This window comes from Porites lutea, chromosome 5, assembly GCF_958299795.1.
Source record: "Porites lutea chromosome 5, jaPorLute2.1, whole genome shotgun sequence".
NCBI lineage: Eukaryota > Metazoa > Cnidaria > Anthozoa > Scleractinia > Poritidae > Porites > Porites lutea.
Window position 1 is genome coordinate 22,217,957 of NC_133205.1, and position 51,865 is coordinate 22,269,821.

The following is a 51,865-nucleotide window of genomic DNA, read 5'->3' on the forward strand; positions in this document are numbered from 1 at the left end:
CAGGGGGTTACAAGGGGTTACATGAAATAACAAGGGATTACAAGAGGTTACAGGGGGTTACAAGACGTTACAGGGGGTTACAAGAGGTTACAAGGGGTTACAGAGAAAACAAGGGGTTACAACAGGTTACAGGGGTTACAAGGGGTTACATAAAGTAACAAAAGATAACAAGGGGTTACAGGGGGTTACAAGGAGTTACAGGGCGTTACAAGGAGTAAAAGGAGGTTACAAGGGGTTAAGAGAGGTTACAGGGGGTTACAAGAGGTTATACGAAGTAACGAGGGATTACAAGGGGTTACAGGAGGTTACAGAAGGTTACAAGGGGTTACAGGAGGTTACAGGGGGTTACAAGAGGTTACATCAAGTAACAAGGGATTACAAGGGGTTACAGGGGGTTACAAGGTCTTACAGGAGGTTACAAAAGATTACAGGGAGTTACAAGGGGTTACAGGAGGTTACAAGGGGTTACAAGAGGTTACGGAGGTTACAAGGGGTTACCAACGGTTACAGTGGGCTACAAGGGGTTACAAGGGGTTACTGGGGGTTACAAGGGTTAACATTAAGTAACAAGGGATTACAAAGGGTTACAGGGAGTTACAATGGGTTGCAAGAGGTTACAAGGGGTTACAAGGGGTTACAGGGGGTTACAAGGGGTTACAAGAGGTTACAGGGGTTACAAAGGGTTACATGAAGTAACAAGGGATTACAAAGGGTTACAGGGGCTTACAAGGGCTTACGGGAGGTTACAAGAGGTTACAAGGGGTTACTGGAGGTTTAGATCGGGTTACAAGGGGTTACAGTTGGTTACAAGAGGTTACAAGAGATTACAAGGGGTTACAAGGGCTTACAAAGGTTACCGGGGGTTACAAGAGGTTACAGGGGGTTACACTGGGTTACAAGAGGTTTTAGCGGGTTACAAGGGGTTAGATGAAGTAACAAGGGATTACAAGGGGTTACAGGGGGTTACAAGGGGTTACAGGACGTTACAACGGGTTACAAGGGGTTATAGTGGATCTAAAGGGTTACAGGGGGTTACAAGAAATTACAAGGGGTGACAGGGGATTAATGGGGATTAGATAGGGTTACAAGGGGTTACAGCAGGTTACAAGAGGTTACAAAAGGTTACAGGGGGTTACAAGGGGTTACAAGAGGTTACAGGGGGTTACAAGAGGTTACAAGGGGTTACAAAGGCTTACATGAAGTAACAAGGGTTTACAAGGGGTTAAAGTGGGTTACAAAGGGTTACGGGGAGTTACAAGTGGTTACAGGGGGTTATCGTGCATCTAAGGGGTTACAGAGGGATACAAGAGGTTACAAGGGGTGACAGGGGATTACGGGCGATCAGAGGGGGTTACAAGGGGTTACAGCAGGTTACAAGGGGTTACGAGAGGTTACAGGGGGTTACAAGGGGTTACAAGAGGTTACAGGGGGTTACAAGAGGTTACAAAAGGTTACAAGGGGTTACAGGGGGTTACAAAGGGTTACAGGAAGTTGCAGGGGTTGCAAGGGGTTACATGAAGTAACAAGGGATTAAAAGGGGTTACATGGGGTTACAAGGGGTAACAGTAGGTTACAAGAGGTTACAAGAGGTTACAGGGGGTTACAAAGGGTTACAGAAGGTCAAAAGGGGTTAAAGGAGGTTACAGGGAATTACAAGAGGTTACAGGGCGTTGTAACGGGTTCCAGGAGGTTACACGGGGTTATAACGGGTTACAGGAGGTTACAACGAGTTGCAAAAGGTTACAGAGGGTTACAATGGGTTACATGAAATAACAAGGGATTACAAGAGTTTACAGGGGGTTACAAGGGGTTACAAGAGGTTACAGGGGGTTACAAGAGGTTACAAGGGGTTACAGAGAAAACAAGGGGTTACAACAGGTTACAGGGGTTACAAGGGGTCACATGAAGTAACAAAAGATAACAAGGGGTTACGAAGAGAAACAAGGGGTTACAAGGAGTTACAGGGCGTTACAAGGAGTAAAAGGAGGTTACAAGAGGTTACAAGAGGTTATATTGTTTACTTTCTTTTTGGTGTCACCATCGTTGCGTAATGTTACGTAATCTGTCAAGTTTTTTGGCATAAACTTAGTCTTGTCGGTCAGTGTTTTTTACAATTTTTATCGGTCAAGAACAGCTCATCCCTTTTAACGTTAAGTCAAGAAACCGTTAAGGTAAATTTTAGTCATACGCCATTTGTACGCTTTTCCGTTTTCTTTGATGTATTTGTTATTTTGTACTGATTTCTACATTTTTCGTAATTTCGTATTCTTTGTATTTTTGGTTGTACAGTACCGTAGGAGGGTGATTTATAAAATAAAGCGGTTGGACACTAATACGCGTGACTTCGGTTACAAGGGGGTTACAAGAGGTTACAAGGCGTTACAAGGGGTTACAGGAGGTTACAAGGGGTCACAACAGGTTACAGGGGGTTACAAGGGGTTACAAGAGGTTAAAAAGGGTTACAGGGGGTTACAAGGTTACAACGGGTTACAAGAGGTTACAGGGGGTTACAAGGGGTTACATGAAATAACAAGGGATTACAAGAGGTTACAGGGGGTTTCTAGGGGTCACAAGAGTTTACAGGGGGTTACAAGAGGTTACAAGGGGTTAAAGAGAAAACAAGGGGTTACATAAAGTAAAAAAGAATAACAAGGGATTACGAGGAAAAACAAGGGGTTACAGGGGATACAAGAAGTTACAGGACGTTACAAGGAGTAAAAAGAGGTTACAAGGGGTTAACAGAGGTTAGAGCCGGTTACAAGCGGTTATACGAAATAACGAGGGATTACAAGGGGTTACAAGGGGTTATAGGAGGTTACAACGGGTTAAAGGAGGTTATAGTGGATCTAAGAGGTTACAAGGGGTGACAGGGGATTACTGGGGGTTAGAGGGGGTTACAAGGCCTAACAGCGGGTGACAAGAGGTTACGAGAGGTTTCAAGGGGTTACAAGAGGTTACAGGGAGTTACAAGGGGTTACAGAAGGTTACAAGGGGTTACAGGGGGTTACAAGGGGTTACAAGAGGTTAGAGAAGGTTACAAGGGGTAACAGAAGGTTACAAGGAGTTACAGGAGGTTACAGGGGGTTACAGGAGGTTACAGGGGATTGCAAGGGGTTAAAGAGGGTTACAAGGAGTTACAAGAGGTTACAGGGGGTTACAAGGGGTTACAGGGGGTTACAAGGGATTACAAGGGGTTACATTAGGTAAAAAAGGATTACAAGGGGTTATGGTGGGTTACAAAAAGTTACGGGGAGTTACAAGGGGTTACAGAAGGTTACAAGAGGTTACAGTGGGTTATAGTGCATCTAAGGGGTTACAGAGGGTTACAAGAGGTTACACGGGGTGACAGGGGATTACTGGCAATCAGAGGTGGGGTTACAAGGGGTTATATATACAAAAGGTTACGAGAGGATACAGGGAGTTACAAGGGGTTACAAGAGGTTACTAGGGGTTACAAAAGGTTACAAGAGGTTAGAAGGGGTTACAGGGGGTTACAAGGGGTTACAAGAGGTTAGAAGGGGTTACAGGGGGTTACAAGGGGTTACAAGAAGTTGGAGGGGTTACAAAGGGTTACATGAAGTAACATGGGATTAAAAGGGGTGACAGGGGGTTACAAGGGGTAAGAGGAGGTTACAAAGGGTTACAAAAGGTTACAGAAGGTTACAAGGGGTTACAGAAGGTCGAAAAGGGTTAAAGGTGGCAACAAGGGGTCACAAGAGGGTACAGGGCGTTACAAGGGGTTAAAATAGGTTAGAGGGAGTTACAAGGGGTTACAGAAGGTCGAAAAGGGTTAAAGGTGGCAACAAGGGGTCACAAGAGGGTACAGGGCGTTACAAGGGGTTAAAATAGGTTAGAGGGAGTTACAAGGGGTTACAAGAGGTTACAGGGGGTTACAAGGGGTTACAGAAGGTTACAAGGGGTTACAGGAGGTTATAGAGGGTTCAAGAGGTTACAGGGGATTACAAAGGGGTTACACGAAGTAACGAGATATTACAAGGGGTTACAGGGGGTTACGAGGGGTTACAGGAGGTTACAACGAGTAACAAGGGGTTATAGTGAATCTAAAGGGTTACAGAGGGTTACAAGAAATTACAATGGGTGACAGGGGATTACTGGCGATTAGATAGGGTTACAAGAGGTTACAGCAGGTTACAAGGGGTTACGAGAGGTTACAGGGGGTTACAGGGGGTTACAAGAGGTTACCGGGGGTTACAGGGGGTTACAAGAGGTTCCAGGGGATTACAAGAGGTTACAAGGGGTTACCGGGGGTTACAAGGGGTTACAAAGGGTTACCTGCAGTAAGTTGTTACTGGGGGTTACAAGGGGTTACGAGAGGTTACAGGGGGTTACAAGAAGCTACAAGAGGTTACAGGGGGTTACAAGAGGTTACAAGGGGTTTAAAGGGTATTACCAGGGGTGAAAGAGGTTAAACGGGGTTCCAAGAGGTTACAGAAGGTTACAAGGGGTTACAGGAGGTTACAGGGGGTTAAAAATGGTTATATCAAGTAACAAGGGATTACAAGGGGTTACAGGGAGTTACAAGGGGTTACAGTAGGTTACAAGGGGTTACAGGGGGTTACAAGGGGTTACAAGAGGTTACAGAAGATTACAAGGGGTAACAGAAGGTTACAAGGAGTTACATGAGGTTACAGGGGATTACAGGAGGTTACAGGGGATTACAAGGGGTTAAAGAGGGTTACAAGGGGTTACAAGAGGTTACAGGGGGCTACAAGAGGTGACAAGGGGTTACAGGGGGTTACAAAGGATTACAAGGGGTTACATTAGGTAAAAAAGGATTACAAGGGGTTCAGTGGTGGGTTACAAAAAGTTACGGGGAGTTACAAGGGGTTACAGAAGGTTACAAGAGGTTACAGGGGGTTATAGTGCATCTAAGGGGTTACAGAGGGTTACAAGAGGTTACAAGAGGTGACACGGGATTACTGGCAATCAGAGGGGGGGGGGGTTAAAAAGGGGTTATAGCAGGTTAAAAAAGGTTACGAGAGGTTACAGGGCGTTACAAGGGGTTACAAGAGGTTACTGGGGGTTACAAAAGGTTACAAGAGGTTAGAAGGGGTTACAGGGGGTTACAAAGGGTTACAAGAAGTTGCAGGGGTTACAAAGGGTTACATGAAGTAACAAGGGATTTAAAGGGTTACAAGGGGTTAAAACGGGTAACACGAGGCTACAAGAGGTTACAACAGGTTACACGGGGTTACAAGAGGTTACCGAAGGTCAAAAGGGGTTAAAGGAGGTTACAGGAGGTTACAAGAGGTTACAGGGCGTTACAAGGGGTTACAGGAGGTTACAAGAGGTTACAACAGGTTCCAGGGGATTACAAGGGGTTACAGGGGGTTACAATGGGTTACACGAATTAACGAGGGATTACAAGGGGTTACAGAGGGTGACAAGGGGTTACAGGAGGTTACAACGGGTTACAGGGGGTTATAGTGGATATAAAGGGTTACAGAGGGTTAAAAGAAATTAAAAGGGGTGATAGGGGATTACTAAGGATTAGATGGGGTTACAAGGGGTTACAGAAGGTTACAAGGGCTTACGAGAGGTTACAGAGGGTTACAACGGGTTACAAGAGGTTACAGAAGGTTACAAGGGGTAACAGAAGGTCGAAGGAGTTACAGGAGGTTACAGGGGGTTACAGGAGGTTACGGGGGATTACAAGGGGTTAAAGAGGGTTACAAGGGGTTACAAGAGGTTACAGGGAGTTACAAGAGGTTACAAGAGGTTACAGGTTGTTACAAGGGATTACAAGGGCTTACATTAGGTAAAAAAGGATTACAATGGGTTATGGTGGGTTACAAAAAGTTACGGGGAGTTACAAGGGGTTACAGAAGGTTACAATGGGTTACAGTGGGTTATAGTGCATCTAAGGGGTTACAGAGGGTTACAAGAGGTTACAAGGGGTGACAGGGGATTACTGGCAATCAGAGGAGGTTACAAGGGGTTACAAGAGGTTACAGGGGGCTACAAGAGGTTACAGGGGGTTACAAGGGGTTACAGAACCTTACAAGGGGCTTACAGGAGGTTACAGAGGGTTGCAAGAGGTTACAGGGGATTACAAAGGGGTTACAGGGGGTTACAAGGTGTTACAAGAGGTTACAGGGGGTTACAAAAGGTTACACGAAGTAACGAGATATTACAAGGGGTTACAGGGGGTTACGAGGGGTTACAGGAGGTTACAACGAGTAACAAGGGGTTATAGTGAATCTAAAGGGTTACAGAGGGTTACAAGAAATTACAAGGGGTGACAGGGGATTACTGCCGATTAGATGGGGTTACAAGCGGTTACAGCAGGTTACAAGGGGTTAGGAGAGGTTACAGGGGGTTACAGGGGGTTACAAGAGGGTACCGGGGGCTACAAGGGGTTACAAGAGGTTACAGGGGATTACAAGAGGTTACAAGGGGTTACAAGGGGTTACGAGAGGTTACAGGGGATTACAAGAGGTTACAGGGGGTTACAAGAGGTTACAAGGGGTTACAGGGGATTACAAGGGGTTAAAGAGGTTACACGGGGTTACAAGGGGTTGCAAGAGGTTACAGGGGGTTGCAAGAGGTTACAGGGGGTGACAACGGGTTACAGGAGGTTACAACGGGTTACAAGAGGTTACAGGGGGTTACAAGGGGTTACATGAAATAAGAAGGGATTACAAGAGGTTACAGGGGGTTTCAAGGGGTCACAAGAGGTTACAGGGGGCTACAAGAGGTTACAAGGGGTTACAGAGAAAACAAGGGTTACATGAAGTAACAAAGGATAACAAGGGATTACGAGAAAAAACAAGGGGTTACAGGGGATACAAGGAATTACAGGGCGTTACAAGGAGTAAAAGGAGGTTACAAGGGGTTAAGAGAGGTTAGAGGCGGTTACAAGCGGTTATACGAAGTAACGAGGGATTACAAGGGGTTACAGGAGGTTATAGTGGATCTAAGAGGTTACAAGGGGTGACAGGGGATTACTGGGGATTAGAGGGGGTTACAAGGCCTTACAGCAAGTGACAAGAGGTTAGGAGAGGTTACAAGGGGTTATAAGAGGTTACAGGGGTTTACAACGGGTTACAGAAGGTTATAAGGGGTTACAGGGGGTTATAGTGCATCTAAGGGGTTACACAGGGTTACAAGAGGTTACAAGGGGTGACAGGGGATTAGTGGCAATCAGAGGGGGTTACAAGGGGTTACAGCAGGTTACAAGGGGTTACGAGAGGTTACAGGGGGTTACAAGGGGTTACAAGAGGTTACAGGGGGTTACAAGAGGTTACAAGAGGTTACAAGGGGTTACAGGGGGTTACAAGGGGTTAGAAGAAGTTGCAGGGGTTACAAAGGGTTACATGAAGTAACAAGGAATTAAAAGGGTTACAGGGGGTTACAACGGGTAACAGGAGGTTACAGGAGGTTACAAGAGGTTACAGGGGGTTACAAGGGGTTACAGAAGGTCAAAAGGGCTTTAAGGAGGTTACAGGGGGCTACAAGAGGTTACAGGGCGTTACAAGGGGTTACAGGAGGTGTTAAGGGGTTACAACAGGTTACATGGGGTTACAAGGGGTTAGATGAAGTAACAAGGGATTACAAGGGGTTACAGGGGGTTACAAGGGGTTACAAGAGGTTACAAGGGGTTACACGAAGTAACGAGGGATTACAAGGGGTTACAGAGGGTGACAAGGGGTTACAGGAGGTTACAACGGGTTACTGGGGATTATAGCGGATCTAAAGGGTTACAGAGGGTTGCAAGAAATTACAAGGGGTGACAGGGGATTACTGGGGATTAGATGGGGTTAAAAGGGGTTACAAGGGGTTACGAGAGGTTACAGGCGGTTACAAGGGGTTACAGGAGGTTACAAGGGGTTACATCAAGTAACAAGGGATTACAAGGGGTTACAGGGGGTTACAAGGTCTTACAGGAGGTTACAAAAGATTACAGGGAGTTACAAGGGGTTACAGGAGGTTACAAGGGGTTACATGGGGTACAAGGGGTTACAATAGGTTACGGGGGCTTCAAGGGGTTACAAGGGGTTACATGAAGTAACAAGGGATTACAAGGGGTTACAGGTGGTTACAAGGGCTTACAGGAGGTTACAAGGGGTTACAGGGGGTTACAAGGGGTTACAACAGGTTACACGGGTTAAAAGTGGTTACAAGGGGTTACATGAAGTAACAAGGGATTACAAGGGGTTAAAGTGGGTTACAAGGGGTTACCGGGAGTTACAAGGGGTTACAGGGGGTTACAAGGGGTTACAAGAAGTAACGAGGGATTACAAGGGATTAGAGGGGGTTACAAGGGTTACAGCGGGTTACAAGGCGTTACCGGGATTTATAATGGTTACAGGAGGTTACAAATGGTTACAAGGGCTCCAGGGGGTTACAAGAGATTACAAGGAATTACCAGGGGTGACAGGGGGTTACTGGAGGTTTAGATGGGGTTACAAGGGGTTACAGTTGGTTACAAGAGGTTACAGGAGATTAGAAGGGGTTTCAAGGGCTTACAAAAGATTACAGGGGGTTACAAGGGGTTACAGGGGGTTACACTGGGTTACAAGGGTTTTCAGGGGGTTACAAGGGGTTACAAGAAGTAACGAGGGATTACAAGGGATTACAGAGGGTTACCAGGGGTTGCAGAGGGTTAGAGGAGGTTACAAGGGGCGACAGGGGGTTACTAGAGGTTGGAAGGGATTACAAGGAATAACAGTTGGTTAGAAGGGGTTACACGAGGTTAAGGCGGATACAAGAGGTTAAAAAAAGTGACAGGGGGGTTTTGGAGGTTACAGGGGGCTACAAGGAGTTACAAGGGCTTACAAGGGGTTACAGGGGGTTACGAGGGGTTACAGGGTGTTATGAGGTGTTACCGTTACGGTGCTTTACAAGGGGTTACAGGGGGATACTAGAGGTTACAAGGGGTGACAGGGGTTTACTGGAGGTTACAAGTGGTTACAGGGGGTTTCAAGGGGTTTTAGAAGGTTACAAGGGGTTACAGGGGGCTAAAAGAGATTACTAGGGGTGACAGGAAGTTAGAAGAGGTTACAAGGGATTAGAAGGGTTCACAGTTGGTTACAAGGGGTTATAGTGTTTTACAAGGGCTGCACGGCGTTACAGGAGGTTACAAGGGGGTATAGGGAGTTAGAACGGGTTACACCGGGTTATAAGGAGTTACAAGAGATTACAAGGGGTTACAGGGGGTTACAGAAGGTTACAAGGGGTTGCAAGAGGTTACAAGGGGGTATTGGGGGTTTTAAGGGGTTAGAAGAGGTTACAAGGGATTCCAAGGGGTTACAAAGGGTTACTGGAAGTTACAGGTGGTTAGAAGTAACGAGGGATAACATGGGGTTACGGGGGGTTACAAGTCGTTATCGGGGTTTACAAGCGTTACAGGAGGTTAAAAGGGGTTACAGTGATTACAAGGGGTTACAGGGGTTTATAAGGGGTTACAAGAGGTTGCAAGGGATTACAAGGGGTTATAGGGGCTTACAGGGCGTTACAAGAGGTTACAAGGGGTTAGAAAGGGTTACAGGAGGTTACAAGGAGATACAGTTGGTTACAAGAGGTTACAGTGGTTTTCAAGGGGTTAAACCGGGTTACAAGGGATTACAGGGGGTTACAAGGGGTTATAGTGGTTACAAGGGGTTACAGGGGGGTATAAGGGGCTACAAGAGGGTACAGGGGGTTATAGGGGGCTACAGGAGCTTACAAGGGTTATAGGGGGTTACAAGAAGTTACAAGGGATGACAAGGGGTTACAGGGGGTTAGAAGAGGTTACAAGGGGTGATAGGGGGTTACAAGAGGTTACAAGGTGTTACAAGGGGTTACAGGGGGTACAAGGGGTTACATTTGGTTACAAGGGGTTACAGTGGTTTACAAGGGGTTATAGGAGGGTACAAGAGGTTATAAGGGGTTACAGGGGTTTACAGGGGGATACAATGGGTTACAGGAGGTTACAAGGGGTTACAAGGGGTTACAGGGAGTTACAAGGGGTTACAAGGGGTTACAGGGAGTTACAAGGGGTTACAGGAGGTTAAAAGGGGGTATAGGGGATTACAAGGGGTTACAGGAGGTCACAAGGGGCTAGAGGGGGTTAGAGGGGGTTAGAGGGGGTTGCAAGGGGTTACAGGGTTAGGGTTAGGTTAGGGTTACAAGGGTAGGTTAGGGTTATAAGGGGTTACAGGTGGTTAGAAGGGGTTACTGTGGGTTACTGTGGGTTACGGGGGGTTACAAGTGATTACAAGGTTTGACAGGGGGTTACTGGAGGTTTACAGGGGGTTACAAGGGGTTAGAGGAGGTTTCAAGGGGTTACAGGGGGTTACAAGGGGTTACAGGGAGTAAAAGGAGGTTACAAGTGGTTACAACGGATGACAAGGGGTGACAGGGGGTTACAAGAGGTTACAGGGGGTTACCTGTAAGTGGTTACAGGAGAATACAGGGGTTAGAGAAGGTGACAAGAGGCTAGAAGATCCCTATTAACTGATTTTTTGCTGTAAGTATAAATTATATTAAGTCTTATAACCATCAATATGACACCAGCCCCGGGATACAGACACACCAGTCATGATCTCGTAGTGATCTTCCCGACCTGGTCATGCATGTCCTGCCATAAACTACTTCGAAGTCACCTTGTTCGTCACTTTCAGTACCTGAAGCGGTCTCGCACTTTTCTTGTTGTATGTCCTGTATCTTGTTGTTGGCCTGTTTCAATCCCTTTTCAATCTTTGCAATCCATTGCAACAGACGACGGGAAACGATATCAACGCCAAAATATAGTCTTGTTGAATAACAAAGGCAAGGAACTGGCAAAAATTGTTCACTATAACGAGGTTTCGTTATATCGAGGTACGTTTCAATACTTTTTGCTATTACTGGGGTAAAGAAAATCGTTCGTTATACCGGGGTTCCACTGTATTTAGTATAATTAATAGAATGTCATTTAACTGTTAACTTGTCATTTCTCAATTAACTACTAATTTTTTGGCCAATCATAAGTTAACTACTGTTTTTTGGCCAAATATCAGTTAACTGCTAACCCCATTGGCTCCCTCAACTAAAAGACGAAGAACTTTGCAGCAGATATAGTTTCGACCGAGAGTCAATCAAATATCTAGTAGAAATCCTACAAGACGATCTCCAAAGGCAGACGAGAAGAAACCATGTTATTTCGCCAATTTTTCGCGCCTTTTTTTTGAGATGCAGGTCGTCGAAAAAACTCATTAAGCCGGTTTTTTAGCACTTACCTGGGATTAGTTAATCGCGGGATAATTTCACTCTCAGGAACAACTTTTTAACCCACGATTAGTTATCGGGGAACAAGAAATTTTGTCGTGGATTAACTGCTAATCCGAGGATAGATTAATCGGCTTTTCAAAAACCGCGGCCAGGAAATCACTGAGGCGGCTGATCTAAGCACTTTTGCTGAAATTTTATCTACTGCCGTGACTTTAGAAAACGATAAAGAACTGAGATGATTATCATTCGGATAGTTAATTCTTTCAGCACGTGTCGGGCCAATGTAAGTAAACTATTCGTTAAACTTTTTTGCAATATAATGCGAGGATGAAACTATGTGGTTTTCTAACTTAAATTTACTAATAGTATCAAGCTGTTGATCATTTCGCCCGAGAATGTTATTGATGATTCTCCATGCTTGCTGTGGATCGCCACATTCATTGTCAAGTTGATTAGCTATACGCTTTAGACGGCCTCGCTCCTTCATTTGTTTAATAGTTAACACTTTCTTCCCGGAAGAGCACTTACTTGCCCGTGCTGATTCCTGTCCCTTTTACCGCTTGTGACGTCATCAGTTTTTACGGTCAATGACAGCTTTGTGCTAACTGGTGGAGGCTGAAGAGATCTTTCAAACCATACCAGAATGACCACCATTTCAAGGGCGCCGGAGAAAAAGGCAATAAAACGAATATGGCCTTAGATCCTAATAATCTGCTACACAGCCGATTTTAGTGTCGTCACGCAACGCTTCTCCCCACAAACGGCTGCTGATAATAGATCCACATTCCTTTTGTGGGGAGGAGCGTCGTGTGACGACACTCAAAACGGCTGTGTAGCAGACTAAGATCCTAAAAGCTTTCCCAGAAACGTTTTCCTCCAAAATGAAGCCTACTAAATGCCCAGCAAAAAAAAAAAAAAGACAATGACAGACTGAAATGAGGCAAGAAAAGAGAAAGAGGAGGGGAAGAGAGAAAGCGAAAAGTAAAAGTCAAGAGTGCTTTGTCACTTTTAAACCCAAAAACTTGAAATTTTGTTTTTTGCGCTTGCCCGAACTTCGCAAGCTGGCATTTTGCATCTGGATCAGAAGGCCGCAAAGTGTACGACCTGTAAACGGTTTCGTGGAAAGGTTTAGTTCTTTTTAACGAGACAGTGACGAGAAAACCGCTAAACTAGCATCAAACGCTTTTTTCGGCAAAATTTCCGGAGGCGAATGGGTTAATCTATGAGTTTAGCAGTACAATAAACCTTAGGTTTTTAACCAATCAGAACTCGCGTACTATCTTAGTTATTTTATAAAGTGCAAAATACAAGTATACAGTACTATGTTTTCTCAGTCAAATTATCATGTGTAGTTGTTGAGTCTGTTCATAGGCAGATAACCATCGGTATTAGTGACTGTAACTCCCTCTGGCTGCACAATTTGTTAACTAGTAGCCTGCCTTGCAGACAGTCAAAATTCTGATGATTTCTCCTCCTTGTATTCTAGGTCTCAAGTGATGACAAGTTCGGCTACAATGCAGGCTAACTAAATTTAGTTTTGAGAAACAGTCTCTGCTTATGTCAAACATGTGGTTCAAATTTGTTAAAAATAGATTAAACATAATACGAGAGTTAAGTTGACTTTAGGATATATACTTTGAGGAGTAAAAAATAAATAATATGGAAAATACATGTCTTGACTTTTTTGTATGTTCAATCTGTAAATAAAATCTAACCTGCAGATTATTGCAGACTTACCATAATGGGTCTTTTATATTTGATGCACAGAATGCTAACATTGACACCTAACTAAACCTGTTTCGATTTTGTATCTGATGGGTACCTCGCACTATGCACTACAGGTATATGTGACAATATGATAAATATGGGAGCCTCGTTGCTTGCTAAAATGGTGTCATCAACCAAGAAAGAGCTTTTCAAGGCTGTTCAGATGCTATCTCTTTTTGCTGCTAATCATCTGAATGATAAGATGATTCACTTTCAGTTGTAGTAGTATTATCTTCTGAATCACTGAATTGTTGAGAACGTAATGCAACAATCCTTTTCCTTGATTCTGCTTGGGCTTTTTTCCTTGGACTTTTCCTGACAAAGAAGGAAAAACGCCGTTAGACCCCCATCATAATGAAAATAGAAAAAAGCTTGCGTCTTAAAATTCAGTTTTGAAAGATGATGTTCCCCTGGAAATACATCTCCTGGGACTTTTCCTGACAAAGAAGCAAAACAGTCCTTTAATAGACCCCCATCATAATGAAAATAGAAAAAAACCGGCTTCTTAAAATCTAGTTTTAAAAGATGATGTTCCCCTGGACATACACCTCTTGCCTGGTTGTCCTGTATAAGGTCTAGTGTTGTGATTGTAGTGCCATGTGCTCCTAGTGATTTTTAGCTTTGTGTATAACTGTGCAAAAGAAAAGGGAGTGGGTTTTGTGCTAATTATTTCTACAAGCAGTGACAAGAGACTAGAAAGATTTGACTAGGATACGGTGGGGGCCTCCATTTTCTACATACATGCATGCACTTGTAGAGGTTGGGTAAGCATCATTGATGATTAACCAAGTACTACCCCACTACATTGTACAAAGGAGATGAGATAGTGGGTAACATATATTTTTACCTACATGACAAACAGGGTTTTGGGACACAGTGAAACATGTCTTAGTTTGTCTCCTGAATAGTGATAACGGCTGTCACTAACATTTTGAGATGAAATCCATCAGGAAATTGAGTATTTTTAATTTTCAATGGACAAAAACCTTGTACTACAACATTTTAAGCCATAATATTATTGCATTCTTTTTTACACTTTTCAAGGGCTATAGATGTTTTTAGTTATCTAAAATAACACCAAAGACAATTTCTTATGGGAGCCCGAGAAAATAAATTTCACATTTCACAGGAATCGCGAAAACACAGGTACACGTTATGCGTAAGATTTCAAATTTGAAGCTTTTGAAGTTTCTTTTCTCGGGCTCCCATAAGAACCTTTTCTTTGGAGTTGTTTCACATTAAAGTAATTACATTTATAGCCCTCGAAAAGTGTCAATAGTCCAGTTTTGAGTTTGCTATGACCGCTAAATTAAAGAAGTGAAAAATTCCAAAGAGCAAAAGACCTGTTTATTGCTCTGTCTATTGTATATATTCAAATTTCAAACACTTACTTGCCGGAATTTCTGAATATGTTACTTTAAGTCGAGCCTAACCCTGTATGAAAGTGTCATTAATGTTTGTATTCAGCAGTAATTTTTAATTCGAAAGTGGTCTATTAAAAAACAATGCAATATACTTCAAATTATTCTGGTACAAGGTTTGTTGTCCTCTGAAAATTAAAACTACTCAATTTCCTAATGGATTCCACCTTAATGTTTTAGGTTAACACAACTAGTAACAGGGGAGCTAAACAGCTAGAAATTTCTCTTTACAGTTCTAATTTTTAGCCAGGGGTGATCACGCATGTTCATAGTAGCCAGGGGAAATTCCTTAGCCCTAGCTAGTTATTTCCGTTAAATAGAGCTTGTAGAAACATGGATCATATATCAACAAAACACTTTTTGGGGACCAAAGTTTGCATCTCCTAAATTAAAGAGGCCCCTTTATAAAGAATAAGGAGGTTCCTAATTGTTATCCCCTTTAATTGTGCTCTTCCATTGACTCAAAATAGCTCTTTTTCTTCCTTTTTTTTCAGCCAACAGATCTATACCTTATGCGCCATGTTACATCTTCATTTCCAGATGATTCATATGAGCTAAATGATGATTCATAATCAAAGGAGCTGTCTGACAGTTCACTAGTTGGCACTGGTGAGTCACTGTCTCTTTCTGATGATGATGATGATGATGATGATGATGATGAAGTGACATAACTAGAGGCCATGCCAGATTCTTTTTCTGAGGAGCTTTCCTCATCATAAGTTTCTTTCACTGATATATCATCATAGACTTGTTTGTTGATTAAGACTCTAAGGAAAGAAACAACCATGTACTGATGTGAGTTCATATTAATTTAAAAATGCATGATCATTGTCTTTCTGTTCTTGCTTATCTGCTGCACAAGATTTCTGCTTTAATCTTAGTGGTACAAAATTTGAAATTTAGTCATCACTCCTTATGAGTTTTATAGGGGACAGAAAGTATTTGGGAAGTAGAGATTGACGTTGTACGTTGTACATACATTGTCTATTTACATTTCATCTATAATGCAAGCTAGTTACACTTGGCTAAGAGTCCCCCTGTACTCAAGTTTGCTTAATGAACTAACTAAGAAATGTATGAATAATTCAAAAGCTGTGTTTGCATTTCCTGACATATCTACAATATTCAGTACAGCCTTGAAATTTGATAGGCAAAGTCACTGTTTTGCCAGTATTCTAGCCTAAATTGCAGGGACATTTCTTGGATGAGCAAAAGCTGCTTGCTTATGCTTGTAATCATGTGGCTGCCATCTTTGATTTAATCACCCAGTAAGGTTGGGGAGAGTAGGAATATCAACCCTAGGTATGCGCTGGGAGCTTGCTACTCCCCCCTCAGCTTTAAATAGCTTTAACTAGGTAGACAGTTTCCCAGAAACCTAAATTGATTGATGAAATTTCACTTGAATAAAGTACCTTAGTTCTCTTCTTTTACCGAGAGCTTGCTCCTTGTTTATCCCTTCCTTCACAGCAGCTCTTCTTCTCTAAAACAAAGCGTTCCTGATATTGGTAAAGGGGCTGTGTCACGGCAGTCCAGTTCATTTTGTTTAATTTTGCCAATTAGTCGCCCTCAATCGCGATGGAACTTAAAGTAAGTAAAGAAATTACGAGTAAACGACAACATCAGAGATTTGAGACAAACAAATATGTCTCCTGAGCATTATTTTTGAAGTTGCAAGCAGCAGGGACCAACTTTGAAAAACTGTTAGGCTGAACAGTTTTCAAAAACCCTATAAATTTCAATCCGTTTCAGTCCTTTTCAGTTTTGCCCATCTGTGGCATCTGTTGTTTCTGTTACGTTATTTTAACCTTCCTTTAAAGTTTTAAGCGGTTATTTTTATGTTTCTCTTAATTTAACGGGCATTTTGTAATTTCCTAATTTGGCTGAATTTCATGACACAGCCCCTTTAATGGCTTGCACATTTTCAAATGAGTTTGAGTTTAATCTTCCCTTTGTTCTACAGATGGTGTCGCCTGCTAAAACAGCCATTTTCTCCTTGCTCTTTGCCTTGAGGAGGAACATCTGCCACTTAGTGACAGAAATTCCTCAATGATGACATAAAATCTGTCTGGAATCCAGTCATAAGCGCTGAATGGACGACGGAGTAGTTACATTGCTTTCGCTACTGTTTACGAATGACAGACAGAAGACAAAAGGCCACAAAGGTCAAATGTAAATGCGATGACTCAATAACAAGACAGTCAATATTTGTGGAATAAATTCTTCTTTCGAAGAAGCATTTGAGTTTTGCTGGAGCTCATTCGCAGATTAACACAACACTTTACCAAAATCGACCAGGAGAAACTTAAAATTGAACAAATTTGCTTTTGGAACCCCACGACTACCAGATATATTATGTAATCATTTGGAGAAACGGCTGTTTTTTTTTTTGCAGGCTACTGATGGTGATGAGTCGAAAACCAGGAGGAAAAAAACTAAAACGGGTTTCGTCTTATCTTCTAACAATGTACTATATATGTACTTTTAAGTAAATAAATAGCACATTGATACATTGATGTTAAAAAACTAAACAGCTGACTAAAATTAAAGGAATCGAATGGTCAATCCAAACTGCTACAAAATTGGGCTTGAGCTCATATTCACTTGAAACTAATTGACGATCAGTCGCGACTACTCGCCTTTTTTAAACGCAATATAATTTTTATGAGTTAATTGCAAAACTAACCTTTGTTTTAGTTGTTTCCCCATCTTCATCCTCACTTACACTGTCTATTATTTTTCTTCGTTTTCGCGTCGTGCGCGCAACAGCTGTATCGCTCCTTTCTCCCAATTTCATTCTTGAGGTACTACCGTCCTCTTCGTTCCCTACGGTGGAGGAAGTAGCTTTGCGTGAACGATTGAGGCGTTCACCAGATAGTCTATTCGGTGAAATTTCTCCGAGGGTGCTTATTTTACTAGAACGGGTTGTAACTCGTTTATTGTTTACACCCGCCATGTTTGAAATTTACAAGAAGCGATCTCATTCCCAGTCCTAGGGCTCACATTGTCTGTCCTCTTGATATCTTTTAGCGGAGAGGGGTCTAGAGGATGGATCATTTAAACTTTGCCTCTTTTTATGAACTGTATCTTTCTTCAAGTGTTTGATGAATCTGATATATTTTTAAATCCCTTGAACTGATCAAGGTCAACTGTAACCAAAAAATATGCATATAATTGCATATACCAACCAGACGCAAATTACTCTGCCCACCCCTCCGTTTAAATGTTTTCTTCGTTATCGTAGTATTTGTGTCATATATGATGAGCAAAGTGTACCAGCTCTACTCATTGGAAGGGAATCCGCTGACCTTTTCAGCTGCAAATGTGGAGATTTTCTAGTCAGGTTGTGGCTCTTAATTTTCTGATTAAGTCCGGTTGCAGAAGATGTCAATGTGGTTCTTTTGCATTTATTTTCCAAAGCTGGACATATATTATTCCAGCATATAATCTAAGACTGCAAAAACTGGTATCTTTGAGTCCCAGCAACAGCAATGAAAGAATGTCCAAGAAGGGTAAAGTCACGCGAGCTAAAAATTGGGGCAAAGATTCATCAGTTCCAGGCGAAGAAGAAACTGCTTCGGTTATTTCATTGTCAAAGGATGGACGGATCTGTGTGAAGATATTAGCAAAACCTGGAGCAAAGCAAAGCAATATTACAGGTTGAACAGTGATGTGTTGAGCCATCTTAAAATAGAAACTCTCCTTTCATATCCCGCATGCATTTATTAAGCTGTATATAAGCTTAATGGAAGGCTGCTAAATGTTTTGATGAATTCATGTGATGCGTAAAAACATGCACTAGGATTAGCTCAATCAGATAGTAGGACATTGCATGTTCACTCACGTAACGTTGTGTGTATTGCTGTATAGTAGCAGGTCAACATCAGCTTTCAAGCAGGGCTGTCAACTCCCCACGACTTCCAATATTGAGATTTAATAGGGAAGGGATGAAAGATGACGTCATAACACAGGCACATAACATCATTTGTAAAGAAAACACAACGCGCAAAAGAAGTTGTTTGCATTCCAACATTTGACCTGCCGACTGGCTGCCTTTCCACCAGTCACATTATTGCCTGGATTATGATGGCATAACAGAGTTTATGAGGAAATGTTCGATACTAATTGTACGATAGCTCAAACAATGCAAAATATTTGAAATTTCATAATTTCTGGAAAGGTGAGTCTACGAGAAATGGCAAACTTCGGCAATAATATCATCCGGGCAATTTCAGACTCTAATCTGCAGACCGGGATATACAGTCCAAAATGTGGAGTCTCCTGGATTATCTGAGAGAGTTGACAGCACTGAAATGATAATGATGGTGATAATGATGATGATAGTAATGATGATGACGACGCTGATGAATTTTCTTCTGTTGTGATGTTTTTAGGAAGTATAATAATATCTACTTTATCTCTTTTACAGATATTGCTTCAGATGGTCTTGGTGTCCAGATTTGAGCCCCTGCTAGAGAGGGTAAGGCTAATGAAGAACTGATTCGGTTCTTAGCAGAGGTACTGAATGTTAGGAAAAGAAGCCTCTCTTTGGATAAAGGATCCAAGTCAAGGCAGAAAATTGTCTCAGTTGAATCAACAGAAATCAACATGGAGCAAGTCAGGGAGAGATTATCTCAAAATGTTTTGAAAGAATAAAGATTGATACAGTGTACCATCTTTATGACTATTCAAAGCAGTGATGGTCGAGATTGAACAATGGTACAATGACCAAGCATTCAAGTATGTGAGATCCCGGGTGTGGATAGATTTAAAGCAAAAGGGCATAAGAAAAGCAAAGGAGCACAACTTTGTTGGCCAACAACTCCCAACATTGTTGGATGTTACATGATGTGTCCGTTTGCATACCCTGTTGCATGTTGTTGTGTGTTTTTGGGAGTTGGTGCGCAAAGTTTGAAACCAGTCAAACGTTTAGCCCTGTGCAAACAGACACAACATTGTTGGCAGTTGTTGAGTCCGTTTGCACGTAGCTTAATACTAACTGGCCTGGCACTGATGAATAGCCTGTCAATCATACTAATGAATTATGAATTGGGATGTATAGCTATTCCCATGGACAATGGGGCAAAACCATTTTTGGACCGCCATACTGATCTGTCTGCTGGTTTTCGAGAAAGTTCAGTTAGTGTCTTTTCTTCGGTTTTCTGATGATGGTGTTCACGTGTTTTTATTCTACGTGTAGTATCTATCTACGCTAGGGCGTGGTAACAGGTAAAATATCTGCCCTGCACCACTAGGCCCCAAGGAAGCCCCCTTATGGACGTTTAACTGTACTAAGGTCATGTGAACACAAGTTCGTGTACGTTTGAAATGCACCAAGGCTGTCCACATGGGAAAGGTATTTATCCTTCTAGATTAGCAAACTTATCCACACATGATGTAAGACGGAATTCGTTTGTAGTCGTTCACGTGTGGATGGAAGCAGTTAACGCGTTAAGTTTGTAGGCGCTTTAGAGCGGTTATCACTTGACTGTCGTAAAACCAAAACCAAAGTAAATACACTAGCCAACCAAAGGGCGTAGTAAAACCAAAACCAAAACCAAAACCAATCCCTTTCGACAGTCAAGTGAAAACCGCTCTAAAACTTCAACAAAACCGCGTGCACAAAGCTTTAGTAGGCTGATTTAGCAGAACAGGGACGTCAGTTTACGACGGCGCGCCCAAATTAAACAACTGGTTTGATCAATGGCAGAGCGGCAAATTGGGCACCGGAAGTCGAGTTAAGTCTTTTCCGCCCGCTTTTCCGTCGTCAAATAACGTTCCCGTTCTATTGCTAATTCAGCCTAGTGTCAGGAACAGGGAGCCTTCCCAAGAGTTTAAGTTGCCATATACAAAAGTACACAAAGAAAAGTAAAATTTGGGGCCAGTTTTGTCGGTACGGATTCAAGCCTCGCCATCGGTTTGTTCCCGTACTTAGACAAGCAACTTTCCTTCACTTTGTCTCCCTGTCCACCCGGGATTATAAATGGTTACCAATGACATACTTCTACTGAGGGTAGTAAGGGTAATCCTGCGGCGATGCACTAGCATCCCATCCAGGGGGGGAGTAACAATACCTGTAGGTGCTTCATGTTGCTGAAACCTCCGGTTAATTAAGTTCGGATGCGTATGCCTTATGACACCCCTGTGAGGGTAACCCTGCGGCGATGGCCTAGCGTCCCATTCAGGTGGGAGTAACAATACCCCTAGGTGCTTCATGTTACAGAAGCCGGGGGTAAGCTTTGGATGCGCAGTCCTTACCGCCCCAAAGCGTGCCTTTACATTTAGGGCTAAAATAGAAACGTAAACTCAAAGAAAAGTACACTCCCTTTCTCCCTCTTATACACATCCTTTTTTCCCATCCGATTTTAGTGTATTTGAGTAGGTGTGGACGTGGTTTTAGAACACGTAGGGCCAGGTTGACAGTCTGAGGTTAGCCCTGTTTTCATCTCCTGTGAGCGTAATTCTGTTTGTGTTTGTGTTTTTTCTTGTATGCATGCATTTCCGATATCTGGCAAATATAAATAACTTAACCTTAAGAAGAATCCGTCATTTCACAAATTGTTTTATTCAAAATTCCTATTATTCATGTCTCGTAACACTCCACGCAACACTCTGTATGTACATTATAATTCACTCAAAAAACTCTATCTAACAAATTCTCTACCTTACAAAAATACCTAGATTTACAAAAATAGTTTTTACCATCACTGAAGCTACTTGAAGGTGATGTTAAGATTTTTGGCACTTAATAAATAACATGCAAAGGAAAGGAAAGTTTAGCGACACGAAATGCTTAAAAGAATTAACATAGTAAGATATGTTTCATAAGAAGTAGAAAAGTTGTACTTTTTTAAAAAATAAAGTATTTGAAAAGCACGGTATAAATCGCCAAAGGCCGCTTGCAAATACATTCTAATTACAGTTCATTACAATTCTATGATTCTTTTAAAAGTTCGCCTATTGCATACGAATACAAAAGCTTAAGTTACCATATTAAATTTACCTAAGACACATGCATGAAAATGCATAGTCCATATTTGAAATTACTGCATATTGAATTTATTGCATTTACTAATCTATGCCTAAAACGTCATATTGCTCTTGGAGCTCGCTACTTGAGAAAAGAAAAACATTTCTTCACCCAGCTAGCTACCCAGCTTTGTTGTGTCTAAAAGATTAGATTATTATGGTACCATCATCACTTGGTGTACCAACAAAAAACTTTCAACGCATATTGTTTGACACACAAGAAACTATTAGCAAAAGGAACATTTGGCAACGTCATTTTTTTAAATGATAGGTATGGTGCCGTAAATGGCGAAAAGGAAAAGGAGACAATGTACAACAACAAATCAAGATTATCTACAAAAAAATCAAGTTGCAAGTACTTTGAGAAAATCACAATACACGTCAGTGTGTCCATTTACAAATATGCATGGTGTTAATGAATCAAGAAATCCCTTGCCTCTGATACCTCATGGTCTGTAATTCAAGACAAAAGAATGCATAAAATTAGCAGAAAAATAAAAAGGTATAGAGGTGGTCACGTGGCCATCATCGTTAAATTCCCAGAGGATTTTCTTGGTACACCAATATAGCCGCCGTGACGTCATGTGAAAACGGTCTATAACATCAATTTCAACTACTTTACAATGGCTTCAGGGCTCAAAGTTAGCGACTAACTGGTCGCATATGCGACTGTATTTTTGGTTGTGCGCCAAAAAATTCATGTGTAATCGCACCTGTGCGCCGTAAAACCCAAAGCACAGTGCGACTGACTTACTTCCGATTATACTTACGAACTCGAACTAGAAAGACGGGTATGTTTAATTGGTCTTTTCTCCCAATGGATTCTACGAACTCGAATGTTCTTTTTTGTTTCGATGTTTTACTCCATCCCAGACTCTTCTGTTTTGTAATAAACACCACTGACACATGCAAATTTATGCTACGAACGAAACACGTACTTTTTGCGCAATGGACGATCATGTCGAACGTTCAGTTTTAACGTCAATCAAAATAAAAACAGTGCGGATTAAGAGCCTTTTTTTTCCAGGTAAGAAAGTTTTTTAAGTCGTATTAATTTTCATTCTCGTTCGACACACTCATTGTCGTCAGTTTTGAATTGTTTTTCAAGTGTAAGTTTTCTTTAGTCACAACTGTACGGTCAAAAAGAGAAATTAGTATTAAAATCACAACGGTATTACCGCGTAGCAAATCGGCTGTGTTTTATCAATCACAGGACTGAAGTAAAAGTAACAAACTGAAGATGACAGATAGACGTGGCACTGTTAAGCTTTTTACTTTTTCTTTTGAAATAGATGCTCCCAACATTATAAGCTGTGCTCCTAAAAATTTACATCTGGTAGCACAAGTGCTCCCAAACTCAAATTTAAACTTTGAACCCTGGGCTTTGATTTCCTTTGGATTTCTTATCAGTTGGTATGTAACTGCCAGAAAATATTTTAAGTACTCGTTAGTCGGGTCGCCGGGTACTTACTAATACTTGCCTGTCGTTGAATAATTATGTATTCAGTTCATTGTCAGAGAAAGCAATGGTTTTTTAATCTTTCCTTAGGTATTAATAAAATCTAATTTATCAACCATACACCTGATCGTGTCATGACAAAATAAAAATCGTTCCTTGTATTTTTTTGTCATTTACTGGGCGCTGAAGTAATGTTAGTCAATATACCTTTTGGTCCTGTAATGCTCCATTCTTTGGCCAATATGTGGTGAAGAAGACTGCATAATAGATGCTGCTGAAGAAAAAAATGGCGATAAAACAAGTTGAACGTACCAATAGGGTACTCAGAAATGTCTGCTACGAACAATTACTCTTTTTCAGGTAAAAATTTTTAAACTCGTGAAGTGTTCATGGTGACTCATTCAAGCTTCGAGAATTTTTCAGTTTGAAAACTGACATGGTTATAATGTGCACCTCGTTAGAAAACTACAGAGTACAAAACACTATACTTAAAATCACTGTTAAGATGTCTTATACAGTGCATGTACAACAGTGTCTTGAAGCACTTTCTAGTTACACGTACGTGCTTGTGTGATTGAGAGGATCGATAGATAGATTGTCTTTCTAGATGACAATAAAAACAGTTAGGGCCGAGATACCGAGAAGAAATCCTAATCAATGCGTCACCTAACCACCGGCGCTTAAAAGTTCTGGCCCCGGTTGTTCAAACGTTGGTTAGCGCTATCCACCGGGGGCCGGTTGCTCGAAGCCTGGTTAGCGCTAACCGTTGGTTAAGAGGTATCAAAATGTATAGGTTTCCATGGTATTTAACGCTGGTTAGCACTAACCATGCTTCGAGCAACCCGGGCCGGGTAAATCTCTATCCAGCGGATAGCGTAATTAATTTCCGTAATACTTATCCGCTGGATAGTTATTTATCCGGCGGATAGCGCTATCCAACGTTTGAACAACCGGGGCCTGGGTGCGAGAGCTAATGGGACGCGCGAAGGTGACACGCGAGGGGAGAGGGAGCGTGTCCCCCTCGCGCGCCCCATTCTTTCTAGCGCCTGGAAATTGCTTTCAAGCGTCTACTACGCAGGAGAGTATGCATCACTCAGTGACATACAACAACTCACCATAAGCAGGGTCAAGGGTCCTCATAAGAGCTGGAGACATGTAACAACCCATGCGCGGGTCAGCTGCCAACCTCTGCTGTCTTATGAATTCCTCTTCAGTTAGAGCATCAATGTGGCCTGGTGTCAAGCGACTAACTGCAAGGTTGTTCGAGATGATGCTCGGATGAGCACGGGCGGAGCTGTCTTCACCTTTCAACTCCGATGCCCTATTAGACTTGGGTGAAACATTCTGTTCACTGGTGACACTGCGATTCCTGACTCTCTCCTCTTGAAACATGACTGGCGAGTGCCGAGATTCCTTTTCGGCTTCTTTTAGCCTTTGAAGTCTCTCATGTGATTCTGTAGTTGATAAACGCGAGTGGGGACTTGAGCGTGATGTAGGCGTTGATGAAGAACGGTCGCGATCCATGCCACGGTAAGGACTTCTCTCTTCCCTCTCCCTGCTAGTAGGCGCTGTTGACGTCACTAAGCTTGTTTCTCCATGGCTTGCCATTGGCATGCTCATGACCAGCCCGGGTGGTAGCCCCGAGAACTGAGAACCAACTAGCATCTGATGAGCGCCATATGGTAATGAACCCGCTACAGAATCACATGAAGATAGAAATAGTTAACAATCATCGATACTTGCATGTAGAAAACTTATTGGATTAGTTCTTGAAGTCAAATAAAATTGACATGGGAAGCTGAAAGTATTGTACTGTCAAATGTTATTATACGCCATAAAACTTGCCTGCGTCGCAGACGCTCTAAACCTTTTGTACAGACTATACAAATGGTTTAGATGAGTGCGTGGGCCGGCTGCAACGCAAGCTATATACTAGAAAGGACAACTTAAGAAACCCAAAAGGAGGAGTACAACGTAACAGCTAGTTTAAACGTAATCACGGTAAACCGTAAGAACTGTGAAAGTGATCGTTTGGCCGGGTAAGCGCTGTCCTGAATGTAACTGTTAGTGAACGTGACTGACATTAAAGTCGACAGCCACTGAAGGAATCATCATCAGAATTACGGTGAATAATTGTGTATCATCAGCTCCCCCTATGTAAGGTAATCGAATCCCGCTAATGATTGACAACCTGGATCCAAGTTCAACTGACCAGGAGTCCAGAATGGGTAACAACCGGTTTCGCTACTTGTCGAATTCGGTACGTCCTAGTTCGCAACAAATTCGCTACATATTACTTGCTGTAAACCACTGAAAATATTCCCTTGATCGCTGTAGAAAAAAGTCTTTTATTATATTTGTCGTTGTTTTAAGCTCGCCCCTCCAAGGGTGCAAGTTTTGGACTTTGCAATAGGCAGCGAGACGAATATGTAGGTAGCGAACTCGAACGTAGCGAATTTGACAAGTAGGGAAACTGTTGTAAAGCCCAGAATGCAGTACTTGGAATTCGAAATCTGCCTTGGATAACCTTACGTGGGGCGAATCAGTTTATGATGTAAAACTCTGGCTGTTGACTTGTCAAAGCCCAACAAACCTGCAGACGGATCAAAGTTGCTCATGCCCAGTTGTGCCGAAAGGTACGCTTGAAACTGTGTCTTTTCATCGGAGGCTGATAAGCCGTCTTTGTATCGTGACGCTGGTATAGGTGACCTTGAAGGTCTGGGAGACCTTGATGCAGACAATGATTGAGATTTCACAACTTGACTGCGAGGAGACCCTCGGCCGGAAGAATTTTCTGCCTCAAGAGATTGATATGCCCCCTTCACAGTAGCTGATACTGCCTCCTACAATTTAAAAGATACAAAGTGATAACAATGTTTATAATACCGCAGACGAGATGGAACCTGCTAAGATTACGATTTTTACCTTGAACCTCCATTCCCCACTACTCTGACCTTACTTCTATCCACGTGTAGTATAGATCAGCAACGCACGACGCACGTTTTTATTAATTTTTTCTTTCTTTAGTGAACGTTTGTTAAAAAGTACAAAGGCAAAATGGCAACGATCATACAAGGTGGTCAAATGTTAAGAAACCATCTTTTTTCTGTAAGTAGTTTTTAATCAGGTTGTGTTATCAAACTGATCGTTGTTGTCAAAAAAATGTAGATGCTATTAATTTCTATTGTGTGACGTTAAGTGTTTGATTATATTTTCTCCAACATCAACTCAACTACTGCAACTCCTGCCAAACATTACAAGGTAAAAAAGACGTAAACGAGACCAAAACGCAACGAGCTAATGCTAACAATAAAATCAGTTCCTTCAAGCACGTTAGTTTAACGTACTTTGTGTTAAAGTATTTCTGGAACCAATTAACTTAAAACGCGTTTCGGTGAAACACTTGGCTTATCTCTGAGCTGTAAGTTACGTCAAAATAAACACATTGTTTACAAACTCCTCTATAACTACAGCAACGTGCAAACCGAAGCAACAACTCCCAGCATTATCGCGCTAACAATGTTGCGTGTTGTTGTGTCCGTGTTTCAGTGGTGTGCAAACGGACGAAACAACTCCCAGCATTATTGCGCCAACAATGTTGCGTGTTGTTGCGTCCGCGCAGCAGTGGTGTGCAAACGGACGCAACAAGTCCCAACAACACGCAACAACATGCAACAGGGTGTGCAAAAGGACGCATCATGTAATGTCCAACAATGTTGGGAGTCGTTGGCCAACAATGCTGTGTCCGTTGCACGGGGTTTAATGATACACTATAATTATACATGTTATAAAAGCGGTAGCTAATTTCCTGACATTAATCAAAAAGAGTGTTTAATAACAAACCGGAGGTTTAAGATGAGCAGCCATTTCTCTGGTGCTCCTGACACCATTTTCTATCCCTTCACTTTCTCGGTTGATAGCAAGTCTGTCTGGCTTTTCAGGGGTGGTCTGTCGTTTAGGTGGGAAGCTGGCACCCATCTGTTCCTTTTGTAACTGCCTTAATTAAAGAACAGTATAAGGACTAAGCAAAGTACAACTAACGACTGCAATAGGCAGACTAAGAGTGGTAATTTCCAAGAATTTATTAAACAAATTTTAGACTGAGACTGCACCATTCCAAATTGTCGCTTCAGTCTATCCCACTTTACATACACCCACAGTATGGTTATAGCTGAGGGTTTTCTCCTTTCCGGCCCTCTCTTTTTAACTGTACTGTCAGTTTGAGACTGTGCAACCTCTCTTTACTAAGCAACTATTACAGTCAAATCTCTTAGATGGACACCCCTACCCTTGCACCAAGAATCTATCTTGGTGTCCACCTTAAAGAAAGTCAAAAAAAAGTATGGAGAACAGTTCTAGGCGTACGTGTTAGAGAGGTGTATCTTATAGAGGTGACTGTGTAATGGAGAGTTGACTGTACCCAACTAAGTATACTTTAGACACCACTTCAAAGCTAAAACATCATCCACGAAAGCCTGAAAGCAAGGGAGCAACTCGGGTCAAAAACAATAAAAAAACATAAAAAAAGCCTTTATAATGCTTCAATTCACTTTAAAAACTTAACTGGCCATTTTGTGCTTAAAGCTGTGCGTGAGATTGGGTCGGTATTGTATCGAATTGCACTATGGGATTGTTTTGGGGATGCTGGTGTATGGCTTCTTTTATTGGCTGTTATCAGGGTGCACAGGGAACTGAGTAGGACCTATCCTCAACACAATCCCATGGTGCAACTCAAACCAACACCTGCCCAGCTCAAACCTGAATAAAAGATAAAAAGAAAATGGTTCTTACTTTAACATTAACATTTGTTGGTGGAGTTTCTGCTGCTGAAGGAATTCTTCCAGCTCACCCTTCTTCTCACTGGCATCATCTCTAAACCTCTTTTCAGCCGGTTCATCTGCTGAGGGTTTTGACATCACTTTAGGGGACAAGTTCTTGGAGACGTAGCGTGAGCTGTCACTCTGACCGGCAAATCTGCGCAACTCCACGTCACTGACATCCACGTGAGCTTGAGAAGTCTTTTTGGTACCAGATTCACTGATTCTTCTGTCATCTTGTGCTCTGTCACTTGATTTGGGAACATCTTTTTTCTCAAAATGTCTGGATTCTAGGTGGCTTGAACTACCACTGCTTCGCTAAAAATGATGGACATTAACAATACTTAGAAAACAGTTATAACTGCATGCAATCCTCAGCAACTCATTGTTGTCCTAGAAAATTGCTACTTTGTTGCTTTTATTTAATTTTTTTCCCACAAGGATAACTTTAGAAACATAAACAAGACCATATGGAGTGAAATCACAAGGTGTGAAAATTCTTACAATCATGTCCCGAGGTAACTAGCAAAACCAACAGGAGATGTATTTTTCAAGAAAAGGAGGGAAGAATTGGGTATGTTGCACCCTCTGAAAGTTGATTTTAACAGGAAGAAAGGCAGGCTGCACCTATATGGAAGTTCACAGGAAAGTAGAAGTGGTTAAAAGGTGTTAAGAAAGAAACGCAACATGAACCTATTTACATGGAACCAAGTTCCTACCATAAGGTGACAACATGTAATTTACACTGAAGGATACAGAATAGCTAAGCACACCATTCAAAAAGACAAACAAGCGGGTAAACGACAGTTGGGAAATTATGTTTTACATGAATTGGGCTTCAATAAATTGTGCAACCATGCACCTGTTTCTCTTGCTCTAACATCATTTGCATCCACTGGGCAGCAAGTGCTGCTTTGGGGTCAGCGATTCCCTGTAAGTATGCCAGCTGGCTGAGGTTCTTTACCATCTCTAGTGGCATGCTGCCACCCTGCATGAATGGCTGATAGTACTGCTGCTGTAATGTCAGCTGCTGTTGAAGCTGCAAGTTTCTCAACTGCTCTGCAGACATGGGTTCTTGTGACCTGAAGCTTTGCTCGGCAGCAGAGTCCCTAGCATCTCTTCTCTCCCTTTCTTTTTCAAGTCTTGACTTGTCTTTTGCAAGATCCTCTTTCACAATAATCACATCTGAATCTTCCCTAGCGCTATCTTCTGACCCCCTTGCTTTCTGATATGAAGCTACTGGTTGAGGACTTTTTCGGTCAGGTGGTGTTTTTGGTACAGCTAAAGAGCGTGACACTGGTGATTTTGATCTTCCATATGGTGAAGGTGTTCTCATTGAAGTCTCACTTTTCCTTTCACTTCTCATTTGGTCACTCATTCCTGAGGTCTTAATCCCTAGTAGAAAAGAAATGAATGAAATGATCAATAATATGTACAGCAAATTCTCAAACACTGCATGACAAGTGGTTCTCTCTATCCAGTTGTGGAGGATGATTGCCTCAGAGGCCAAACACAGCATCTAAAAACACAAATTAGTCACTTACACATCTGTAGTCCGAGAAAACAGCTGACATTTTACGACGCCACCACTGGTTTACGTTGACGTCAGAGAAACAAGCACAGATATTCCATACTGATGACACCTCACTGCTCAGATCTGGGTAGTGCTTCTGATTGGCTTAAGCAAATTTTCCACGAGGCAAGATCGACCAGAAGCACTACCCAGATCTGGGAAGTGATGCATCAGAAGTATGAAATTTCTGTGCCTGTTCTCTCAGATGTCATTTTACAGGGAAACCAGTGGTGGCATCGTGAATTGTCGACTGTTTCCTTGGTCTAACAAATCTGATGTTTTGTGCTGTGTCACATGACATCACAGCAGCCATATTGGTGTTCCAAACAAATCCTGTGGGAGTTGGTCTCTTTTCTTATGTAAAAAATTTCTTTTGTTGCCATAAATTTGCATGGATGCTGGCCACGAGTGAATACGCTCTATACTGTTATCAAGTTTACAATAGCATTTAAACCTGGTCTGATGATTGGATGAGCTGATGCAGATCCCTGGGTTTTAATTCCTGGTCCAGTGGTTGGTAGAACAGGTGGCAGACCAGAATGAATGGCAGGACCTGGACTCCTCTTCGATAACACTGGTGATACCTCACCCACTGGAATGGGCACTTGGAGAGTATTCATTTGCTTCGTTTTGGACTCTGCTTGAGGCAGATCTGCAGGATCATCATGGGCACTTGGAAGGGGTCTTGGAGAAGCGATGCTGTGGGATACTGGTAAGGCACAGTTTATAGAAAAATGTTTTGAGTTTCAACAGCCTGTTTGGTATTCATGATTTTAGTTATTTTATTATTAGTATTTTTGCTTTGGTTTCATTTCTTTCAGAGTGTTCACTTTATGAGCCAGTCACAAAGACTAGCAATTAATACAAAGATATTACATTAAAATAAATTATTATCTCACTGTTCTCTTAAGGGGAAGTGAACAGGGGTTATTATTATTATTATACTGAGTTACAAAGCATTGAGATATACAGTATTATCTAGTGCTATGCACCAAACCTGAGGGGACAGTTGTTTAGAATTAACCAAATCAGTTGAAGTAAAATGAAAAACCTCAGAAACTTGCATCTTCATAAATTTATTGCAAATCCAAAAAGAAGGTGATTTTTTAACTTCCAGTAAACAATGACAAGCCAAATTTCATTGCTTTCTTAGTATTTTGTGGAACAGCTTTTGCCACAGAAACCTTGTCTTCTAAAACTGTTGCAAAATAAGATGCCATTTTCACTCCCATGCCAAAAAGGTAAATTATAACCAAAAATATTGCAGTTATGGGAGCCAATCAAGACAGGAAAACTGCTTTTCACTGATTTGGTAAAGTCTAATGGGTAATAACTTATGTTTATAGCTATGCCTTACATAACAAAGAACAAGAGGAATGTTACCTGATGTAACAGATGACCCACCAACCGATGTCTTTTGTTCAAAGCCCTTTGAAAGACTTGATGCTAACCCACCATCTGAAGCTCTAGGATATGGAAGGGCCACACCAACAGGGAGTGATGGTGGCAGTGAATTACTGTTTCTTGAAATTAATGTTGGGTGTGGTCTGGAAAGGGCTCTGGCAGCTGTCTTGTAAGACTTTTCATGATTTTCTGTTTCTTGGCTAGGGTACAGACTTTTCCTGTTACCAGTTGAGTCATTATAACCTGGTCTGCTCTTGGAATCCACAAATGCTGTTTTTGTGTTAGACTGGTTCAAGTTCACTTCTTGTTTAATTCCTTTTGTTCCCTCTGTATGATGGAAATCATGTTCCACAATCACAGGTTGAAAAGGATTTGATGGCTCTTTCCTGTCTGCTATTGAGGAATGCAATTTAGCGCTTGAGGTTGAGAAAGAGGAGGGTGATTTGGAGTCAAACCCTGATCTTGTAGAAGGAGACAAATTCTTCACAGTGCCAGTAAATGAAGTTGCCGAGCTTGGGCTTTTTGTCCTCAACTTATCGGGCAAATTGGGATTTCTGTTGAAAGCCTCTGGAGTTGGACTATGGGTTCTAGCAATAGTGGCAGCAACACGAAGCTCATTGTTTGGGATCTTACTGATACTAGTATTCTCTTCCAACTCCAAGGAATTCTTAGCATTCCCAGTTGTTCTTATGCTCTCAGAGGGTAATTTGCTACAATCTGAAGTCAGCTCAGAACTACTTGTAGCTCCATTACGCAGAAGTTCTGGATATCGAATAGGAGCTAGAGTAGTTTTTGACTCTGTACTTCCTTTCTTATCCATATTTGACGTCCTAATGCATTTATCATAGAAGTCATCACCATAGTTTCTGCATTCAAAGACTCGGTATCTCACTGATGGAGCATCAGTATTAGTTAGTGGTGGTTCAATTGCACTACGTGAAATACTCTTAGAAACAAGATCCTCTGTGGAAATTCCTCCACTTGTAGTCTTTGGAGTCTTGTTTTCTACAGCTATTAACCTTGTATCTGTGTTCCCTTGCAACGTCACTGATGACTGTGAAAGAGAATTTGTGGACTTGCTCCAAGCCTCAGTTTTTATACTTTGGCACTCTGACAAGGATTTGGTTTCTTGCTTCACGTTTCTCTTACCATCTCTGTCAGTGTTCTCATTTCTCATGTCAAAATAAAAGCTGCTTCCAAGCTTAGTTCTTAGTGAATCAGAATTTGAGAAGCTCTCACTGGATTTCATTTCTGGTTTCTTTATCTGGGTTAGGCAGTGCCCTGAGTCAGGAAAAGAGTTCTCCCTTTCTTTCTCAGACTTTACTTTATCAGTAGCCAAATCTTTACTGGTGTATTCAGAATCTGTGGTAAATAATTGTTAAGGAAAGAAAACTTGTCAGGCACTTATTAAAGGTAAATTAAATACAGTACATTTATGTTTACATACATGATTTATTATTTTCATATACATTTGTCATATTTAATTTGAACTGCAGTTGCCATTTTAATATATTATTTGTGCTTCTAATACTAATGAATGTCAAGGTATTAAACATATGGCTATCCAGGTGTCCTATAGATATCCAGTTTTTAGAAATAACAAGAACGCTCTCAAAAGCATTTGTCCAGCTTGCTTGGAGATTACATATAAGCCTTGAGGAGGCAATTAACTAGAAACAGGATTACCTCTATAAACGTTTTTCAGGTCCTACTTCATTGACATTTGAGTATTCTTCAGGATATTAATTTACTTTTTATGTCATATTCGTCTATTTGTTTTGTCAATCATATCCAATGTGCGTTTAAATACACAAAAATCAAGGGCCCCAATTCGAGAGATTTATTACATCATTGCCAAAGAATGAAAACAGGATGAACATGGTGCATCGTTTCAATCATCGCTAAAAAAAAAACAGCATGCTCACAACAATAATAATTAAGACTCATTTGCATGATTATGAGACACCCGGCTCATTAGCATCACCATCGAAGTTTTGCTCAGTAAGATTCTTCTTTTTTTCGAACACTCAATAAAATTGAAAGGTTGACTGGAATAAGGCTTCAAATACATGTATGTGATTTCTGATAAATGGACACATTCTGCACCCACATTGCTTTGTATTGACTAGTAAAACAAAGAGAGAATTTGACTCTACATCAAAAGTCACTGAGGCCTTATTCCATGTCCCTTACAAAATTAATGCTTTACACTACTTAACACTTATACACTGTAACCAGGTACTCAGTGCTGAAATATGACGTTAACAAGCCAGCCAAATGGGACTGGAAACTGCTGCCACTTAAAGAGACTGTGTGGAATCGAATAATAAATTAACCAAGTGACACCTGATGTCATGTCAAATTCTCCCTTTGATACACAACCATACACCGAAGACACTATGGGCCCCTTTTCAATGGTACCCCTACTATTAAACACGTAAATTAATCCTTTTGTTGTTGTCTTACCTTGCCCAGGGTCAATATCTTCTTCATTCTCACTAATATCTTCCACTTCAATGCCCAGCTGGTTAATAAGTCCTACTCCAGTGTCAACAGCCTGACGTAAATCAACTGGCTGCATGCCAGGAATGCATAACTGGCCCTCAAACTGTTTATTGCTTAGACTGTTATCCCGAATAGCTTTTTCTACATCCTCAACCAAGTCTTGGGATTTACCACTACCATTCGCCACACTAAACCCACTGTCAATAACAGTTTCCCAAACTTCTTGACTGTTTTGAGCTGTCTCTTTAATCGCAACTTTGCCAGCTGTTGGCATTTCCCCTGTCTTTGCAGCAGTACTTGCTGGTTCTCCTAATGATGCATGAGCCACAGCTGAGCCATTAGCATCCTCTGGTGTGACATTCTCAACTTGCACACATTTCGCTCCAGTTTCCAACTTCTCTATTGGTTTGAACCCAGACTTGGAATCTGAAATTCCTTGTTTACCTTGATCAATGCCAAGTTCCCTATTTTCCTTTCTTATCTCATGTTCACAAGCCTGTTGGCACTTATCAGAAATTTCTACAATAGTTGTCACAGGCTCTTCCATGTTGCTGTCCTCCTCACTGGCAGGAATTGGTGATTTGGATATCTTTGCCTCCTTTGCATTTTTACCATCTAATGTTGGTTCCGGTGTTTCTCTTTTCTTGTTACCTCTCGATAACGAGTCACTCTTTTTCTCATTCATGGAAGCAATGGCAGCTGCTAGGGAAGGTGACATGCTTCTTGCTCGTGCACTTACTCGTGACGTTCTTCCTTTGAAACCAGGCTTAGTATCAGGCTCTTTAAACTCTTCCACAGGAGAGGGACTGGTGCTAGCAGACCTCTCATCTGATTGGTTGGACTGGAATAGAAAGGAGTGAATTACTTTTATTTTAACAAGTTGAGCATATTTTTTTCAACTAGTAGAGATTAAAAGTAGAGATGAAAGACAATGGTTATGGTGTGGTTCAATATCATCTCTTGTTTAAATTTTAATTGCCTTTCTTTCACGCTCATTATCATACATCATCACAACCAAAACAAAGGAAAATAAAATTTAAACCAAACGTAAAATTAAACCACAACAGAATTTAAAAAAACCATAACTTTCAATATGACTGGTATATACATGTACCCTGCAACAAGTTATCCACATTCAGCTATTTCAAGTTTGAAGCACACAACCTCAAAAATCTAGCACCTTGGGCTCCAGTTTGCTTCACTACTTTAGGCATCCTTCCAGTAACATCAAATGTAGTGGTTGGCATACTCATTATGTTGTGGTTAATTTGATTTTTGGTTTAAACTTTACTCTCTTTTGTTTCTAACTCATTCTCATACATTAACTTAGCCAGAAAGAAGGGAAAATGAAATTGACCAAGAGAAAAATGGAATAACTCATACACTACACAACAGTACATCTGTAGGATTGATACAAGATTCCAAATATGTGGGTTCCCTCATTACAAAAGCATACACAGTAGCTGATACTAATGTTTATGATAAGATACATACTTCCTCCAAGTGGGCATGTGCCTGATGATAGCGTAATCCATTGATATGCTTATACTTCTTGTCACAGCCAGGTTCTGGACACTCTATCAAGGTGGGAGATGGCTGAGGAGACACAGTTGTCTTCATTGTGCAGCTTCGCTTGCCAGGGCGTGGTCCATCCTCGTCATCATCCATATTTTTCGCTCTCCTCTTGCCAATGCCTTTGAACACTTGAGATTTTGGAGGTGGGCCATTGGCAGCTCCTTTCTTCCTGCCACGCAACTTGTGCTTTAAAGGTGTGGCTGCAAGTTGTGAAAGATACATTGTGCACAGGGTATTAAAAATCTAATCCAGATCACTACTGACACAAGTTAACTGGGAAATGGATGAAAACTATACCTTCTTTAACAACTCCTGTAGCAGACGACTCTGAGATGTTCTTCTGTCTTCTCTTTCCCTTTCCTCCCTTTCCACCCATCTTTACTTCATTTTCACTTCCATCCGCAGCAGGAAACCTGTGAGAACAAAGAATGACAATTTTCAGGTGTGTGAAAAAAGGAAGGGAGGGATACTGCTCACAACATACAACATAACATACTGTTCACAACATACAACATACTGCTCACAACATACAACATACAACATAATTTATGGCACTGGTCTGATAAAACTACAGTGACAGGTGTTTTTACACTAAGACTACAGTATTGCCCTGTCATATAATGATCTGTAAGTCAATTCTTAGCTGGGGTCCAAGTACATTGTAACTTACTAGTACTTAATTTCGCGGCTAATTTAATTTCTTGAATTTGGCAAGAGAGTATTTCACAGGGTTTTATTTTCACAACTTCAGCATGCAAATATGAGAAAAGGGCATTAAATTTCACGATTTAGGCATTCTCAACTTCATTTTATTTGTAACAAATTTCTGAAAAATTTCAAATTTCTACTTAAACTGGAAAAGCAATAAGTGAAAGCTTCACAAATTAGTGTTATTTCACTTACTCACAATACAAAACTGAGCTTACCAGCGTAACCAGTTTTGAATAAGTTATATTATTATAGATACATATCCTGTAAACTGTTGTTGCTATTTCAAGTTCATAATATTTTTTTCTGTGATTTAAATTTTTTACTTACGTATTTAATTCTGAGTGCTTAAATTTCATGAGGATTTATTTTTGCAAGTCTTTAATTCCACAAATTTTTGTAATCGCGAAAAACCCAAAATAAATTAAGTACCAATAAGGTACATCTACTAGCAGTAACAGATAGAGTCAGTGTTTTATCAGATAACTAGATTAATTCAAGTGGGTTAACCATCTAATGGCATACATTATACATGTAGGCTCTTGATTGTCTGATGCAGCTTCTCAATGTTCACATCTTGAAAACAATTATTAAATCATAATTGTGCAAAATTTGATGTCAAGAAGACCACATATCCAAGCCTCAGTCAAAGTAGTGATTTACTTAATATTCACAAACTTTGAAAATGTATGAACAGTACCTTGGGCTGGCCCATGCATGCTTGGAACAGTCTATCAGTGAGCCGCAATAAAACTTGTTTCTCCATTTGATATTTACAACCAATACCCCTAAAACAAACATTTCAGAAAACGCAACAAATCACAGTTTATTATTTTTAGTTAAAAAGTCACAAACGTTGGTATTATCATTTCTACAACAGCTAATTGAATTGTTGGATCTGAAAAAAAAATTACCATAGTAAAAATGAATTGGCAGCTTTGGTCAGACATGAAGGACACTCACATTCAAGTGCAGTTTGTAGTTTTACTGAAGAATGTTAAAACGTATTACTTTTAGAAATGTGCTACATGTACATGTATCTACTCCTGGACCAGGTTGTTCAAACCACTATCCAGCAGGCCCCCATTGTTCAAAACCTGAATAGCGCTATCCACAGGATAAATCACTACCCAGTGGATAAATATTAGGGGAGCCAATTGCGCTATCCAGTGGATAGAGATTATCTGGTGGATAGCACTATCCAGCTTTTGAACAACTGGAGCCAGATACATTGTAAGATTAGGGAAATCAATTGTGTTATCCAGTGGATAGAGATTTATGTGGTGGATATCACTATCACCTTTTTGAAAAAGGTGTAAATCTACATTGCTCAAGACTCTAAAAAGTGATCTAAAATTCATGTTGACTTGATTTTTACAATGCAATATTGTTTATACTTGCATTTTAGAGTATTATTGAATTTTACAATATCATTAAAATTCGCTGAAACCACTCTACTTTCTCAGACAATGACAGGAAGAAACCTACTTTCCATTGCCTCAACTCCAATAAATTTGAAAAATTAAAGCCAAAAATATTACAGTAAATGAATTTGGTAAGTTATTGTAATAAGGTTATATATCATAGCCATCGCATACCAGAAAACTAAAGTTAGCCATACCTCCTATTTCATGACAGACTATCCCATGAAGTGTCACAGGAACCCCAGGAGACACTGAGGTTGAGCCACTCTCATCTCCAGGACACACTGAGTTTGGAAGCTTTTCAAGAAGATCAGCTAATGGAATATTACTGCCATCCAAGCCTGCCATGAAACTTTGCAATCCTGTAGGACACATCTGTTTGAACAAATCAAATAATTGGTTAATTCTAAAATGTACCTTTATCCATAATTTTGCAGTTTATTTTTATCTTTTTGTACACAACATTTTCCTGTTCTTATGTACAGTATGGCAATGACTCATTATGTAAAAGTTAGAGGACAAAAAAACAAGAAAGCAAGTGGTACTACATGTATGTAAAAGTACTGGCAAAGAAGTTTCATTTTATCCTTTCATGACTATGTGCTCTGGCGAAAACAGAAAGTGTCTAGCTGTTACACTACACACACAAAATCAAGCCAAACCATTAATCAGCTCTCTTTGTTAGGGAATGACTGCAGGCTCTACTTTTCATATATGAAAAACCATTGTTACATTCCTAGACTTTCACTCAACTAAACAGGGACTGCCAATGGTTGATTTTTGGTCACATGGCCTTGACCAAAATCAAATGTATCCCAATTGCGATACATTTGAGCAATTGTAACCCGCTTGGGATACATTGCAGCACGTGATCAAAACATGGTGGAAAGAGGTGTGACAGAAGGCGGGGAAAACACTACCAGTTTTCTTTTTTGTGAATGAACACACAACAAACATGAAGCTTCAAGCTAAAAAGCAATGATTTTCAAAGTTATCCTAGAAGAGAAACAGCAGCTGGTGGAGGAAAAAGATGCAGATAATATGAGGAAAGTACTTTGTAAATCATTCATTCAGTGGTTTTGAGAATTAAATGTGTGTTGTATAAGCACCGAGTTGACTGATTTGATTTGCTCCGGTCATTCTTTTGTTGCTGTTGAAGTGAAAGTCTAGAAATATAACACAAAACTTCATGGCAGGTCCCACGGGAAGCCAGTTAGTTTTGTTTTCCCTCCAGTCCTGATGTTTTCCTCGACTTCGTCGTGGGAAACTTCAGGACTCTTGGGAAGACAAAACTAACTGTTTTCCTCGAGATCTGACATTAAGTGTATGATATATGCATTGCAAATCAAATGGTGCCCCCTTTCAACAATCTAGCTGCTAGAAGATTAGGAATTCATTTACATGTAGGAATGAAAAACCAAAACAATAATGTACAATGACTATCAACACTCAACAGTAGGGTGTTAAAGTAAATTTATGACTCTTTTGACTCTTCATCCCTACACTTTGGGATTGAAAACAGCACAAGATCATTACATGTACATGTGTGTGTATTTCTAGCTGTAGTGTAGTAATACCTCTTGATCATCTGGCTCTTGCTTGATCTTTTCTGTCTTTACACTCTTATCATTTCCATTTAATGAGATATCATCATCATCATCTTCGTTATCCTCGTCCTCATCTTCATCTTCTCCTTCATCATCATCATCATCCTCATCATCATCATCATCATCTTCATCCCCGTCATCATCCTCATCATCATCATCACTTCCATTATCTTCTCCATTTCCATCTGCCCCAGAATTGCCACCATTGCTAGAACTGTTCTCATAATCTCTAGTACTTTTGGATATTTTTCTCCCGCGATTTCGACTGTTGCCTTGAGACTTTTGATTGTAGTCCTTGTTATCACTTTTTCTTCTACCGCGACTGACAGCTTTCCCTCCCTTTGATGCCTTATTAGGACTCAAACACTTATCACCAACCGAAGATATGTCACCTTGGTTGCCCACTGCTCCATTCTCACTTGAAGGTGAAGATTTATCCAAGGCACCATCAGTCTCTCCGAATTCTTTTTTGATTGTCTCAATACTTTTCAAAGATGATGGTAAACACACGTCATCTACTCCTTGAATTGAACTTCCACACCTGCTCTGGTCACCTTTCAAAGCATCCTCTTTTTTCACTCCATCACCTTGTACATCCACTGTGTCTAATTTTCGCCCAAGGTCTTTAGCATGAGGTGCACAGGATGTTAAACCAACTGAAACTGTCATTGTTTAAATTCAAGGGCTAGCAGACTGTTTGTAACTCATGCAGAACACATTTACTTGTCACGACTCTGAAAAACAAAAACCAAATATTTATGAAATTAATATGATAGTTTTGAATAGGTGCCTGTGATAAAGCCCCACATGACAATCTGATAAACTGATAGATTTTCTCCCAGTTTACCTTGTATGTGCCTATAGCTCAATTCAAAGGGGAAATTGATATTAGATCAGCAGTCACTTAAGGGCCTTATTCCACACAGTTTTCTTTAACCTTCACAAAGTATATAATAAATATTTATCTTACCATAAGAAAAATGTGGAGCTCATTGCGAATACGAAAAGGGTTATGTCTTAATATTAGTTTGGAAATCAATTTGACAAAGAGTGCTAGTGTTCCACATGACAGCAAACATGTACATGACTGTCGTTTCCTTTCAATATCAGAGTCAATGTATGCCAACAAAACAATGCGTGGGATAATTTCAGGAAATAACTAAGGGCATCAAGATCAAGTACTTATAGACCCCACATTATTATATTGCAAAGCATGTGGTGTTCATGCTTGAGTGACATTCTTTTTCAGTTAGACGGTTCATGACATCCAGACAAATATAACATTCTTGAGAACTCTAAAATTAATTACAGGAAGTTAAAATGACCGCACTTTGCAGCTATTGGTTCAATATTCTCTCTAGCATGTTACAATGCCTGACCATCAATATACACTGCCTGCATACACAAGGCCAGAGGTAGTTTAAAATCCTTTGTTTTGCCCAGTCACCAAAGAAACCCAAATCAAGAGCAATATTGTTTATAAAAGTGCACATGGACTTTAACATATACCCCCAGGCAATCAGTTAATATTTTCACAAGAATAAATCTTCGCAAAACTGTTTGAAAACACTGCCGACGTACAGGATATGTAATAAAATTGAATGCCTTTAAATTAGTTTTATTTTTGTGTTAAACGAAACTAAAATTTAATTTCAGTCCAGTTTGTCCTCTTGAGAAAACATACATGTACATGTAATTGTCTCTTCTTCAAATTAATTCTTTGTTTCAATTTGAGTCATCATTTTGTCATTACAATATTGGCCATAAAACCAAAGAATACTTGCCATGCATACATGTACTTGGATCAGAAGACCTGAATATTACATGTATGGCTCTAATGACCAAGTTTTTCTCTCTTATATAAATAAATAAATACTCTTTGATCACAGTGCAAACATAAAGCACCTGAGCATGTTACGTTGCCATTGTGAGAACCTGATTACATAAGGTAAAAATTATTATTATTGCGTCTCTTAGTAAATCTAAAACCTTAACACCAGGCATTAAACATGCACTTTTTAATGTTTAAAGAAAGGCAATAAATTAGCAACATTAATAAAACCTTTGTATTAGCATATTAGTATAAGTATTCTGCCCCATGTGACCATAAATGCCTAATTTTGACAGTGTGGAGAGATTGGGACTATAAACCAAGACTTAATCTTTTCAAAAACCACAAGATAAATGTTCGAAAATCACTGTCTTTTGTAACTTGTGCATTGTGATTGTTTTTTCTTCACTAAGAAGTTAGCTACAAAGTAGAAGCAACAGTATTCTCATAGGCAAGAAAAAAATTAAAGCCACTTGAAATTTTTCAGTATTCAGACTTTTGAGAATGTATTTCATGGAAGAACATACGATTGAGATCACCATGGTAGGTGTAACTATTAATTTAGTTCTAGGAGTGAAAGGTACTGGACATAATGAACAACTCTATCAGAAATCTACTTTGAGATAACTGATGAAACAACATTATTACAGACATATTTATAAAATAATAGCACTGCATTGCAAGACATTGTTTCAAGGGAGGTCCGTTTTAATACTTCAAATGAACTGCCTACATGTACTTTAAAATTGTACTTGAGGGGGGTTTAACATGTTGATATACAAGGGTTAAATGAGTTACCTTACTTAGCCAGTTCATGCATTGCAAGGTATGAAGAAAAAAGAAATACACCTGTAATTTTTGTGATGTTTATAAATCTCTTGCATTTAATATTTCATAAAAGATAAGAGCATTCCATGATATTACATTTGTAAAATAAGAAACTAGAAGATAAGACTACTAAAAATTCATGAGAATGAGATTTTTAAGGTCTACGTGCAAAAACGGTTCTAAGAATAGTAATCTTTGAATGCGTCTATTGAAAGAATCATGCTGTTTTAAATATTTATCAAACAAAATGCAAATTTGTTACAGGTCACTTGACAAACACAGTTGCGTAAGCCACGCTTCATTTCATTTTCAATTGCCTGGGAATATTAAATAGTTAAATTTTCAACTACATTTCACCAAATCAAATCTGGAGAAAACACTTCAACTATACTAAAATGTATCACAAATATGATCTATAACAATATTATTGTGTGACTACCTGTAATATGATATTATTTTTACATTCCCCAAGCTGAAGTTTTACTTTTCAAATATACAATAGATACAATACAAAGGCCCTCTAGAACAATTAACAATGGTTATCACATGAGAGATTGTCACTGGTTGCAGGGATGTCCAAATAACAAAGTCAACCAGGCCTCTGGAAAAAACACTAAAGACAATAGTCCACATAAGATTTAGATAAACGTTTAACTAGATAGGCAATATCACGTTATTTGAAATCTTCATCAAAAAAAATTTTGCAGCCAATAAGTCCGTGATAAGTTGCAATTCTATTTTAACGAGCGAATAAGCGGGAAACAATTTAAAATCAGGAGTTAAATCCTTTTTCTTGTGGTTTTTAAATCATTACTGTTCGATCGAAAAGACATGTAAAATTAACAGGATGTTTTTACAATGGCTAAAAATGGCTTAAAAGGTAATCCCGGAGGACGTACAAAAAGTGTAATTGCTTCAATTCATTGAAAACCTGAAAGGCTGTCTGGGTAGAATCTTGGGGCTAACTCCATAAAATTCTGTAAAAGGGATTAAATACTTTAATCCCGTTGTAGGAAGTTTTATAACATACCAAACGATTTTCTTTCAAATTAACGAAGTATGTGACATAAAATGCAACCTAATCAAAGGATTTAGCTTTATCAAAGCTTTGCTTACGTCAGTGTCTTGCTTGAATTGTTCAAAAGCATAAAAACAATATATGCTGTCCACCGCGGTTAAAATTTCCGCTATGGAGAGCACGGTGTTATTTTCAAAGTAGCACATTTCAAAATGATGGAAACAGATGGGAAGGAAATAAAAACACTGACGAAAACAGACGTATGCAAAACTTTTCCGACCGTCAAAGGATTTGCGAGTCCGACAACATGTATCAAGTTATCAAAACAAAATATCAACACATTTTAATAGCTCGCCCGTTTATCGGCTCCATCAAATTGCTTGTAAATTTGAGAAAATTGAAATTGAAACATTTTATTGCGAAGCCGATATTCAATTTACTGACCTTTAATTTTTTCTTATATAACTGGGGCGCGATCTTGTTTACGTGAACTATTCCCCTGTGTGGTCGTAAGCTAAGTTCTTGGTCATGTCCGTTCGCACTCAGGAAAAAAAACAACGTATGCTCATTATAACGCTTACCTTTTAATACAGCACGTATAGCAATCATCTGCCTCAAAAAGTGGAAACTTCGCAACAGTATTAGCCTGCAAATTTACAAAGAAAGTGTTTAAGCCTGTATAAAGTCTTATCAAACCATGGTGTAAAAGACGTAGCGTGGGCCACTCAAATGGGTGGGCAACAAAGATCGCTTCGACAACAATCAGAATGTAAAATTTAGAACATGAATGTTACTCTTGTCGTATTAAAACAACGTCTACGACTAGGGCCTATTTAAGTAAGTTAGCGTGCAATATACTGATTTTTCGGCGAAAGTGATAAAATTAGAAATTCAAATCGCCACAGAGCTATGTTTGTTATTCATAACATTACATATTCGACGATCACTCCTGTAAAATTACTGTTTTCGCCATTCAAACGAAAGAAAATTATCTTGAAACAACACCCTAACAGAAGCTTTGGCAATTTAAATCCATTAACAGAACCATTTCCCTTTCAAACTTCTTAATTCCTGAGTTGTTCACGATTTTACAGTTCACGCCATACATATACAGAGATACTTGAAATACCAATTGGCTCAAGACGTAGATAATAAAAAACCATAAAATGTGATGCAAACCTCGCAAAGCTTCGTCCTCTTAGTTGTAATACCAAGACCAACTCGTTACAGATCCAGTTTCACCAAAAGAGGCGTTTTTCGCCCGAAAATAAAGATTTTACAGCGTTTTAAACAGGACAACTTAAAAAAGATGCCAGCTACAAAAAGGGTCGGGCGGGATTTGAGCCACAAAAGCAATCAGCAACCGAACTGGCCAATCAGAAAGCTCAATTATCTTGTCACGCTTCACACGCTATGTCACCGCCACGGGTCGCCGATCAAATACAAACGCTGTTTCTGTTTATCTTTTTACATGTAATTTTCTTCTCCACGAAAAATTATCAACGCTATTTTCAATTGATGAATGCTGAAATCGAAAATCCTTTTCTTCGAGAGGGCAATATCTCCCAGCGTTATCGAGGAAAATAAAACTAAAAGCAGGAAAGCACTTGCGGAACTTTTAGACGCTAAATTTGGAACCGGTCTGACAGCTATAAAAGCTTCGAACTTCAACACTGCTGACAGACATAAACGCTCTCGAGTCTTAAGAAATTTGTTTCTGAATAAGTATAAAAATCCCAAACAGGTCAATACCCAGACAAGAATTAATTTTGTGTTTTTTGTGGCATCCCGGTAATATATTTCGCATACTTGCGGGTAGAAATTAAATTTATATCTGCCTTACCAGGGTGACAAAATAACACTTTCGGGGTGTGACGATGACGAGAAAAATAATCCCTAGAGGACATGCTCTGGATTAATGCCAGTCATAATACTATTGTTTTGGAGCAGTCGAGGATAACATCCTTCAACAAGCCTCTAGTAGTTTCTATTGACAATGTAGAAAGGTGCCCTTGGTTAGTCATTGTGGAAAGCCAATATTTCCGTGAAAGCCACTTTCAACCCAATTAGATACCATCGACGAATTAAAATCGGTAGAGATAAAATTGGCAAGGAAACACAGACAACTAAGACAATGGTCTAAATTTATTTCAATATCTTCACGCCTTTTTATCATTCTCGAGTTAACTAAAAGAAATAGGGAATAAAAATGCAAATTCATTCGTGAAGCACGTAGAGTAGAGCGTTTGTCTAATTCCGCTAAATCATACATTTTTGCTTATAAATTTGCAACGAACCACAAAGTTAATTCTTTCTATGGGGCCAAACAAAGTATACGATATTTAATATATTAGCATTAATTGTTTCCTCCGCGTTATAATCGAAATCTCTGATACTTATGCAAATTTTTTTAAGAGAACAAAAACAAAACTCATATGTGAGGTACGTTCTTACCTGAATAGGTGGCGAGAATTTCATAATTCTCATAAAATTTCAGGAACAGTTTTAACTCAAAAAGCCCAGATCAGAGAAGAAAAAACGGCTGTAATATCATCAAAGATAAACCTCAGAAAACAATACGAACACACATTTACACACGTGCGAGAAATAAACGCAACAAAAGATACGATTGGTTTTCCGTAGACCATTGTTTTGATAACCACTATAAATTATTCAACGGAAGGCAAATGGTTGTTCAATTCAATTGATTCATATAGTCTTTACAAGGTGAGAAGAGGGTCTTTTTTACTGTTGATGTTGTCGCTCAGTTGTGTTATTTTTACATCGGAAAGAAGGGAGATCAGACAAGTGACTTTCTCGTCTAACTCTTGATTTTGTTTAGAGCTACTATTTAAACTTGACGCTGTGACCATGATGAGGCCAGCGCAAATTTTTGCGACCTGCACCAAATTATAAGTGTTTATATAGTAACAACTGGCTACTACAAAGGCACAATGTTACGCAAGATAAAACAAACTCCGAAGCTTCGGGGAAGGGTGATGAAAGTGAAAACTATTTGCTTTAACCAAATATTAATTGGAAAGAAAGAGTCTTAAAAACAGGCACAAATAAATGTCAAAAGTAATACGCTTTTTTTCTTTTCCTAAATTTTCTTTTTCGTCTTCCGCTTTATGCTAATTGGATGTTGAGTTTGTTGAACCGACAAATTTAGCAGGTTGTGAAATTTAAATCAGCGTTTACAAGGGAAATTACATGTAAAAAATCTGTTAAGATGGCATAGTTTAAGGACGACAGCTATGAAAAGTATATCACTAAGGCAAAGCTAGAACAAAACAATAAAAGGGAAAGTCGAAATCCAAGGATGTTTCTTTACTTAAAAAAAAGACTACTGCAAAATTAACTAGTAGGTAGCAGAACTTTCCCATACCACCCACGCGATCTTCGAAGAGCCTGGATTCAAAAGATATTGAGACTCCATAGAAGGGCGATTACCAGAGACTCTGATCCTCTCCACAGTTCCGTACCGTTCTGTCCACTCGCACCGTTATCCAGGCAGCTTTCAACTCAGCTTTTCCGATTCGAACTTCAAAGCCATATTTTCCAGTGGAAATCTATAGAAAATTTAACGCGGCTTCTAGCCTCGTAGCCATCCCATTTTGTTTCTTTATCTGATAATTTCATTGTATCATTTTCAGGACTATTAAAACCTCGATCTTGAATGTTACATTGGCAAACAATTTTTCGAGTAATCCGTCTGCGCTCAGTAGTTACCGTTTGTAAAACAACTCCCTTTAAGCTATGTATACACTCGTGTGCAGTAAAGAAACGTTGAAAGAAAACCTTTGCATGTATTTACAAGCTTAAAGGTACGGGAAAACGGGCAACAAGTGAAGACGAGTAACTTGTTTTGCAACATTCAGCTGGAAAATGACCTGAAAATCGATGTTGCGCATTTTTCCACCCACGAATCAAACCTGTCGTGGAACAGTTACGTTGTTGCAGGTTGCGAAAAGTTTTTGGAGAAAGTTGAGATTAGTTCTACATTTTGAAACAAAATCAATACATTTTGCGCGTTTTGCCGGCTGAGAACTTAGTCCCGTGTATGGCGTGACTCCCGGGTACTGTTGTCCAATCAGTTGTCAGTATTTATCCAACTGGCAACAGCCCGATTTGTTGCAAGACAGGTTTGATCAAACGTGGGTGGTAAAACGCGTGACATCGCGTTCAACACCTACTGTAGTAATGCTCCAAAACAGGTTGCCCGTTTTTGTTACCCGTGTTACCGTAACTTAAGCGAACTCTTGCTTACATAGGGTTAGCAGTGAAAACCGCATACCCCGTTCAATACATGATATCCCAAAATTTAACCGCCCTCCTTTAACTACCATGGGATTTATTTTTTTTAATACTGTGTAAAGTTCTTAAAAAATCCTACAAAACATGGAAAAGACGACAACTATCTATTATAATCTAAATGAAATTGTTTCGAAAGCGGCCCGTTTCCCTGGGCCCGCGTGTTATATTTATATCTTGATTTCCCTAACAACCTTCTTTTGTTTCACTTTGAATTTCATATGCATACTGTAAAACTGTATATATACATACATACATACAGACATACAGACATACAATACATACATACATATACTTTATTTATGCTCAAAATTTGCAGAGTAGCTGTAGAGTTAATATCTTAGAGAAAATAATTTAAAAGTCACAGGAAAATTGAGGAATTGCACAAATAGTTACATTAATGCACAGAAAAATCTAAATTGACGCTTACATTTCTCATATAGGCCTTTATTACACCCACTTTGAAATCCCTGGTGATCGTTGCAGTCTTATTGGGTCTCAGCAGTGTGAGATCGTCGAGATCAAGCGCTTTACGTTAAGCGTTGAGTCGAGGCTGGGGATCAACCTCGTCCCCAGGGCTTTCCCAGGGCCCCTCCCATTTTCTTAGGGAAAAGCCCTGGGTACGAGGCTGGCCTGCGGAGGGATTGTCAAATCTACTTAGGATGTGGGGAACGGTTTAGGAGGAGGCGAGAAAAATCACGCTTTCAACAAGACTGAAAAGCAGACTAAAAATAAAACGGGAGTTCACGGGCAAAGAGTCTAAGGATCATGCGAAGATACATCAGTAACCCGAGCCTGCTTAACTACTAGCAGTGCTCAAGATAGCGAGCCTCTGGCAGCGACGTCTAACCGTCCGGAGGCTCTTCCTAGTCACCAGAATCCACTGTTGAGTGGGGCGCAGTGCAACTTTACCAAGACACCTCATGTGCTGTTTCAAGAGCAAGGATGGACACAAAGGGACGAGGCAGGAGGAGGCAAGTCTTTGGGGCAAGAACGACCCCCCCCCCCCCCCCCCCCTCGATCACCAGCTAGGAATTACTTAATAGTTTTCACAGATAACTGGATCAATTTCATACTCAACAAACTGTATATGACTGTATAAGACCAGATATAGTTACATATTATAGTTATGGAAATACACAATGGCAGAATAATCGTCTCTTGTATTAAACAAATTGCATGACCCTTTGAATAGAGGTTTTTACTCAAAGTGCTGTATCCCAAACCCCAAAGTTAAGCCAAGCTTCTTCCAGCAGTTCCCGGATGTATGACGCTCGAATTGTCCCGTCTAAATTTTCCTGGAAACACAGGTTCATGATCTCATGAAGCTAAAACAAAAACGTTAAAGAAAGTTGAAACAATGTTAGGAACTTTATTTCTTTCATCCAAAGGTTAATATTAAACTACATGCATTTGTTGGGTAACTTGCAGGTAATCATGATCACTTGTGATCATGACTAAAAAAACGGTGGCTAAATACGAATGGGATTACAGGTGCGAAAAGGGTTTGGTGCGTCAACGAAAATCTTTAAAAATAATATCACTGAATTTAACTCAGGCAGGCAGTCACTCTTATCTAAAACATTGAATGGCTACGGGGGCGGGGGGTACTTCCTTATAAGAGGCTAATGGGGATGTTCCGCTAGATGTGGTCGCATTTTCACGACTGGATTAAATATGATGTGGTTACATTTTCAATATATTTACTTGAATAGGATTGCACATTTTCGGATTTTTGGGGTAAGAAAGCTGTGCACATTTGCGGTTAGCTGTAGGCAGGTAGGTGAAAAGTAAAGTGTTCTTCATTCAATCTAAAAAAATGGGTGAATTCAATTTAGGACTGGACCTATTTAAAAGATTGATAAGGTAGATAACTGATCAAAAGTGACTTAGTTGGGATCGCGAAAATTACATTTGCTCAAAAGTGACTAATATGAGGTCTATAATTGGCCACAGAATAGACTATAATGGGGTAGGGGCTCTAAGAGACCAGCGGCACGTACCCAGCAAAAATTAACCCAAGTTACCCCCCCCCCCCCCCCCCCTGGGAGTAGGTAGTGAGTGAGAAAGTACTTTTGTACTCTTTATTATCAATACACGAATGTGCCATTAGGCGCTTTGTGGATCACAAAGTTCCCATGTATCTTGTATCTGTATCTGTATGTACCTTAAACTTGAACTAAACCTGCGCCAAACCCTTACCAAAACTTCCTTCAAAACCTACAGTAACTTGAACCTGCACCAAAAACGGCACCAACATCTGCACTAAGCTCTGCACCAAAACCTGCACCAAAAGCTGAACCAAAATCTGCACCAAACTCTGTATCAAAACCTGCACTAACAAGTCAGCACCAAATTCTGCAACGAAACCTGCAGTAAAACCTTGTGGTAAACCCTACACCAAAACCTACACTGAAAAATGCTCTAAAATCTACACCAAATTCTGCACCAAAACCTACACCAAAAGCTGTACTAAAACCTGCACCAAAACATGCACCAAAATGAAAGAAGTCTGCACGTACCGAAATCTGCACTGAAACCTGCACCAAAATCTGCTCCAAAGTCCGCACTTAAACCTGAGGCCCGTTCCTCGTAACTTTTTCAGGCCCGAAAACAAACTTTTTATCAAAACCTGCTGAATAGTAGCACAGCTCCTAGCTCACAAACCGGTTAATTTTCTTCGTAAACTGATTTTTTCTTTGTACCATTTTCAAAATTATTGAAACTTTGATCTTGAATGCAACTACGGCAAACACAAAACAGCTTTTCGGGACCGAAAAGTTACCAGGACTTTCTAGAAACAGATCCCTGCACTTCTCCAGATCTACAGTCCAAAAAAACCCCTGAAAACTGTGAAAACTGTCCTAGTCGATAACATAGAAATATTTATCACAGAATAGTGTAAGACCTTAATAGCCCCTGCAATGAGTAATAACAAGAGCCATAATAGGACTCTTGGTTGTAACTATTGTGGACAAACCTGGGTGTATTCACTAGATCCGTGGCAGTGTCCTAGCAATGTAGCAAGCAATTGTCCAAATTGCTCAAGATCGTTACCATGACTACCATGTTCTTCAACCGTCCAGTTTGTATATGCCCCAGGTTCATTAGCTTTAGATACTTGAGAAAAACCTCCCAACACAGCTCTTATTGGAGGAAGCTACAAAAAATTTAGCTAAATAAGGTTACATGATTCTTTGAAGTTAACGCTTGCGCAAGCTCTCTCTTCAAATGTTTGAGACAGCGGGGAGAGGTCGTAGGCGGAAAGGAAGCGGCCGAGAAGAGAAATAAATCGTTTCCGTCTTCTTCGCATTGTATGTTAGCATTCCTCATGCTGAATGCAACTCATTTGTCGCGTCGTTTTGATAAATTTACAAGCATGGAAATAAAACTGAAAACAACCATAGCAAAATTCAATTTCATAAAGAGCAAGGGAACCAAGAGTCCTTCAAAAATCGAAAAAAAAAATATAAAAAAATAATAAAAAAAAACCCCGAGGAATCTTCGAGGCAAGAGAATAAACGATCGTGCCAAGTCCATTTTGTCTTTTCACCTGCCAGTGGTTGATTTCCGTGTTTTACTCGTCTCCTCTAGTAAGAAATATACGGGAAGTTTTACTACATACTAACTGCAGACGACACATTGGTTTACTTACTCTTGTACAAGGACCAATCAATATGTTTCTTGTGGTTACGCTGTTATGAAGTATCCCAAGTTCCTCCAGTCGCTCAATCGCGCTGATCACGTCAGTCGCTACCGCGCAGACGCCGTCAAAATTGAGAACTGTACCTTTATCGCAGAGAAAATCTTCCAACGTGGAACTGGACACAAACTCGTAGCAAATAAGTCTTAAAAAAGTGATAAAAATAAATAATCAACAATGAGTAACCGCGTATACAACTTGGCGTTAGTCTGCTTCGCTCCGTTGCTTGACTAACTGATTACGCCTTCAGTTCGGCATTTCTTTCAGTTTAATGACCTTGATGGAACCTTTTATCTTTTATTTTTCGTTTTCCTTCCTCTCTTCTCCGTAAGGATCAAATAGCTGTTAATTCTTTAATTTATTGAGACCGTATCCAAGCTCAAAAAGTGAAAGAATGATTAATTGGATGTCTTGCGTCTACATCCGCAAAATGTTGTAACAGAAAATGTCGTGTTCGAAGTGGCAGCAAAGAAATGAACAAAAAATAGTCCTCCTTAGCTTGTTGTTTTGTTTGCCCAATGTAGGTCTCAGGGCAATTTGTTCATTTTGTTTGTCATAAATTATGCGTACATATGAGTGCAAATGAGACCAAATTTGGAAGAAACAGTTCTCAAGAGTATTTTCACATGACCTACTTTGGGAAAACAAACCATACAAGCTAAAGAGACGAGAAGGGAACTGGGCCCAGTAAACTTTTGCAAAGACTTTTGGGACTGAAGTTATGAATATATGAAAATCTTATGTGAGAACTACGGGCTGAAGAATTACTTGAAAGAAGATCATCGCAGTTATAGACTTCGGTCGCAAAAAGAAATCCCCTACCAGCCAGAAGTTTTTTCGGGCTTTCTTTTCGCAGCTGCAAAAGTTGCGTCTATAAGTGCGATGATCTTCTTTCCGGGCTTATTAGCTCAATTGGTAAGAACGCTGCACTGGTATGGCGGAGGTCAAAGGTTCGAGTCCCGTACAAGCCTGAATTTTTTACAGGCTTTCTTGTCGCAACTGCAAACGGTGCGTCTAAACTGCGATGATCTTCTTTCAAATAATACTTCTGGGACTGTTACTATGGTCAGGGAAAAACCGTTTCCGAGTTTCAAAACGAGGCTAAGTACAACAACGTTCTTGTGAAAATGGCTTTTATTTGCATGAACCGTGCAGTTAGCCTCGCTTTAAAGCAGAGGCTTGGGGAAATTAGGGAATGGCCTTTTGGCAGGAGCCCGTCCTGCTTTTGGCCAGTAGACCTTTCTAGCTTGTAGGATTTATTTTAAGCTCGCTAATCCTCCCCAAGTGTCTTTATTATTATTTGTACAGCAGATTCGACAAAAATTGTCTCCTGAAATTTGTTGAAGCACACGGAAAAAATGCAAAACGTTTTCCGGGAAATCATCGAAAAATTTGAAAAAATTGCCTTCAAATACAAAATAACAGGATTAAAAACCCCAACTGGCAGGAGGCACCCAGTTGGCTATTTACAAGTGTGGTCGAGGATTTCAACTCGGGACGACCGAGAACAAATCCAGCTAGCAAGTGGCCAGAGCGTGACTCGAACCCGGGACCGCGGGATTGTGAGTCCGACGCGCTGACCACTCGGCCACGCTGCAGTCATAGTCAGTAACAGGAAAACTGTTGAAGGTACAGCGAAAGAGAATGAAAATGAAACTTACAGACTTCTGG

General features: G+C 40.2%; 4 protein-coding genes across 8 annotated transcripts in view; 1 reads left to right on the plus strand and 3 right to left on the minus strand.

The window, feature by feature from the left end:
• Nucleotides 1-12,467: 12,467 nt before the first annotated feature.
• LOC140937357 (uncharacterized) lies at nucleotides 12,468-17,362 on the minus strand. The gene is made up of 4 exons (XM_073386912.1): nucleotides 17,086-17,362; nucleotides 15,815-15,882; nucleotides 14,912-15,169; nucleotides 12,468-13,296 (listed from the first exon to the last, which is right to left on the minus strand). Exons 1-4 carry the CDS (start codon nucleotides 17,353-17,355, stop codon nucleotides 13,164-13,166), a joined length of 729 nt encoding a protein of 242 aa, XP_073243013.1. The 5' UTR covers nucleotides 17,356-17,362; the 3' UTR covers nucleotides 12,468-13,163.
• A 360-nt stretch (nucleotides 17,363-17,722) lies between these two features.
• Nucleotides 17,723-19,864, plus strand: LOC140937466 (UPF0235 protein HY04AAS1_1378-like). Its single transcript, XM_073387034.1, is given in 2 exon segments — nucleotides 17,723-18,058; nucleotides 18,829-19,864. Coding segments are annotated over 2 exon segments (387 nt in total). The 5' UTR covers nucleotides 17,723-17,898; the 3' UTR covers nucleotides 19,056-19,864.
• Nucleotides 19,865-20,945: 1,081 nt separating this feature from the next.
• On the minus strand, nucleotides 20,946-43,530 carry LOC140938552 (uncharacterized). 5 transcript variants are annotated; one of them, XM_073388041.1, is made up of 17 exons: nucleotides 43,357-43,529; nucleotides 42,759-42,823; nucleotides 38,471-39,234; nucleotides 37,091-37,268; nucleotides 36,170-36,257; nucleotides 35,059-35,174; nucleotides 34,681-34,961; nucleotides 33,148-34,027; nucleotides 30,661-32,043; nucleotides 29,732-29,986; nucleotides 28,567-29,099; nucleotides 27,679-28,022; nucleotides 26,731-26,884; nucleotides 25,481-25,730; nucleotides 24,003-24,581; nucleotides 23,095-23,158; nucleotides 20,946-21,881 (listed from the first exon to the last, which is right to left on the minus strand). In XM_073388041.1, exons 3-17 carry the CDS (start codon nucleotides 39,167-39,169, stop codon nucleotides 21,875-21,877), a joined length of 5,811 nt encoding a protein of 1,936 aa, XP_073244142.1. In that variant the 5' UTR covers nucleotides 39,170-39,234; nucleotides 42,759-42,823; nucleotides 43,357-43,529; the 3' UTR covers nucleotides 20,946-21,874. The 5 variants fall into 5 exon arrangements, with proteins under 5 accessions (XP_073244142.1, XP_073244140.1, XP_073244143.1 ...); XM_073388039.1 differs by having other exon boundaries at nucleotides 23,095-23,161; XM_073388042.1 differs by lacking the exon at nucleotides 29,732-29,986 and having other exon boundaries at nucleotides 23,095-23,161; nucleotides 43,357-43,530.
• Nucleotides 43,531-47,508: 3,978 nt separating this feature from the next.
• Nucleotides 47,509-51,865, minus strand: part of LOC140938086 (uncharacterized) — a 69,701-nt gene continuing 65,344 nt past the window's right edge. Inside the window, exons 54-57 of the mRNA XM_073387623.1 lie at nucleotides 51,856-51,865; nucleotides 50,147-50,339; nucleotides 49,472-49,651; nucleotides 47,509-47,819 (exon numbers count right to left, since the gene is read on the minus strand). The exon at nucleotides 51,856-51,865 is cut by the window's right edge and continues 51 nt beyond it. Of these exons, the coding sequence (XP_073243724.1) occupies nucleotides 47,697-47,819; nucleotides 49,472-49,651; nucleotides 50,147-50,339; nucleotides 51,856-51,865 (506 nt within the window). The 3' untranslated portion in view covers nucleotides 47,509-47,696. The remainder of the gene's footprint in view (nucleotides 47,820-49,471; nucleotides 49,652-50,146; nucleotides 50,340-51,855) is intronic.

Bases quoted from the DNA above. Each gene is read 5' to 3' on its own strand.
- LOC140938552 (XM_073388039.1), bottom strand. From the start codon at position 39,169: ATGACAGTTTCAGTTGGTTTAACATCCTGTGCACCTCATGCTAAAGAC. The intron at 35,175-36,169 runs GTACTGTTCATA...TTGTTCTCACAG, and splicing joins CATGCATGGGCCAGCCCAAG to GTTTCCTGCTGCGGATGGAA. The intron at 29,100-29,731 runs GTTTAAATGCTA...CTTTTCTACTAG, and splicing joins TCATCCAATCATCAGACCAG to GGATTAAGACCTCAGGAATG.
- LOC140937357 (XM_073386912.1), bottom strand. From the start codon at position 17,355: ATGGCGGGTGTAAACAATAAACGAGTTACAACCCGTTCTAGTAAAATA. The intron at 15,170-15,814 runs GTACTTTATTCA...TTCTTTCCTTAG, and splicing joins GGTAAAAGAAGAGAACTAAG to AGTCTTAATCAACAAACAAG. The intron at 13,297-14,911 runs GTATAGATCTGT...CTTCTTTGTCAG, and splicing joins GATGTAACATGGCGCATAAG to GAAAAGTCCAAGGAAAAAAG.